Source organism: Hyperolius riggenbachi, chromosome 10, assembly GCF_040937935.1.
Source record: "Hyperolius riggenbachi isolate aHypRig1 chromosome 10, aHypRig1.pri, whole genome shotgun sequence".
NCBI classification, from domain to species: domain Eukaryota; kingdom Metazoa; phylum Chordata; class Amphibia; order Anura; family Hyperoliidae; genus Hyperolius; species Hyperolius riggenbachi.
This window is the reverse complement of record NC_090655.1, coordinates 138,950,678-139,022,766: the sequence shown is the minus strand read 5'-3', so window position 1 is coordinate 139,022,766 and position 72,089 is coordinate 138,950,678. Positions and strand designations below refer to the sequence as shown.

Sequence of the window (72,089 nt, the reverse complement as noted above, 5' to 3'; positions counted from 1 at the left end):
GACCCACATCTACAGGGGAGCCGAGGATGCAAACATTCTGATGCACGTCTACAGGGGAGCCAGGGATGCCATTGACCAGAGATTAAGAGGAAGCTTCCTCCAGCTGCTCCACACTATCAGAGCAGCCTGCAGAGACCACACCAGGTAAGTTTGTTACAGCATGTATCTGTATATAGGCTCCTTTATTAGCTGAATCCCTCTTACAACAGCTGGTGAAGTGCCCTGCACCAGTCATTTCCTGTACCACCAACTTTCAGAACTGTGTGCCAGGAAAAAGGGACATTAAGACATGCACCCACACATCTGTAACCATGCCCCAATTTCACATACGGCGGGCCTCTCTCTTCTCTATACAGTTCCCTGGTGTGTAGTGGCCCTCTTCCCCTAAATATATGTACCTACTTCTTGTTGCCCCCTCCTTCCTCTATAAAGTTCCCTGGTGGCCACTCCCCTATACAGTGATCCCTGGTGACTAGTGGTTTTCCCTCCATCCCTCACAGTTTCCTGGTGTCCAGTGGTTTTCACTCCATTCCTTACAGTTTACGGGTGTTCAGTGGTTTTCCCTCTGTCTCTTATAATTCCTGTTTCCAATGGTTTTCCCTCTGTCCCTTACAGTTCCTGTTTCCAATGGTTTCCAATGGTTTTCCCTCTGTCCATTACAGCTCCCTGGTGTTCAGGGGTTTTCCCACGGTTCCTTACAGTTCCCTGGTGTTCAGGGTTTTTCCCTCTGTTCCTTACAGTTCCATGGTGTCCAGTGGATTTTCCACTGTCTTTTACAGTTTCCTGGTGTCTAGTGATTTACCTCCCTCCCATACAATTCCCTAGTGTCTAGAGGTTCTCTATTCATCCCATCCTCCTCCACAGGCAGATATTGGCACAGGGAGTGAGGCTTGGTAAGTAACTCACCTCTTCCACCGCTTCCAGTGCTGCTCCATTGGCTGCACAATGAGCTGAACATAATTACAGTTGGAGTGATAGGTCAGGATTTGAACTTGAGCTGTACCACATGGGCTGTCATTACAGGTGGCTTGGTCATTTCACTGTCGCTGCTCTGCAATCACTCTGCTGCCAGTACAAAAGGTGTATGTGTGTGTGTGTGTGTGTGTGTGTGGGGGGGGGGGGGTTAGATTAGTTGCCAGAAACACAGGACCATGGCTGTCAACCTGGGAATGTTTGGAGGCTCTTTCACCTCGGCTGTTGCTGGTCACATGACCAGGTTGTTAAAACAGGTCATAGTAAAAACAAAAAGATTTGCACATGGACCTTTCGCTTAAGAGTTAAAGAAGAATTCCAAGGATAAATAACAAACATTATTTTGCTTGATTATTTTGTTTCTCTGTGTCTATACACACAGTTCTTCTAACAATACGGAAGGCAGAGGTGTTAAAATGCGCAGCCTGTTAAAGGATTAGTCCAGAGTGGGGGGATAATAAGTGGAGATCAATATCAGTTTTTCCTATTAATTGTTTAGTGAATAGACACAGTGACATTATGGTGCCACTAAGAGTGAGTGTACCAACACTCTTTCCTCTGCAATGATCATAAACAATTTATTCAGGAAACAAGAATTCATGCAGCCTTTCTTACTAGTCCCTGGTGTCTATCTTGCAAGATGACCCTTCACTGAGACCCCAAACCCCCAAAGGACAAGGAAGACAAATATGGACATCATGGTCTCACCTCTGCAGTCTTGGGGAACAGGTCAGAGTATGACATGGGGAGAAGAGGAAATTACAAGACCTCTCCGGGCTTAGAGGAGCATACTGTATATTCCTGCGTATAAGACTACTTTTTAACCCTTGAAAATCTTCTGAAAAGCTGGGGGTCATCTTATACGCCGGGTGTCATTGATGCCGGGTGATATGCCTTATCCTGTTACCGCCTCTCAGATCTCCCTGTTGAGGGAGCACAATCTATTCTTCCATACCGCTCTGATAAACAGGTAGACAAGGAGAGCTGACCAATCCGCTTAACCACTTGAGGACCCACCCTTTACCCCCCCTTAAGGACCAGCGCTGGTTTGATTGATCTGTGCTGGGTGGGCTCTGCAGCCCCCAGCACAGATCAGGGTGCAGGCAGGGAGATCAGATTGCCCCCCTTTTTTCCCCCCTATGGGGATGATGTGCTGGTGGGGTCTGATCTCTCCTGCCTGCTGTGGGTGGCGGGGGGGGGCACCTCAAAGCCCCCCTCCGCGGCGACATTCTCCCCCCTCCCTCTCCTACCTGCTCCCCCGGGAGATCTGGGCTGCACAGGACGCTATCCGTCCTGTGCAGCCAGTGACAGGACGTCCCCTGTCACATGGCGGCGATCCCCGGCCGCTGATTGGCCGGGGATCGCCGATCTGCCTTACGGCGCTGCTGCGCAGCAGCGCCGTACAAATGTAAACAAAGCGGATTATTTCCGCTTGTGTTTACATCTAGCCTGCGAGCCGCCATCGGCGGCCCGCAGGCTATTCACGGAGCCCCCCGCCGTGATTTGACAGGAAGCAGCCGCTCGTACGAGCGGCTGCTTCCTGATTAATTAGGCTGCAGCTGGCGACGCAGTACTGCGTCGCTGGTCCTGCAGCTGCCACTTTGCCGACGCACGTTATGAGTGTGCGGTCGGCAAGTGGTTAAGGAGAGTTGACCAATGCAACAAGTCAGTTGACTATATAGTGGGTAACACATGCAGTACAGCGCCAGTATCTGTTCATACACAGCACCAGTGTTTTTTTTATTTTATTTTAGTTTGGTGTGTGTTGGAAGAGGGGTAGTCTTATACAGCGAGTATATGCCAAACTCTATATTTTTACAGGAAAAGTTGGTGGGTCGTCTTATACGCCCAGTCGTCTTATATGCCGGAATATAATTGCACGTAATAGAAAACATGGATTGATTAATAATGCTGCATCCAATGGAGCCTTACTGCTTGTTTAATATATTTAATTTCAGTTCCAGTTCACACAGTGATATGGATATGTCTGCAGAGACATTGCAAACTACAATTAGGCTGCGTTCACAGTGACCGTTGAATTGCAACTCCTGTAACAGCAGGAATGCAATGCAATGAATTGGCGACATGCATTATGTTTGTGTTGTGTCTGGTACAGTGAAGCATGCAGTCAATGAAAAGTATGCTTCACCTTACTTTCAACGCATGCGCTTACTATGCTGCAGTCCGTTACTGCACCAACCGTGCTGTGAAAGTTGCACAGGTGGTGCATTGCAGTGCGGTAAGCTGAGCTATAAAGAGACTGTTGCACTGCACTGCAACTCACCACGTGGCCTTGCCATTCCTCCTCTCAGTTTCTCACCAGTAGCACCAGCTTTCTCTGGAGGAGTGTGGTGCTGTGTAGAAAGCGTGTATAACTTGCACATCTCTTTCACATTCTCACAGAATCTTTTTCATGAAGAGCTGAGATACTGACAGATTACTGTCCACATATTATATAAATATTTTAGTATAATTCACATTACTCCTTGTCTCATTATATTATCTTTTCAAGGTTTTTTCTCGAGACACGAAGTGGCTATCTCAGTAAACACAATTTGATTAGCAGTGTGCTTACGCTCTCCACAGCAGTGTTTTCCATAACAACGCATGTTGTTTGGTAACATGGGGATAAATGTTACAGAGCTAGATTTTCAGTGTTTCACAAGAAGAAGGTAGAATTTTAAGGCAAGGGGCAATAGTCTGTTGATCTTCAATTTTATGTAGGATTCCAAGATTAAGGCGTTACAACCTGAAACTTTGTTACGATATGAAATTCTGGCCATATATTCAGCTAAGAAATGACCCATTTGGTGACAGAATGAAGAGAGCAAAAACTTTAACAGATATTGAGATACTTTGCTTGCAAGGTTCCCTGCAGAGGCACCTTCTGTTGACGTTTTGCTTGATGACACTCAGAAACCCCAACATTAATTTCAACAGAAATGGGAGGTTTTGCTGAATACTGAGTTCTCCTCTGTGCAGTGGTACAGGATCTGTGAGCTTGGTCCATAAAAGCTTGCTAAATGTGGTGAGTGCCCAGAGTTAAAAAAATAAAACAATTAATGTACAGCTCTCTGTCTGTACTACCAGGTTCAGCTAGCTGTAAGATTAATAACTCACCCGGAAATAAAGCTTTATGCTGGGCATACACGGATACAATTATGCGCCGGATCGATCCGCTGGCTCGATGCCGGCGCATCTCCACTTGTCCGTGCGTGAGTGCGGATCGATTCCCGCTCGTTCCCGCCGGCACTCCTTATCAGCCGCTTGATTCCCCGCTATGTGTGGGATCGAGTGGGGAATCTATCCGGCAGGTCATCGGACCTGTCGGATATTATCAATCGAGCCATCAGTGGCTCGATTGATAAGGAAAATAAACTCTGTGTATGCCCAGCATTACCCTGCTTCATGGCAAAACTGCCATGGATTTTTCTTCTTAAGTGTTTCAAAGCTCTGTGACAACCCTTACCTGCGTTGCCGCAGCCTGCTCGGCACCATGGTCTAATTGATTGCTGCTGAGCTGGGGCCGGACGCGGCAAGGCAGGTGGGGGTGGCCACAAAGCTTAAGAATAGTTTGGCCAACCTAGGTAGGGTGAAGTTTCTGACAGCTGATTATTTACGGGGGAGTTGGTGAGTTATTAACTCTACCACGTGGCGGTCCCATCTGCACGGACACAGAGCCTTACATTACAGGCTCGGTCACACACATATTTGTCACTCTTGGTCCTCTTGAAGCCTTTGTCAGGGTGGTATAGGACTCCTGCTATCCTACACTAGATTTCTGAAGATTTCTCTGAAAGATGATGGCATTGCCTTCAAGAGACAGGGGACTCGATCCGTATAAAAAGTCGCTATTGTGGCCACCAAAACATGCATACTGTGCTACTGGAAATCTGCTGACCAACCCACTACAGTATCAAACAATGGTTTTAGAGGGTTAACCCCATCAAAGAAATAGAGATAATAGCTAGCAGACATGATCTGATTAAGAAATGTATGAACAAGTGTGGATAGCATTTGAAGATACTCCTTTAGGCGAGTTATCACATCTGTTTTCTGGGCATAGGTTTTGGTCTCTGTATGATACATGAAACACCCTGCAAATTGTAGGGTTTCATGTGTGACTCAGTTGTTTGATTGTCTTAACAAATGAATGAAGAGGCGGAACACCACTGGCTTTGCTATTCAAATGTTTTGTGTTCAAACAAAGCCATATACTAGAGGTTGCAAACAATCACAGTCCTTTGTCAGGTTTACATGTGCAGAGTTTCTGCCAGCAGAGCTACTCACAGAGGTGTCTCTCCTCAGTGACCCAGTGGCATGTTATTATGAATTACATTCTGCCGGCTCATGGAGAAGATGCGGCCAATGGGGATGAAGACGGGAGCACAGGGACTGATGGAGAAGCGAGCTGGCTGGATGGACAGGTGAGTCACTCTGCTGCTAAAAAATTCTGCAGGGGCCAGGGAACCACAATTCAGCCTGGGGGAGATCTGGTGCAAAGCAGGTGGTTTTAAGGCACTGCGCTTAGCGCCGAAACGAGGAGCCCCATAGCAGCAATGATATGCTGCATGGGGCATGTAAGAGTAATTTGGGGCTCTGGCGATTGCTGGACCCCAAATTACACCTCCCACCGAATTACAACGACTCTGAGGGGGAATAGTATGTAACGCCGCTGGGTAGTTAAGCAGCAGCAGGGAGAGCCGTCATTTGGCGCTCCTTGCACCCAACTCACCCGCGGCGTACTAATATGTACACACCTAAAGGAACTGACAGCCGACTTGGGGGCCTTGCCAGTTGCCCAGTTTGCCCCTATGGAAGCATTGGCCTTGCTTTTATGTGCTTTGTCCTTGGCAGTTGAAAGTACTATATATAATCTTACAAGGACGCTGAATGTTTTGTAGTAAAGAGCATATTTACAGTCCTCTTTAAAGGGCAATTGTAATGAGTGGGATATGGAGGCTGCCATATTCTGTCTCTAATACTTTTAGCCATAGATCCTGAACGAGCATATGCAAATCAGATGTTTCTGCCATTATTGTCAGATTTGACAAGATTAGCTGATTGCTTGTTTCTGTGGTTATTCAGACACTACTGCAGCCAAATAGATCAGCAGGGCTGCCAGGCAACTGGTATTGATTAAAAGGAAATAAATATGGCAGCTTCCATATTCTTCTCACTTCAGTTGTACTTTAACTGCTTTCAGACTAAAATGGAGCTGCATTTGCAGCATGGTGCTTCGTTTTTAAATGGAATGCAGAATTAGGCACACAGTACCAAATGACAGGTGACAGCGCAGAGCCATATACCCTGGTCACATACACTATATTTACAGCGATGATGTATTACAGTGTAATCCTATTACAAGGTGTTTCTAATAAATGTTTTCATGGCTGTGTTTAAGAACATAAAATGTACAAAACTGAAAAAAAAAATAAACACAAACACATACATACATAAATACACATAGATATACCTGTAACACATCATATAGTATGTTAAAGCGGAATATAACCCTGCATTTCAACTTTTCTCTAAAACATTATTTACAGTATATTATATGCAACCAGCATTTTTTTTTACTAGACCAGCATTGGAAGGGTTACACAGTGCTTTAAAGTTCCTGGAGATTTCTGCAGACGCATCCGAAGCTGACATAGATACATTTTGTTTACATAAATGTATCTAAGTGTTGAATGTGACTCATCTCTCTGACTGAGAAGGAGTTGGAGGACAGCCAAAGAGTGTGTAACATTTCTCAATAGATACATATAACTAAATAGAATGTAACTATCTGAACTTCTGCATATCTCTCCACTGAACTTTAAACCTCTGTGTTTAACCTTTCCAATGCTGGTCTAGTAAAAAAAAAATGCTTTTTGCATAAAATATGCTGTAAATAATGTTTTAGAGCAAAGTTGAAATGCAGGGTTATATTCTGCTTTAATATAATATTCATATATAGAGAGATTATCCGTTTCCTGGGCAGAGAAGTAAGGCTAGCAATGGTGTATTGATTCTAGACTTTGTAATCTAGGCAAGTAAGAAAAGCCTATTTTAGATAAGCTATTCCGTATTGTTTCCTTTATACCTATTTTTATTATCAAAATCAATAAACATAAAATGGAGTTTTCTAATAATGAAGCCCATTTTTTCTGACCTTCCTAAAAAAAATTCAAAGTATATAATTGAATGCATGATACTGCACAAAGCTCTTGCTAGATCCAGAGGTCGTGGCAACACTGTCATAGACATACATTATTCTTCCATATGGAAACCCCATTTCTGTGGATGACCTTCATATATAAAATAAAGGATTCCAATAGTAAAGAAGACAGGCAGGTAGAAAGAAGCACGAGTGTTTCTGATAGCAGTGAGCTCTCTCTGGACTGATTGAGGTTATAGGGAGTGTTTTTCAGCACTTTCCATTGATCTTTCCAATTGTTTCTGTACATAAATCACATTTCAGTATTTTTATCGCATTGATATCATCCAGCGAAATTCAAGCCCAGGCTTCACAGTTTCATACAGAGGGTCAGATTAATTTGCAGCCTGCTGTAATATATCACATATCACGTAACCTAAAGCTAAAGCGGTTAAAGGACGGGGCATCGATCTCGTGTTTTTCAAAGATGAGAAATTACCAGGTTTGTATGTCAGTACATAGGTTTCCCGAGGAGATGCCTCATCCACATATCTTCTAAGTTCACATTTCATTTTCACTGCAAGAAGCATCATATTCATATAAGAGGGATGAAACTATGGTGTGTTTCCTCTCATCAACAGCTAATATTACTCTGCTGAGGGTGGTTAAAATATACATACAGGATTAATGCCTAGTACACACCATACAATTTTCTGTAAGATTTTTCTGTTAGATTTTCTGTAATTAGATTATTTTCTGTAAAGTACTGGTAGAGACTGGTCATTATCTCTGGTGCATTGTCTTCTGGTTATCTCCTGCTGAGTAGAACAATGCCTAATTGCTAGGCAGATAGATGGTTACATAGATAATTTCCAACATGTTGGAAATTATCTATCTGGCAGGTAAATCTAAAGGCCCATACACACGTCGGATTTTTTTAAACAACGGGTCGTTTGGACGTCCCGTCGTTCAGTTGTCCGGACGTCAAATCGGGCGTGTGAACAGTCCGTCGTTCAGCTGATAAGACTGGTCTTAAGTGATCCGCAAGGCGTTTCCGGTTTCACATGGTGCGTTTCTGCACTCGATGCGCCCGTCGATTATTTCCGAGCATTTCTGAGCGCATTTCGATGATTGTTAGGTCGATTTACATGTAAAGTATGCCAAATCGACCTAACGATCCAGCAAAACGCGAATCGGACATGTCGGAAATAATCGAGTCGACGCGAATCGACGGGCGCATTGAGTGCACCGTGGTTTATCCAGCATTACAGAGAATCTTAAATTGTATGGTGTGTACTAGGAGTAACATTGAAGAAAAACTTTTCAAAGATAACGTCAGATTGATTATTGCATATATCCAACTTTATCATTGCTGAAAACTCCATGTACAAAAATGTCTTGTGGATAAGAAAATACTAGCAAGAGAGCGAAAGGACCAAATTCACATATTTCACAATTATTATGCCGATTGCATAGTGAATGCTGCACTTAGCGCAACCTGCGTTACCTCCTAGATAATGTGTGCATTGCTAGGGTAACGTACACTACGCTACCTCCTAATTGCACAATGAATGCTATATAGTCGGTGTAAGTAATGGTAAAATTGCCAGGGGATATCTGTACACGGCAACTTTACCAATATTTAGTGACTATGGCCCATAGTGTCTTGTATTAATCGCTTCCAGACCGTGGTAAATGAAATCTACACCCTGTTTATGGCTGTTTATTCCTGCCAGGGCGTAGATTTCAATTACTACGCCGCATGGACCCACTGCTGCCGTCAATCACGCCGCTTACCTATCGCTGCAGGCCAGAGGTCTCTATGATGTCAGAGCTCTGTGAGCCAGTCACAAGGCGACTTCATTAGCTCCTGACTCTAGCTTTTTAAAAGAAAGCTAGTTTATACAACGTATACATTTATATCCATACACGTTAGCCCTAAATAGTCTGGGAATGTCTTAGAAGTACTGATTAGATCCCGCATTTGTGACTCCACCCTATGTGGGAAAACTATGGCAAACAATGAGGTTTATCTCATTATACAGGCGTGGGATATCCTGCAACACGTGGGAGTTCCGCTTTTCTAAAAATAGCACCTGCTTGCTTGTTTATTAATATAGTGATGCTAAATATAAATGTAGAAAACGTTACATTTATCGCTGCTTTGTAATGTCACATATGAAATTGCTTGGGTTTTTTTTGTTGTTGTTGTTAATAACTGGCCCAATCATATCTGCATCTTTGCCTGTCCTCCTATAGAGGGTTCATCCTTACAGTGTGCAGTATTCACGCATGTCATATTCCTACACACAGCGTGCTTTCATCTCAGTTACATTGCACCCAATTAAATAAAATAGACATCAATTGTCAAGAAGATCACTCACGCGGCTTGCAGGAAATTAGTGCATGTAGAAAGTTTTGTCCCATCTCACATCTCATGCAATTCTGCATGTGGGGAAGATCTGTGTGATCTGCTCAGTTGTGAAACCTGCCTCAATCCTCCACAGCAGCACATGCAGACAAATTGCTGATTCTGTTACTGACTAAAGTGAATTCAACTTTACATTACATATGCTCATGTTTGTATACAGAGTGGCTGATTTATCAATAGGGGTTCCACTGAAAACTGGAACAATAGTAACCAATCACATTTGAGCTGTTGAATGGAGGATAAATAATGAGAGCATTAAAAGAGGGTTATCACAAAATGAAAACTAGACTTACAGGTTGATTTTTATTAACAACGTATTTCACCAGACCCCTGGTTTCCTCAAAGAATATATGAGCTGAAGAAGATAATAGCAGATTGACTTACCTGGGGTTTCCTCCAGCCCCTAGAAGCCTACATGTCTATAGCGCTGCTCTCAGCCAGTTTCCTGGGGTTCCCTCCATAGCTTCTGCGCATGCACTCGGCCACACTCCCATGGCCTGGAGCGTTTTGATCAGGTACATTATTGTGCCTGCGCAGAACACTCCAGGTGCATCTGCAGCAACTACAGAGCATATTCCAGGAGACTGGCTGAGAACAGAGCTATGGCGAGAGACACATAGGCTTCTAGGGCCTGAAGGAGTCCCCAGGTAAGTAAATCTGCTATTATTCTCTTCACCTCATGTATGCTTCAAGTTATCAACCAGCCTCTGTGCCTTTCAGTGTCAAGTATGCTGATACTCACAAGCTTAGGCTTACAACCAGGTGTTTAAAGAAGTGGAATTAATGATCCCGCTCTTGTTTCTGAATATTGCACATCCAAACTAATACGATTATTTACTTATTTATTGTACTTATAAAGCGCCAACATATTACGCAGCGCTGGACATTGGTTTAGGTTACAGACAATATTTAGGGGTGACATACAGCAAAATGACAATACATGAATACAAGAAAGACCAGATCATGCAGCACAGTATGAGTACAAGGTAATGCTTAGTCAGTCACTGGACGGGAGCATGGAGATTAGGCAAGTTAGGTTCACTCAGATGCATAGCATGGGTTCACAGTAATGGAGGTGCATGATCAGGTAGGACACAAAAAGAGGTGGACCCTACCCAAAGGCTTACAATCTAGAGGGAGAGGTAAGGACACAAAAGGTAGGGGACCAGAGTTCAGCTGTGGTGGGTTTAGAGCACTTGTGAGGGGTGATAGGCCAGAGTGAAAAGGTGAGTTTTGAGGGCTGTCTTGAAGATGTTGAAGGAGGGGGCTGCCCTAATGGGTGGAGGTAGGGAGTTCCATAATGTTGGAGCAGCTCTTGAGAAGTCCTGGAGGCGTGCATGGGACTGGGTGATGCGGGGGGGGGGGGGGGTTAGGCGAAGTTCATTGGAAGAGCGGAGTGAGCGGCTAGGTGTGTACGATTACCGGTATTTAAAATCATAAAACTAAACTCAGAAAGATATAATAACTCTGCATTGGAGGGAACTACCCAGGTGTGTCAAAAGGCTTAAAGAGAACCTGTACTGAGTAAAAATATTTCAAATAAACACATGAGGTAACTTCAAATGAACATTACATAGTTACCTTGCCATCAGTTCCTCTCAGAAGCTCACCATTTTCTTCTGACAATAATCCCTTCCAGTTCTGACAATATTTTGTCAGATCTGAAATATATCAGTTGCTGTCAATAAAATACCAGTTGCTGTCAGTTATAGCTGAGAGGAAAACTGATGTACCAGGTAATGCCCATGTTTCCCTATGGCTCAAGTGGGCGATGTTACAGTTTAACTGTGTGCTGACCAGAAAGCTGTTATGGGTAATGACCATTTTCACAATGGAGGACGGAAAATTCCCTTGATCACAGTGAACAAACCGGACACGGGACAGGAGAAAGACACTGAGGAGTAGACTACATGGAAGGTAAGTATGACTTGTGTTTGCTTATTTTGACTTTTATTTTCAGTTCAGGTTTTCTTTAAAACCATTTAAAATGGGGGAATAATGATTACTTGTTTCCCAAGGAAGACCGCATACCACAGGTAAACTCAACAATCCACTCTGAGGCAATCCTGGCCCACCTCTCGCACAAAGAGACTTGAGGAAGAATACCTGTTAGTATAAACCATGTTCAATTTTGGATTTAGCTGGGTGTTAAATAATTTATGGAATTACAACCCACAAAAGTTTGTTTTTTATAGCAATTTTCAGGAGACACATAAATCTAGACACTGCATATGTGAAAAGTATATTTATTTATTTACAACAAGCTGTACAATTCTCTATAACTTCTTATATTAATATTACTTTCTTAATACAGTACATATACAGTAGTTTACAATATGTTCAGTTGAAAGTTCATAACCTACTTTTAACAATTAAAGCCTATGGCTCATCATACATGAAGCATTCTGCTAGTATGATCTTTAGCCGTTCTTATCAATATTTTTATTATGAGGAGAACAGATGAAAAGGAATTGAGAATTGGGAAATGAGATCCCCCCCCCAAAGTAATATTTAGAATTAGATCTTTAGAAACAATCGCTTATCTCATCAGTATTTTTTCATGTTGGCATCAAAGAAGCCATACAATAGTATATGAGGGAAACCCTAAATATTTACCTGATATAGCAATAAATATTTCCCTTGTCTACCACTCTGCACCACTTAAAGAGAATCTGTATTGTTAAAAATCGCTCAAAAGTAAACATACCAGTGCGTTAGGGGACATCTCCTATTACCCTCTGTCACAATTTCGCCGCTCCTCGCCGCATTAAAAGTGGTTAAAAACAGTTTTAAAAAGTTTGTTTGTAAACAAACAAAATGGCCACCAAAACAGGAAGTAGGTTGATGTAGAGTATGTCCACACATAGAAAATACATCCATACATAAGCAGGCTGTATACAGCATTCCTTTTGAATCTCAAGAGATCATTTGTGTGTTTCTTTCCCCCATGCACTGAAGTTTCAGGCTGTGCTTTTCTTCTTGCAAACAGCTTTGCCCTTGTTTGTAATTCCTCAGTATGTGAAAGCCCAGCCAGCTCAGAGGACGATTTATCCAGCTGATTAGAGCAGCTTCTCTCTTCTCTCTTATCTAAATAACACACAGGCAGTGTGCATAGAGGGGCCAGAAAGGGTGAGTTCATAGCAGAACCACAACACTGAAGAACTTGGCAGCCTTCCAGACACAGGCCGACAAGTCTGACAGGGGAAAGATACATTGATTTATTACAGAGACTGTCATAGTAGAAAGTGCTGCAGTTAGCCAGAACACATTAGAATAGCTTTTGGAACATGTAGGATGATAAAAAACAGGATGCAATTTTTGTTACGGAGTCTCTTTAAAGGGATACTGTAGGGGGGGTCGGGGGAAAATGAGTTGAAGTTACCCGGGGCTTCTAATGGTCCCCCGCAGACATCCTGTGCCCGCGCAGCCACTCACAAGTGTTCCGGCCCTACCTCCGGTTCATTTCTAGAATTTCAGACTTTAAAGTCTGTAAACCACTGCGCCTGCGTTGCCATGTCCTCACTCCTGCTCATGGCACCAAGAGCGTACTGCGCAGGCCCAGTATGGTCTGTGCCTCCGCGACGTGCGCTTCTGGTGACATCAGGGGAAGCGAGGACATGGCAACGCAGGCGTAGTGGTTTTCAGACTTTAAAGTCTGAAATTCCAGAAGTGAACCGGAGGCGGGGCCGGAGCATCGGTGAGTGGCTGCACGGGCACAGGATGCCTGCGGGGGACCATTAGAAGCCCCGGGTAAGTTCAACTCATTTTCCCCCGACCCCCCTACAGTATCCCTTTAGTATTAGATCACATCCCAGCAAGAATATGATCTAGTATCAATTGCTACGCTGCTAGCTTGGCATCGCTTGAAGCTGCTTCTGCCCACTGTCCACTGCCAACATGTCCACTGTTATTCAACAGAGTGAGTGGAGAATTCTAGAGTAAAACTGTTGCTAGTTCTTGGATTTCTGTGCTATGCCAAACTTTAGTATGCAAAGTCCTCCAGATTTCAGAACATTTGCCCTTATTCAATTAACTTTTTCTCCTGAGTGTTCTCCTACGTGATATTGTCAAAATTGTCAGTAATATGCTTTTTACGTCACCAGCAATCAAGAAGATACTCATAATAATTTGACAGTACTTTTCCAGCTACATTTTGGTACTTTTTCAATTGTAGCATGCTGAAAAGTTATTTTAAACAGAAGGTGAAAAATTAACTCCTAGGAAAAAACTTAAGAGAAAAAGTGAGTTTGATCAGGCCTATTATATTGATAGAGTGAGGTACAGTCTATCATTTCTTGGTATAAAGAGCCTGGATCCATGAACAAAGTATTAGATTAAATATCCAGAACAGTTGGAGACTCAGGGTTTCACAGAAGGACAAACCATCATAACTGATAATTTGTTCCAGATTGCTAAAACAGCCTGAAAATCTGTGTATGCTTAATAATGCATTGCCCTGTGAGATGCTCTGCCTCAATCAAGATACACAATAGAATATAAAGAATCAAACCCTCCATAATATATATTTTGTTGCTGGCATGGGAAGGTTGCCACTTCTCCAAAAAGGCCACATTAAGGGCCTGTTTCCACTACATGTAGATTTGAGGCAGAATGGATGCAGAATAACTGACTCCAATGAATGCCTATGGGAAAATCTGCAGCAGAAAAATAGCGTTTGGTGGAAACACGCCCATAGGCATTCATTGGAGTCCGTTCTTCTGCATCCATTCTGCATCCAAACTGCGTGTAGTAGAAACAGGCCCTAAGTCTTGATTGAGCTTTGCCAAAATGTAAAAGCTTTTATGCGCAGATGAGATCAATGTCTTGCAGAAAGTCAGTAGCTACAGTAAAGCATGGAGGTGGCAGCAGCATCATGTTGAGAGGGGGTTTGTCTGCAGCACCAATAGTCATCATCACTGGACTTGAACAGTTCTGCAAAGAAGAGTGGGCAGTCTAGATGCGAAATGTTGGTTAAAAAGTAACTCAACAGTCAGACTGAAGGCTGTCATTAAGGAAAAAGGGGATTCTACAAAGTACTGCCAAGGGTGACGATCCTTTACCCATCTCAGTGATTCTGTTGTGAGTGTGTGTTTTTGTTTTGTGTGTTTCTTTCGGAACTGTTGCTATTATTTCTTTCACTTGGCTGCTACAAGCTATGTTGTGTAAAAGCAAATGGAAAAACTAAATTCTGAGTGTGTCTTTATTTCGGGTTGCATAGCAGCAAAATATGAATATTTTGAAGGGGCGATTCTTTTCTATACCCGCTGTAGTTTTAATGGTAATTCTCACTGTAGCCTCAACATATGGGAACCTCACACCAGCAGTAAAATAACAGGTACAGATCTATTTAATGTCAATTCCTCATCGGACATGGCGTGTTGACGGTCTCACTTTATAAGAGAGTCTGGCATTGATTTAAAATACTGTTACAAAAACATATTTAATTATATATGACACTTAGTGACCCCACTCTGCCCCTAGCATTCCTGATATGCTCAGGGGAGAATGCAGGGCGGCCAGATCCTTTGCATGATATTTTACAGAGGAAACATTTTTTTTCTGTACATTGCCGTTTCCCCCAGATTTATGTTCACAGCAAGAGCAGGTGCAAATGTAACTTTCTGTACCCTTATCTTTATACACCACTCATTTACTGTCTCATTTACATCTGCTAATACTTGATGCATCACCAGTAGTGTTGAGTAGAGATGACCAATGAGATGTAAATCATCCTGGTATGTGTGCGGATTTATTGCAAATTGTCTGCAGCTTCAGCCAAAATCAGTAGAAAATGCACCTGATTGGCCCAATTTGAAGTTGCATACAATTTGCATTACAATTTGCATGCAAGCCACAATTATTAGTCTATCTTTGATTATCTTGAGTGTTTAGTGCACAACTCTCCTAATAGGCAAATCTCTACTGAGTCAGGAAAAAGAAGTATAGTTAGGAATTAATAGCCCCTTATTATTCATCTGCCAGCTACCCAACATCAGCATAACCAATCAGCAGCTATTTGCTTTTGTTTGCTAATGCCATTCCATCTTCCTGGGTTGGAGGAGATTTGCATACTAGGATAACTTTACTGTCAACATCAATCACCATCACCAATAGCAGGTGTGCACCTTTCCACCCCACATACAGAACCAAACGCTGAGAGTGGCTATGCACCTGACTACCCCTAACACAGAATGACAGATGTTGCACCACATGTGCCAGCGTAAAGCACCAATGTTTCTAATAGGCATTACAACACATACTGTATACATGAGAATGTCTTATTTAGTCTGTATAATAAAGTAAACTTAGATTTGTGAACCAAGATAAAAGACATGTTTTGTTTTCTCATTCTGTTGAAGCTTTCCCAACAATAAATATATGGAGCGTCCGATTTGTAGGATAAAGTGCAGATTAGCTCTTCTCTGGTGAAGATAGATGTCTTCTCAGGTGTGATATAAAGTCGACCTGTGATTGGGGAAGGGCCTTGTCTGTGAGAAACTGAGGTATGGAGCCCTGGAGGAAATTGAAACCAAAGACACTTATATAGACAGTCCTTTCATAAAATAATGTAAAGTGCAAAAGTACAGAAACTATGACAATTCAACAATTCATTATATTATCCTAGATATGAAATGCGTATAATGCTTCACAAAGTAAGAAGCAATTTTGTGCTGTAACAGGAAATCCAACCTTATACATTTTTTTTATTCACAATGTTTCTTTCAGTGTCGAATAGAAAGAGGAAATAAGGTATGTACAGACACCTTAGTGACATCTCATTGCAACTGTGATGGCAGCTCATCCATCTCAGCAGTGTTAGGTCAAACTGACAGTTTATCGCCCAATGTGTAAGCTCGCGCCATAGTGACATCCCAACCCCCACCCCCCTTAGTACCAGTTTAAAGGACCACTATCGTGAAAATCACAACATTTAAAATACATGTAAACACATACAAATAAGAAGTATGTTTCTTCCAGAGTAAAATGAGCCATAAATGACTTTTCTCCTATGTTGCCATCACTTACAGTACGTAGTAGAAATCTGACAGAACCGACAGGTTTTGGACTAGTCCATCTCTTTATAGGCGATTCTCAGGGTTTTGTTTAGTTTCAAAAGCACTTAGTGAATGGCAGTTGCTCTGTCCAACTGCCAAAAATATGTGCAGCGAGCAGGGAAGCTGGCCAGCAACATTAAAAAAAAGTGGGGGGAAGGCTGCGCATCCCTATACACATGCTGCAATTGAATGTTTAATCGCATAGGCATACACCGCCTCTATTAGATTGAATGTACTAGACACTTGTGCCACGGTGAGGCAAACCTCCGGGCAAGTGACCTAACCTAAATTAAAACATCATATGTAAAACCTTGGGAGCAGCCAAGCAAAAAAAAAAATGTGTAACTTACATTTTGTTGGACAGCGAGGAGAGCGCCAGCGCATACCACTAAGGCTGCATCTGAAATGACAACCAGCTCATGTGTGCAGCACCTCTAATAGGCTTTCTGCACACTTCGCATTCCATTCAGATGCAAATCATATGCAAAACTACTACTACTTATCATGCAAACAGGAAACTCAGGAGGAGGGGCTGGGAGCAGCTAACCTGATAGTTATATACTTGCCGAGTTAAGAAAAAGTGGGGGAAGGTTGCGCATCCCTAAACACATGCTGCAATTGAATGGTTAATCGCACAGGCATACACCGCCTCTATTAGACTGAAAAATGCATGCCCTGCATCCAAAACAAGTGCTAACATTTATTACACTAGGAGGAACTTTAGCTTCCAATATGGTTTGCATGCAAAGTATAATGTACTAGACACTTGCACCACGGTGAGACGGACCTCCGGGCAAGTGACCGAACTTTAGCTCCCAATATGGTTTGCATGCAGGGCATGCATTTTTCAGTCTAATAGAGGCGGTGTATGCCTATGCGATTAACCATTCAATTGCAGGATGTGTTTAGGGATGCGCAGCCTTCCCCCCACTTTTTCTTAACTCTGCAAGTATATAACTATCAGGTTAGCTGCTCCCAGTCCATCCTCTTGAGTTTCCTGTTTGCATGATAAGTAGTAGCAGTTTTGCATATGATTTGCATCTGAATTGAATGTGAAGTGTGCAGAAAGCCTATTAGAGGTGCTGCACACATGAGCTGGTTGTCATTTCAGATGCAGCCTTAGTGGTATGCGCTGGCGCTCTCCTCGCTGGCCAGCAACATTGTATAAATCCTTTTCTGGGAATGTCTTTATAAAGAATAAAAGCCTTGCTGAGAATCCCCCATGAAGAAATGGACTAGCCCAAAACCAGTAGGTTCTGTCAGATTTCTTCTACCCACTGTAAGCCACAGCAACATAGGAGAAAAGTAACATATGGCTCATTTTACTTTGGAAGAAACAAACTTCTTATTTATATATGTTTACATGTATTTTAAATTTTGCAATTTTTTCGTGATCGTGGTCCTTTAAACTGTTGATAGGTGAAACTAGAGGTGTAACTGCAATTTACTGGGCCCCATGGTCAAAACTATATGGATGTAAGTAACATGGGGTTGCTAATCTAAGGCATACTTGAACAAACACACTCTACCTCACCCTCTTTCCTCCACATGATTATGAGACAATACAGCAAGACATCTTAATGAGTGCAGGGTAGGGACACAGTCCTGTAGTTACATATTGATTTGGTACATGTTTGCCTTTCCTACCCTCAGAGATGTGTTGGAAACTGTACATTCTGAAACATGCTGTAAAATTAACAATATTCTACCATCAGTATTACCTGGCCCCCATTTTTCCTTGCGCCTCTATTGCATGTATGCCCCCCTTTCCCCTCCGAGTAGTTTCTAGGCTACATTGCACCCAGGGTGAGGGTATAAAAATTGAACCCCCCTCCCAAACCCAGTATAGATAGATAGCTATAGGTGCTCCTAGTATATATTAGCTAGGTATAGGTGCAGCCAATACAGGTTTGCTAGGTATAGGTGCCGCCAGTATAGGTAGATAGGTAAAGGAATAGAGTAAAAGGAATGCTTTCTTGCCTTTCAGTCAATGGCTTATGCAATGCATTCTGGGGGATAGGGTAATTCAAAATGCTTTCTTGCCTTTCAGTCAATGGCTTATGCAATGCATTCTGGGGGATAGGGTAATTCAAAATAAATAAGTAAAAAGGGGGAGAAAGGCTTCATTCTCATCATTACATTTCTATGGGTTTCCTCTGACTCTGATAGAAATTCTTGTGGACGCGGACCAATCACAATGAAAGTAAATTAGTGTTTAGTCTTCAGAGGGCCTTAAATGTGCAGGCACAATCCCAATGCCACACAATCTTTCATACACTCATACATAGAAAGACCTATTCAATAGGTCTTTTTATGTATGAGTGTCCAGATGTAAGCATGAGTGGTGATTCTTATGGTTGAAGGACAGAAGGAATCATCCCAGTGCCAGTTCATATGTTGGGTGAAACACCATTTTATTTTATTAACAGCTGACCAAACAGGGGGGAACATAAAGACACCTCATAATTTCCCTATCTGCCTCCTGTTGCCAGCACAGAGAAAGCCACGCTCAACAAATCTCAGTGTGTGTCTATGCAGCCTAAAGTGTACCTGAAAGAAAAAAAATAACCCGATTTGGGAACTTATCTCAGTAAAGGGAAGCCTCCCCCCCCCCCCCCCGTCCTCCTTTGCCATTCTAGCGCTGAAACCCCCTGAAGCCCATTGACAAAGACTTGTCAAAGGTGCTTGGCTGCACTGTGCAGGCATATGGCTCACACCCTCTCACTAGAATGGAGCCGAACGAGCGCAACGTTTTCTACCGGGCCCGAGTGTGGCTCCACGCTACCGTGCAGACACGAGTCATCCTGCACCTGCGCAGTGTGGCCACCCTCGTTCTCATCTGGGAGCCAAGATGCAAGCTTCAGGGGAGTCAGCACGGGAACGGTAAGGTGGAGGGGGTAGGAAGAAGTCAGACTGGAGAATCCAGAGTCTTCCCTCTACCACGGTAAGCATCTAATTTTTGTTTAGCTAAATATCTCACAGGTTTGCTTTGAGAATCATTTATTTATTTTTTAACCTTCCTGGCGGTAAGCCCGAGCTGAGCTCGGGCTATGCCGCGCAGGAAGATATCTCAGCCCCTGGTGGAGCGATTTGCTCCATTTAAAATGCTGTACGCGCAGCTAGCACTTTGCTAGCCGCGCGTACAGCTCGATCGCTGCCGCTCTGCGGCGATCGCCCGTACGCAGCGGCGCAAGAGGGCCCCCCCCCCCCCCACCAGTGCCCTGCGCTGCCCGGACCAATGAGTTCCGGGCAGCGCTATGGGCTGGATCGAGTGCGCATGACGTCAGGACGTCGGCTGACGTCCATGACGTCATTCCGATCGTCGCCATGGCGACAGGAGAAGCCAAACAGGGGAGCGCGTTATATACGCGTTCCCCTGTTTGCTATTGATGCCGGCGACGATCGCACTAGAGGGACACATGCGCCCTCTAGTGGTGTTTCATGTAGCTACCACTCTGGTAGCTTTACATGAAACACAAAAAAAAAAAAATTAAAAAAAAAGGATTTTTGCCAATTTGGCAAAAAAAAATTAACCGCCAGGAGGGTTAATGAAGAACTTTTAGTGAGCAAAACATGCCAGAACAGCCAGTCATTATTGTTGTCTATTTCAGGAGTTATATAAGAGATATAAATGAATGGATAGAACGAGTCTTACCTTGAGGTCTACGCTAAGGAGCCAAGTGAAATGTGTTTTCCTGCTGTCACCTTCAAGGGGACGTAAAACAATACAGCTGAGTGCCGCTTCTGCTCTGCAGAGAGACGTTATAATTAGTCTATTGCAACAGATATGTTTTGTACAGTATATATTTTATTTTGCTTCTATATACTTTAGAACTGCAACATTTTCAAAGTAAAAGATTCTGTAAAAATGTTTATCCCAAGTGAATGTTATGTTGATTTCTATCACACATTGTTTACTTAGTAATTTGATATGTATAATCAGTTTGGTGGTTTTTTCCATTTTTACAAGTCTGTATTTTTCCCTGTGGACCAGTGATACTTGATTGTGGTGCATAATATATGAAACATGCTGTATATGTATTGTAAGTGTGACATTAACATAGTAGCAACAACACATAACTTTGAATCTTATATGTTTAAGTTATGCCCATTTTGGCTCCACCAAAAGTCTGTTGTGACCATGCCCACTTTTTACCACATCCAGATCAACTACTCTTTTTGTGCATCTCCTTTTGCATTGTGCATTGCATTGTGCATGTTGCATATTTTCTCCTATAGCCATATTCATTTATACTCACTTGGCAACACCATGACTGCCTCACTACCTGGCTATTGCCCTCCCAATCATGGAGCTGCCTCTGAGAGGAGCTTGCCAAATGCAAGATTTTCTACAGTAGATGCTTTATGAGTCTTTAGCGGTTTACACAGTGGCGGATCTACCATGACGGAACCTGAGACAGTATTTCAGAGCAGCACTTGGTAGAGGCGGCAAACTGATAAAGGTCCTGTACAAATTAGGGGTCCAAAAAAAAAAACGGTTTGGTCTCTGTACCATTGTGTCAACCACACAGAAAAGGAATTATACAAACTTTGGAATTTGTACACTGTCCCTGCTCCCCAGGGTTTGTAAAACATCTGTATCAGTCTGCAGCCATATTCTAATGTACAAAGTTACAGGCAAAGCAGTCACAGGTTGAAATAACTTGTAGGCTGACCCTATTCAGCCATCCCTCAGAAGACATTCCTGAGATTCACACACAGGCTAGTGACCTTATGATGTCTGATTACAGACACAGTGGAGAGGGTAAGAGCAATCTGTATGACATGTCTGGAGATCACAGTAATCGGAACTGCCTGGAATACACAGGAAATATCGACAAATGTATGGACACCTTCATAAATATAAACACCAGGCACTATCACAAATTGTTCATTTGATTTATGGAAGTATCCTAAAATAAAATAAAATCTTAAAAACAAGTACAGGGCAGGGGGATATTGATCAGTGCTGATTAGTAGTCAAATACATGTAGAGGTATTGCAGTCTCAGTCAGTTCGAAGAAAGACAATTATTCTCAATCTAAATGAACTTCTTGCTTTTTAGTGCTAATTGATTCTGTTAGAAGCTTTGGTTACTAAACTGCTGTGTAAACATCCTGAGATAAGGCCGAGCGGATCGCTCAGAAACAGCCGTATCAGTCTGCAGACAGACTGTACACACACCTGACTGTCGCTGGAACGCCCACCCAGCGGGAGGTGACGACGGACCCGTCGTTGCCTCCAGTCCGGCGTGTGTACGGACCTATATCCTTTGGTTTTAAAGCATGGATCTGCATGTGTTTGCAGTATTGAAACTTTCACTGTTTCTGACTTTCTGTAACTTTGAGTCACTCTCCCCCATCCCCCACACACACTGAGCAGGAATGATGAGGGAGCAGGCACACTTGCACACTGAACACCAATGATGGCCATGTCGGGAGACTGCACTCTGGTTGGGAGGGGGGGGGGTGATACGCAGCATGTTGGGGTACTTTTTGTATCTATAATGTTCACTTACACTAGTGATAATACGTGGAGACAACTGTTGCAGTTTATATATGGGTTAATATAGAAAAGAGGTTAGTGGAGAAAGAACTGGCAGATGCTTTCTGGCTGCCTGGGATTTTCAGGGGTTTGCCACAGTGGACTCCATCTTGGGTTAAGAATGTATTTAAGATTTGGGATCTGGTTACTAAGAAATATGGTTGGGCTGATGTGATATCTCCTATGTCGCCTTTAGTGGGGTTCTCTTTTTTTCCGCCTGGAATCCAGCGAGGGTTTTTTGAATTGTGGGGGGATGGAGGTAGAATAAGGCTAAAGGATATTTTAGTGAATAGAGAATTGAAATCTTTGGCTAGGTTCCGTGAGGAATATGGCCAGTTTGCATTTGATTTTTGGAGACATAGGCAACTGAAACATTTTGTGGCAGACAAGAAGAAGGGAACTTTCCGTAGTAATATGGATTTGACAGAATCTGATAAACTTTTTGTGTGTGGGACTCCTCTTGTACATCTGATATCTTTATTATATAAAAAAGGTTTCTTTTGAATGATACTGGGGATTTTCCAGGTTACTTAAAGAGAGTCTGAAGCGAGAATAGATCTCGCTTCAGACCTCATATATAGCAGGGGCATGTGTGCCCCTGCTAAAACGCCGCTATCCCGCGGTTTAACGGGGGTCCCTGTCCCCCCAAATCCCCTCCGTAATGCGGGGGAGCGTTTCCGCATTGGGGCAGGGCTAACCGCTGCAGCCCTGCCCCACGCGCGTCTGTCAGACGCGTATCTCCGCCTCTCCCCCACCCCTCTCAGTCTTCCTTCACTGAGAGGGGCGGGGGAGAGGCGGCGATGCGCGTCTGATAGACGCGCTGGGAGGCAGGGCTGCAGCCGTTAGCCCTGCCTCCAGGAAGAGAAATGTAGCGACCAAGTCTGCGACCAACTTTTGCGGGGGGTGGGTTGGGGGTGAAGGGACCCCCGTTAAGCCGCGGGATAGCGGCGTTTTAGCAGGGGCACACATGCCCCTGCTATATACGAGAGCTGAAGCGAGATTTAGTCTCGCTTCAGTGTCTCTTTAAGTAGGTGGGAGGAGGATCTTGGCATCTCTATCAGTGTCGCCCAAAAAAGGAAAGTTTGTATTCTAGCTCATGCTGCCTCTATAAGTTCTAAGATTAAGTTAATTTTAAGTTGTTAACGAGGTGGTATAGAACGTCTGTGTAATGCCTGGGGGGTATACTTTCTGACCACCCAGAGCAACAAGGCTAGTAGCTGAATAATGGAAGAGGCTACACAGGTTGCCCAGAGCAACTGCAGCTCTGGGCTTCTGATACAAATAAGACACAATGGCAGCGCACTGCGATGTTGCACTGCCTATGGTCTGAATATCCAGACAAAGAACGAACAGACAGCCTGACTGACTGTTGCCCAGCATGGTTGCCGTCTGAGCCTCTGGCTAAGTAACAAAACAGATACAAAAAAGACAGACGGGATGCTTGCAAGACTAAGCGCTGCCCTAGCGATAGCAAGCATTCAAACAAGTACAAGACAGGACTATAGATTGGAGCGTAACTAGCAGCAACCGCAGCTCACAGTTACGTCCACAGAAGCAGCGCAAGCAGGCTAACAACCAGTCACCAGCAAGCATCCACCCAGGCAAGACTACAGGATAGAACATAACTAATAGCCACCGCAGCCTCTAGTTACGTTCCCAGAAACTAGAGTAGCAGGAATACTACCAGTCACTAACGTGGTGATGGCAGAATCCAAGATATCAGGATAATGGACTTCACTGACCCACCGCGGATGCAGCCAACATCCATCAGGAATGGTAACAAGGCAATAAACAATAATACAGAAAAATAACAAATGGCTCAACTAACGGATAAATATATATTAGCAAGTCTGCATATATATTTATCAAGAACTAGCAAAAGCACAAGTAATAAGGTTGCATTGAACTACAATAACAGATCTATTTTAGAGTGACAAAGTGCCCAGCATACCAGCGTACTGACCGCTATGTGGGGCAGAGTCTGAAATGGGAGGCAGACTTTTATGTGGACATCAGCCAATGGATGCAGACATGCAATCTCCCACACAGCTGAATGGTAATTACTAAATCCTAAACTGGTCTGATCTGCTAGCTGACTGTGAATACAAAGGACTTCCATAGCAAATACATGCAGTATTATGCAACAACATGCATGCAGGAAATCCAAAGTAATCTGGCTGCAGTTCAGCTGCAGCAAGCAATTGGTGGAATGATGACAGCATCCTGAGCTGCCCTGAACTGTAGAGTGATTGCAAATGACAATGAGACTTATTGCAAATGCACAACCGAATGCCAGCAGATAAGCCAGTACTGCCCGTTTGCAGCTTCACTGCAACGGACAGAACATGCTACAGGAGGGATCCTGACAGCCTGATAGATTGGCTTCTATATATCCGGGTGTAAGTGATAGATGTTGCAGAGGTTGTGGGGCAAAAGGCACATTAATGCATTTGGTATGGGAGTGTCCTATAGTTTCAAGTTTTGGGGAACATTTTGTGGAATGCATCAATAAGATTATTGATGTTCCTGTTAATTGGGATCCTTTTACTGTGTCATTGCATGATACGTTGAACTCTATTAATAGTTACAAGAGATCTCTGGTTCCCCAATAGCTGCTAAAAGCTTGATTCCAGTTAAGTGGAGATGTCAGGATCTTTCAACCCTTAGAGATTGGTACAGTTAATTTATTGAAGCATGCAGAGAATCAGATAGCTCTTCAGCAGGATGAATTGGGAGTTTTTTAATGATAAATAGGACAGATGGTTTGAGTTTCAAAACTCATCTGAATATGGAATTATGGTGTAGGATGTAGGGGAGGATGATGTATGATGTAGGGGAGGAGTCTCTTTTAAGAAATAATTAGGAATCCTGATTTCATTAAGAAGGAAGGGTGTAAGTTGAGTGGCAGGCTGATTTCTCAAGTTGGATATTTATTACTACTATTTATATAGAGGTACAGTATATGGGGGGGGGAGTCTTTTGTTTGATTTGGATTTTTGTTAAGAGGAAAATGTGGGAGTGGGAAAAGAGGTTCTGTATTCTATTGTATTTTAAGGTATTGTATATGAATGCATTTCTTTTGAATCTTCTTTAATGAATTAAAAAATCATATGAAAAGTAAAGACAAAAGGCCATACTGCGAATCCCCCATGAAGAGATGGACTAGCCCAAAACCTGTCACTTCTGTCAGATTCTACTACCTACTGTGACAGCAACATAGGAGAAAAGTAATTTATGGCTCATTTTACTCTGAAAGAAATGTACTTCTTATATGTATGTGTTTACATTTTACATTTTTTCACGATAGTGGTCCTTTAATCTCAAAATTATGATATTGATTTAGAGAGCAAAGCTAATTTTTAAATGTGGCACTTGCGAACTGCCACATCATGTCATCAATGAAAAATGTTATTTAGCATCTTAAAACATGTTTAGCAAGCCGCATATTATCAACGGCAATCAATTTCCGCTTCATGCTTTCATACGCGAGATTGACCCATTCCAGGACAAGCCTTCAAGAGAGGATCAGTCTCTGCTTAATGGTCGTGTGAAAGGAGGAAAGTGATATACAGCCAGACATATGCCTGAGCATCAGTGCAGAAGGTCACAGCCTGTATAAGCTGTCACACATGGGGAGAATGAGTGAACTACTCTGCAATCTATAGAAGACTTCTTGATCCCAACATCATTTTAGAGAGCTATCCCTTTAATAAAAAATGAAAACATTTCAGTGCAGACCAGATGTCATATTCACAGATTCACACTGTTCTCAAATATCAGGCCTGGTATAAGCATGTCCACATCTCTTTCCATACGGCTTGTCTTCACGGCTGCATGAACGTGTGCAGAAATGGGATTTTCAATGAAGGGTACATTAAACCCTATTGAATAAAGGTATCCCTCTAGTTATATCAGTTATTGTAATTCATCTTTAAGTACTACATTTCATTGCTTATAATATTCTGTACCAGACTGCTGGAACCAGCATGTCAGCTACTGGAAACACTGTGTTCAGCAACAAGTTTCATGGAGTCAATCTATATGGACTTTTTCAACAGATATTTAAAAGCGACACATGTTGATATGAGCAATAGATACTAACCTACTTTCTACCTATCCCTAACATGAATCCACTCCCACTGTATATATAACCTATGTGGCTGTGAATATTGTTGCGATGGTATATCTAACCGCTATTACAATATATTTACCATAACCATCAAGCTTTTGTGGCAGTGCATTTCATATTCTTCAGAATATAAGATGTACTTTATCTCTCCCAAAACTGAAGGGGGGGGGGGGGTTGCATCTTATATTGCAAAGGCGTGGCCAGGTGTGTGTCCCCCTCCCCCCATAAGCTCTTACTGATCCACTGACACGCTCTGTCTCCTCCGTCCATCTCAGCCCCTGCATACAGATGATCTCCCACTGTATACACTTGTCCTTCGTGGTTTCCGTCCTTTTGGATTCACCGGTGCCCTCTAGCTGTGCATGGCGCACTTGTACCATCAGGTCATGCATGACGTGCACAGCTAGAGGGTACCAGTGAAGCTGGACGTACGAAGACCATGGAGGATGAGTGTATACAGCAGTGGCATCTTCTGTATACAGTGGCTGAGACAAAACGAAGAGACAGACAGAGGACTCAGAACGCGTCACTGCATAGGTTAAAGCATTCAGTTAGCTGTGAGTGTAGTCAGTGTAGATGGCAGTGTAGTCAATGCAGCTGTGACTGTAGTCAGTGTAGATGGCAGTGTATTCAGTGTAGCTGTAAGTGTAGCGAGAGTAGCTGGGAGTGTAGTCAGTGCAGCTATGAGTCTAGTGAGAGTAGCTCGGAGTGTAGTCAGTGTAGCTGGGAGTGTAGTGAGATTAGCTGGGAGTGTAGTGAGAGTTGCTAGGAGTGTAGTCAGCATAGCTGGGAGTGTAGTCAGTGTAGCTGGGAGTGCAGTGAGAGCTGCCAGGAGAGTAGTCAGCGTAGCTATGAGTGTAGTGAGAGTAGCTGGTAGTGTAGTCAGTGTAGCTGGGAGTGCAGTGAGATTAGCTGGGAGTGTAGTGAGAGTTGCTAGGAGTGTGGTCAGCATAGCTGGGAGTGTAGTGAGAGTAGTTGGGAGTGTAGTCAGTGTAGCTGGGAGTGCAGTGAGAGCTGATAGGAGAGTAGTCAGCGCAGCTATGAGTGTAGTGAGAGTAGCTCGGAGTGTAGTCAGTGTAGCTGGGAGTGCAGTGAGATTAGCTGGGAGTGTAGTGAGAGTTGCTAGGAGTGTAGTCAGCATAGCTGTGAGTGTAGTGAGAGTAGTTGGGGGTGTAGTCAGCGTAGCTGGGGATGCAGTGAGAGCTGCTAGGAGAGTAGTCAGCGTAGCTATGAGTGTAGTGAGAGTAGTTGGGAGTGTAGTCAGCGTAGCTGGGAGTGCAGTGAGAGCTGCTAGGAGAGTAGTCAGCGTAGCTATAAGTGTAGTGAGAGTAGCTGGTAGTGTAGCCAGTGTAGCTGGGAGTGCAGTGAGATTAGCTGGGAGTGCAGTGAGAGCTGCTAGGAGAGTAGTCAGCATAGCTGGGAGTGTAGTGAAAGTAGCTGGGAGTGTAGTCAGTGTAGCTGTGAGTGTAGTGAGAGCTGCTAGGGGAGTAGTCAGCATAGCTGGGAGTGTAGTGAGAGTAGCTGGGAGTGTAGTCAGCATAGCTGGGAGTGTAGTGAGAGCCGCTAGGGGAGTAGTCAGCATAGCTGGGAGTGTAGTGAAAGTAGCTGGGAGTGTAGTGAAAGTAGCTGGGAGTGTAGTCAAGTCAGCATAGCTGGGAGTGCAGTGAGAGTAGCTGGGAGTGTAGTCAGCGTAGCTGGGAGTGCAGTGAGATTAGCTGGGAGTGCAGTGAGGGCTGCTAGGAGTGTAGGCAGCATAGCTGGGAGTGTAGTGAAAGTAGCTGAGCCTGGGACAGGTGTGGTAGTGGCGTGGTTACTGGTGTGGCAGTGATGTGTTCCCTCTTTCTTTTCTCCGAAACTTGGGAGGTATGCATAATGTCAGGACTCCTCTACCTCTCCTTCCTTTTATAGACAGGTCATGCAGTTCATCAGAGATAAGCATGGATGTCACTATTTTGCATGTTGAAAGTACTGTATCACTTCATGCCTGTATACAGCTTTAGCTAGCATGAATTCATCTGTAGCTTATTAAATGGAAGCAGAACCTGTGTAATTCCTGTGTGTTAGGTTTTTAGAGGGAAGAAGTCGAAAGTCTATCCAACGTTGGCGGAGGTTACTGCCAGTCTTCCAGGAGAAGTGCCAGACACAGGGCAGACATGTCCCTGTGTGATACCAGAGAGGTGCGCTCCGCTCCAGACTTAGTTGGGATGTGGCAACCTCCGTCACTGGATAGAAATGCCAGCTGTGAACTAAGCGAGCTAAGTGGTGAGATGGGGACATATGAAGAGTTCTGGAACCAGAACAGTGACTGGCATTTGGTTTACTGCTAACTAGGTGACAGCTTGTCATTAGTTATCTGCGGAATAGATCATTTCTAAATGGGTCTTTAGAAAAAAAGGCACTGTACCAGTTTCAAACAGGAAATAAAACAGTAAGTGAAACCCTTTGGTGATCCCCCTGGAATGTCTAATCGGTGCTGTATAGATGTTAGAAGTAAGACACAAGGGTATGATCGTTCTGGCAAGCACTGGAAGATAAGGTTTGGGTTTTAGCTTTGGAAAGCATGTGTTAAGATAGTTAAAGCCTGTGTTGCTTTTGTACTGTTGTCTGTGCTTCAACTGATGCTATTCCCCTGACTTTCTGTCCTGTGACAACTGTATTAGAACAGAAAGTGAGGTGAATTCCAAAATATTACCTATTGTTTCTTGCCTATTCCTTTAGACTGTAAGCTCGCATGGGCAAGGCTCTCTCCCTTCTGTAATCTTGTAAAATACTGTATGCTTTGTTAATCACCAGATTATAGTCTATGTAACTTGGTCAGAGCTGGATTAAGGCCTAATGAGGCCCTAAGCAAAGTAACACATTAGCCCCCTCATCATATCATTATAGAGTCCTCAAGTCCTCTTCACAGAGGCAGAGACTGAGGTCAGCCACGTTGAGCAAGCTGGCATATGGGGGGTTCTTTCTCAAAGCAAGAAACATTTTGTATCTAATGTACTTAGCAGTCAATGCCCCCTGGCTAAATACAGAACAATAGGAAGTCAGAACTTGAGGGCCCAACATATAAGAGGGCCGCACGCTGTTCCTATCAGGCTGGTGTATAAGAGGAAAAGCCCAGCAGACCAGAGAGAAGATGCAGGCGCCGTGCACACAGCAACATTCCGCACACACCAGGGCAGTCGTGCTACTGGTTGCTATGGGCAACAACCCACTTTCCTCTGCGGGTCCACAATACATGGAATGATGGTGGCAGCATTATGGATGAATGGCCGGGAAGTGGAGAGAAAGGGTTGTCACTTGGGGCAATCCATTGAAGGGGGCACCAGATATCATGGCGGCAGCACTTTCCCACAAGGCCACTGCATCTCCAGCCTGGCAATGACAGAAAACTCTGGTCACTCCCAACCCGGACGCCACTCCCCAGACAGAATTACATAGCCACCCCCCCCCCCCCCAACAACTGATTTCCACCCAAACTAGATAGCCACCCTCACCATGCAGCCCCCACCCCCGTGAATATGTTAGTCCCACAGAGAAGGGCAGCCACAGCGGGGGAGAGTGACAGCACCAGTTGACTCACATTCACCTTTTGCGATCCAAGCGATAGAGGTTCTATTATCTGTCTCCTCTAGAGTGCTGCTGATCTGTTACTGCTACTACTACTACTTACTACTTACTGTCTGATCTGAGAATCAGGAAGTTCAGAGCGAGTGGCAGTGCTGTAGAGAAGACAGATTGGCTTCGGACGACGGGAACTCTATCGCTTGGATCACGGATAGTTGAATGGGCGTGAGTCATCATGCCTCTGTCATTCTCACCCCCTGCAGCTGCAGTTCCCTGCAGGAAGGAAGGGTGGGGGAGCAGGCAGCGACAGAGAGCACAGTAGCAAGAGGGGGACCCAGGAGGAAAGCCCAGCTCTGAAGACAATCAGCAGCGGGCAGCGTCCTTTGACAGACTGGCGAGTGCTGGATTAGGGGCTGATGGGGCCCCTTTGACTCTGAATAGGGCCTCAAGTGACTGATTGTTGCCTGGTTAATAGTCCGGCCCTAAATTTGGTATATGGTCTACCATTTCTTTATTATGTGCCAATATCTGTATTCTAGATCAATTCAAAGAGCAAAAATATATATACACTAAAATCACTGTACAAATAGGGAGAGGTAAAAGTTCAAACATCAAAGAAAAATGGCAACTTTTCTTTGATGTTTGAACCAATATTTGTATTGTCATGTGTACCAGTATCGGTATATCAGGTACCCCTTTTTCTCTCTTCTATTGGACAGCGCCACAAAAGATACACACACACACACACACCTGTTAATACATATAGGAAAAAAATTATTTCATCACATGATAAAGGTATTCATAGGCTTGAACTATTTTCTATATTCTCATTCACATCATGCTGTGTTGCTGACCTACCAGACATATAAGGAGATATCAATTTATATTTTAGTTCTGAAGTTGGTATTTTAGATTAGAACTTTTAATGTTTGTAAATGTCACTGACTTTCCTCTTGGAACAGTTAAGTAATCCCATCCAGTTATAATTTATTGGCATTCATACAGCTATTGGCTGTTTGTTGTAAAAATGATGTGTTTATCAGTGTGTGAAATTTGACTGCCTAATTGAAACTTTTGTTTTATAAATGAAGGCTTGGCTACACATAGGATTCATTGCTGGTAAGAATTTAATGAATTGCTTTTTTCTGCCATTTTCAATCAATATATACTGCATAGGAGATGAGCAAGAGCTTACAGCAACCCCCAGATATGATTACAGATTATCATTGGTTGTCTCCTGTGGCCTGTATATTTTATGATTCATATATAAGTCCCAGATGATCACAAGAAGTCTGTCTTTCAGTATATGTGAAGATGATTGCTGGTTCTCCAGAAAACTGAATATTTTCAGCTTTCTGGAAAGCCAGAAAATGTGCAGGACTCTCCCCCGAAACTATTCCAGCTCCAGCCTATATAGGAGCTGGGAGTGTAGTCAGTGTAGCTGTGAGTGTAGTGAGAGCTGCTAGGGGAGTAGTCAGCATAGCTGGGAGTGTAGTGAGAGTAGCTGGGAGTGTAGTCAGCATAGCTGGGAGTGTAGTGAGAGCCGCTAGGGGAGTAGTCAGCATAGCTGGGAGTGTAGTGAAAGTAGCTGGGAGTGTAGTGAAAGTAGCTGGGAGTGTAGTCAAGTCAGCATAGCTGGGAGTGCAGTGAGAGTAGCTGGGAGTGTAGTCAGCGTAGCTGGGAGTGCAGTGAGATTAGCTGGGAGTGCAGTGAGGGCTGCTAGGAGTGTAGGCAGCATAGCTGGGAGTGTAGTGAAAGTAGCTGAGCCTGGGACAGGTGTGGTAGTGGCGTGGTTACTGGTGTGGCAGTGATGTGTTCCCTCTTTCTTTTCTCCGAAACTTGGGAGGTATGCATAATGTCAGGACTCCTCTACCTCTCCTTCCTTTTATAGACAGGTCATGCAGTTCATCAGAGATAAGCATGGATGTCACTATTTTGCATGTTGAAAGTACTGTATCACTTCATGCCTGTATACAGCTTTAGCTAGCATGAATTCATCTGTAGCTTATTAAATGGAAGCAGAACCTGTGTAATTCCTGTGTGTTAGGTTTTTAGAGGGAAGAAGTCGAAAGTCTATCCAACGTTGGCGGAGGTTACTGCCAGTCTTCCAGGAGAAGTGCCAGACACAGGGCAGACATGAGGTGTTGAGCATTGGGGTTTCGCGAAGTCACATACCAGCTTGCTATAGTTGACATCAGTTGGTAATAGCATTTGTCCAGAAAAGAACCATAGCTTCGGTGCTCTATGCAAAATATCTCTACCAAAGCTGGTGGGTGTGGGAACTCTTCACACAAACCCCATGGACTGGAGGTATGCCAGGTAATAAGGAGCAATGATTTGTGGGGCTATTTGATTGCTCTATTTTTGCACCCTCCTCTGACTAATGTGTACGAGGGTCTCCTGAAACCCCTTACACCTTTATCCAAGGTGTGTTAAAGCGGAGTCAGTGAAATAGAAACGCTATGGGTCCAATCCAATTCACTGTTTTTCCTGAGTTATCTACTAGGAGATCATTTTCCTCTTCTGTTTAAAATAATTTTTCAGAAGTCTGCAATTGAAAAAAGTACCAAAAAGTAGGTGGAAGAGAACTGTCAAAATTATTGTAAGTATTTTCTTGCTTGCTGGTGGCTTAAAAGGCATTTTATTGATAACATGTGCAAATATCACCTGGGAGATAAAAAGTGAATTGGATTGGGCCCAATGTGACATGATATTTATTATTTGTAAGTTACTATATGTTTGAGGGATTATTCTCTGGTAACCCCTTCTTGATCTGACACTATGATTGTAGTCTGGTTCCTTTCTTGATGATTGCACCATCTCCCTATGCTGATTGTAGTCTGGCTCTTTTTTTGTTGCCTAACAGCTTCTCTGGATGCTGTCTGCAATCTTCAGCTTGCTTTGAGAGCCTTTGGAGGAGGTCTATACTCTTTGTCATCTTCCTCTCAACTAACCTACTGCCCCTGGCTTTGCCTTTAGGTATAGCATCAGCTAAGACATGCTCCAGTTGATGTACCTGGTTAAATCAGTTGTGGTAGGAAATTTAAATGAGCCCTATGTAGCCCATATAGATTTTCCACAATGTCTGACAGGGCCAACTGAAGCAGCCTGCCAAATGGGTTAGCCAAATCTATAGTTAGGAACAGAACCGGTAACAGAAAGTTAATTGAGTGATACTTGAAGAGACTGAATCTCCTTGCAAAGACTCTTCAGTCAAGCTGACAAGACTGGAAGCAACAAGAAAGGAGTCAGAAGTCCATCAACACAGAAATGGGCTTGCAATCAATAAGAAAGGCGCTAGACTGCACACAAAGTGGTAGATCAAGAAGGAGTTAACGGAAAAGTTTCTTCTATTGTTATTGTAGTATAAACAAGTGCATGATTAGGTACTAAATTATAGCAAAATTTGTAGCTGTTAAATATTTTGACATTTCGAAGTGAAGACAGCAAAATCCTTATATGACAAGATTACACAGATGTAAATGGCACCAAACCACTTTCCTGAACCAACTTCTAAGTGAGCAAAGTTCAACCTTTAAAATATACATACCGTACTACTCCTTGCTGTGGGGGCATTAGCTGTGAGCAAGCTGCAGTTCCAATGAGATATAAAGCTGATCCTGCCTGGCAGCAGTGGCGCACACTGACAAAGTCCCTCTGGCTGATTGATGTTATAGGAAGCTGTGCTGTCACTTCCCTTGTTAGCAGTGTATTCTTTCCAATTCTATGAAGGATCTGCAAATCAAAGACAAATCACTGCTGTTATTTCTTTTACATTAGGCCATGGGAAATGAGTCTAACGTCCAGATCCCAGAACATTAAAGCACACCTGAAATCAGAGGAATATGGAAGCTGACATATGTATTTCCATTTAAACAATGCACATTTCCTGGATGTCCTGCTGATCATTTGCCTCTAATGCTTTTAGACATACTGTAGACCCAGAACAAGCATGCATATCAGGTGTTTCTGACTGAGGTCTGACTGGATTAGCTGCATGCTTGTTTCAGGTAAATGATTCAGACACTACTGATGCATGAAAGAACAGCAGGACATAAGGCTACTGGTATGGTTTAAAAGGAAATAAATATGGCAGCCTCCATCTACCTCTCACTTCAGCTTTTCTATGTGGTAGAATAATATGCATCGGTTTTAAATGAGCTTTGTGTAGGTTGTGTAAAAGCCTCATAATTGGCTGACAGTAATCCCCGGATGAGTAACCTCTTATTTATGCTCCTCCTGGGACTCCGCATAGGGGAGGAGGGAGGTACTTGAGGAGGGAGAGTGAGCCGCCCATCATTAAGCACCTGTGGTAAATCCGGCCCTAGTCGGGGGTATTCAGTTGTCCCCAACCGACTATGCTGAGTTTTTTACATAACGCTATTTACATAACAGACGGTGTATTCCTGTGTAGTCCTGGACCTCTGTGTATGTAGCTTTGTGTTGGGGTAAGGTATAAGGATTATTCAAAAATCCTGATTTCAAACTATTTAGTTCTCAGGATACTAGTAAAAAAAACCACAACTTTCTAGATGTAGACAGTCGTGGGCAATCGATCTTATTCCAAGGACAAGTTATGAATCATGGATTTTAGTACAATGCTGTGCCAGTTGGACATCACAAGAAATAAGCCTATTGTTACCTGAACTTTACTGATGCCTGGGTTCCACTGGTCCATGTGTTCAAGATTTTCAAACAGCTGCATGTAGATGTGTTCGGGTGGAGAGTCAATTACAGCCTCAGTGCGAAATACATTTCCTATCTGTGGGATTTTTTTATTTGCAGTCCTATCACCATTCTTCTGTATGAATAAATAATTACAGTATTAATAATCAGCTTGTGTTTGAGCTGGTCCTTGCATTTTGACCTTCAAGAAAAGGCATGAAAGCGTAGCGCAGCGTAGTCTGAAAGGCCTACACATGATAGTGTGGCCTGCCTAGGAAATAAGGGGTTAAGGAAGTAGGAAGAGGTGGTTTTTAGAAGTAGGAGGGGACGGGGGTTAAGTAAGCTAGGCGGGGGGTGGGGTCAGTCAGACAGACGTTAGGAGAGAAGCTCCCTCCCTCCCTCCCTTGTTGTCTGGTTTGCAGGACAGTTCTTTACGGGAGTTATCTGGTTCGTCATTGCAGCAGGAGGGGTAAGGGCTCCAAAGATTGTTGGTTGTTGGGGGATTTTGCCTCAGGTGCAGAATCACCCGGTTTATGTTCTCAGCAAGTGAGATTGAGTTGGTGGGCTTGCAGCTGTCCCTGAGCCGGTGACCGCGGCGGGGGCCGGTACAGGCTGCTCGCCAGTTATCCAGGATTTTCTCAACATGATCATTATATCGGATCCCTTACCTCAGCTCTCTAAAAAGTTATTGATTCTGTAATTGGTTAATAAACGGGCTGCTCTGGCCTATAAAATCCAACAAGTTTCATGTTCTTATTTCAGGGTTGATATAGGGTGGAATAATCTGGGAAGGCTAGGCTATTGCTACTATCATGTGCTGCATGAACTGAATAGTTTATCGGCAAACACACTTGCTAAAGCAGCATATACAGTATACAGTGTTTATATTATTATCTACACTATGTGCAAGGTCTTCTCCATATAACAGGTGTTTTTAATTTATAAGGAACAGCATATAAAAATGATCAGATTTTATAAGAGCTGAAATTTGTCGGCATAGTCCAACCATTCCATGTAATGGGAATCATTCTAAATAGTTGGAATCACTACAGAATACTGTTGCTAGAAATTTGTTTTGAAGTTGTTTGACTACCTAGCTGTTTAACTCCACCTAGAGACAGTGCGCTTATATTTGCCATAGAGATAATTGATCTGTGGTGTAATACGCAAGATCAATGTCACCCAGCAGGAATCAGTACCCGATTGCTCAGCCAACAATGCAGGGTTGAAGCTAACAGATGCGTCACTAGACTGCAGGTTAGCGGTGTGTGCTGTTGCTATGCAGGGGGCGGAGCGTCGATGGAGCAACAGGAACTGATATCACATGGGAGCTTGGTGAGCTGGTAGAACAATGCTCTCCATAGCTCAACCAAGGCAATCTGCCAGGATGACTCTCTGGTCAAGTGTTTGAGATTTGCCGTACACACGCTGGAGAGCTGCCGTACATGTGCTGGAGAGCTGCCGTACACACGCTGGAGAGCTGCCGTACACACGCTGGAGAGCTGCCGTACATGTGCTGGAGAGCTGCCATACACACGCAGGAGAGCTGCCATACACACGCTGGAGAGCTGCCGTACACACGCTGGAGAGCTGCCATACACACGCTGGAGAGCTGCCGTACATGTGCTGGAGAGCTGCCGTACACACGCTGAAGAGCTGACGTACACACGCTGGAGAGCTGGCATACACACGCTGGAGAGCTGTCGTACACACGCTGGAGAGCTGCCATACACACGCTGGAGAGCTGCCATACATGTGCTGGAGAGCAGCCGTACACACGCTGGAGAGCTGCTGTACATGTGCTGGAGAGCAGCCATACACACGCTGGAGAGCTGCCGTACATGTGCTGGAGAGCTGCCATACATGTGCTGGAGAGCAGCCGTACACACGCTGGAGAGCTGCCGTACATGTGCTGGAGAGCTGCCGTACATGTGCTGGAGAGCAGCCGTACACACGCTAGAGAGCTGCTGTACATGTACTGGAGAGCTGCCGTACACACGCTGGAGAGCTGCTGTACATGTGCTGGAGAGCAGCCGTACACACGCTGGAGAGCTGCCATACACGTGCTGGAGAGCTTCCGTACGTGTGCTGGAGAGCAGCCGTACACACGCTGGAGAGCTACTGTACATGTGCTGGAGAGCAGCCGTACACACGCTGGAGAGCTGCCATACACACGCTGGGAGAGCTGCCATACACACGCTGGAGAGCTGCCATACACACGCTGGAGAGCTGCTGTACATGTGCTGGAGAGCAGCCGTACAGACGCTGGAGAGCTGCTGTACATGTGCTGGAGAGCAGCCGTACACACGCTGGAGAGCAGCCGTACACACGCTGGAGAGCTGCCATACACACGCTGGGAGAGCTGCCATACACACGCTGGAGAGCTGCCATACACACGCTGGAGAGCTGCTGTACATGTGCTGGAGAGCAGCCGTACAGACGCTGGAGAGCTTCTGTACATGTGCTGGAGAGCAGCCGTACACACGCTGGAGAGCTGCCATACACATGCTGGAGAGCTGCCATACACACGCTGGAGAGCTGCCGTACACGTGCTGGAGAGCTGCCGTACACACGCTGGAGAGCTGCCGTACATGTGCTGGAGAGCTGCTGTACACACGCTGGAGAGCTGCCGTACATGTGCTGGAGAGCTGCCGTACACACGCTGGAGAGCTGCCGTACACGTGCTGGAGAGCTGCCATACACACGCTGGAGAGCTGCCGTACACATGCTAGATTTTCGGCTGAGGTAGTCGTTATTGGACACTTTGGCTGAGTTTCATCTGATGTGTGTATGGAGCTTAACTATTAAGAGGAAGGAACAAGGATTATCCAGCATGTGCACAAAGCTTTTGACTGAATTGGGCAAACTGGACTGGAAGTTATCTCTACACAATTTGGAGATCGTTTTCAGAGATATTACATGTAAGCAAATCTTAAAGGACAACTGAAGTGAGAGGGATATGGAGGCTGTCATATTTATTTCCTTTTAAGCAATACCAGTTGCCTGGCTGTCCTGCTGATCCTCTGCCTCTAATACTTTCAGCCACAGACCCTGAACAAGCATATGCATATCAGATGTTTCTGACATTATTATCAGATCTGACAAGATTAGCTGCGTGCTTGATTCTGGTATGTGACTCAGACAGACACTACTGCAGCCAAATAGATCAGCAGAGTTCCTAGGCAACTTGTATTGTCTAAAACTAAATAAATATGGCTGCCTCTATATATGTCTCACTTCAGTTGTCCTTGAACAAGACTTTTTGGTGCCTTCAGAAAGTACTACCCAGACACATGAATCCCTGGGTATGCATTCACACTATGGCCATCGGAAGGTTTTCAAGTATTCTTAAAGTGTACCCTGTGGCTGGTTAGCACTCTGCTATTTTTGTGACACTTCTTTCAAGCATATACTAAAGCTGCATACACAGGCTGCATTAAACTCAGCTGGAAAGGATCTCCACAGGCGAGAATATAGCATGTGTATTGGCGTTCCCTGGTATAGCCTAGAGATGCAACATGCAGGATCTTTAGCGATGTCTGATGCCTGACTGAATTGTTCTTCCACTCACCCTGCTCGCTGGAAGCTGATACATCATGTGCCATGCAGCATCCATCTCCCCGCTTTAGAGTGACACTTTGCTAGCCTTTAGGCTAGTGACACATTTATACAGAAATCAGCCCCAAACTGTTGCACCAGGGATCTACTCCTGATCCCTGCAGGTGTCAGAAATTTAAATAATGTATGTAGCTAAATAGCATTACAAAATTTGACCTACCAGATCACATGTTATCATATTAACCACTTAAGGACCAGGGGTGGTTTGCCTGATCTGTGCTGCGTGGACTCTCCAGCCCGCAGCACAGATCAGGATAGAGCCAGGGCGATCAGACTTACCCCCTTTTTTCCTCACTAGGGGGATGTTCTCCTGGGGGGGGTCTGATCGCCGCCGGCTTGTTGCGCTTTGCGGGGGGGGGGTGTCTCTTCAAAGCCCCCCTCCGCAGCGTTTTCGGCGCTCCGTCCCTCTCCCTCCCTCTCCCTGTGAGCTGCGCAGGACGGATATCCGTCCTGCACATTGTAGGATAGGCTTCAGCCTATCATATGCCGGCGATCCCCGGCCAATCAGAGGCCGAGGATCGCCGATCTGCCTTACGGCACTGCTGCGCAGCAGCGCTGTAAGATGTAAACAGCGGGGATTTCTTCCCCGCGTGTTTACATTTTGCCAGCGAGCCGCGATCGGCGGCTCTCCGGCTGTTCACGGAGACACCCTCCGTGAACTGACATGGAAAGGCCGCTCGACCGAGCGGCCGTTTCCATGGTAACCCACTTGAGACCTGCTGACGCCTATGGGCGTTAGCTGGTCGTTAAGTGGTTAAATTGAAAACATAAATCTACTTAAAATCCTAAGTATTAATGGTGTAATTTACAGAATGTATACTGTGTTTATATATGTTTCTATTATTAAAATATTCCTAGCTTTTTTAAATGCATATATTAACAAAGTCAAAATGGATCAGCAAATAGATCAGCAGGGTGGCCAAGCAACTGGTATTGTTTAAAAGTAAATAAATATGGCTGCCTCCATATACGTCTCACTTCAGTTTTCCTTGAACAAGACTTTTTGATGCCTCTAGTAAGTACTACCCAGACAGCAGGAATGGCACTGTGACCAATTGTGTCCGCAGTGTAGATTAGTTAGGTAGGTACCCTGCAGTACAGGTTAGATAGGTGCCTGCAGTATAGATTAGATAGGTAGGTGCCCCGCAGTATAGATTAGATAGGTGCCTGCAGTATAGATTAGATAGGTGTCTGCAGTACAGATTAGATAGGTGCCAGCCTGCAGTATAGATTAGACAGGTAGGTGCCCTGCAGTACAGGTTAGATAGGTAGGTAGGTGCCCCGCAATATAGATTATAGGTGCCTGCAGTATAGATTAGTTAGGTAGGTACCCAGCACTATAGATTAGATAGGTGCTTGCAGTATAGATTAGATAGGTAGGTGCCCCGCAGTATAGAGTAGATAGGTGCCTGAAGTACAGATTAGATAGGTGCCTGCAGTACAGGTTAGATAGGTGCCTGCAGTATAGATTAGATAGGTGCCTGCAGTACAGATTAGATAGGTGCCTGCAGTACAGGTTAGATAGGTGCCTGCAGTATAGGTTAGATAGGTGCCTGCAGTATAGGTTAGATAAGTGGGTGCCCCCAGTATAGATTAGATAGGTAGGTGCCTGCAGTATAGATTAGATAGGTAGGTGCCCTGCAGTAAAGGTTAGATAAGAAGTTGGCTGCAGTGGTGAAGAGACCAGGCATAGTAGTTAAAACTCACCTGTCTTCCGCCGATGCTCACAGCTTCCACCTCCTTCCTGTCCCGGCATCTGTGTATTGGTAACAGCGCCCCCCTGTGGTGACATGCGGTCACGTCATCACAGGGGCGCTGTTACCAATACGTCAGATGCTGGGAAAGGAAATAGATGGAAGCTGTGAGCATCGGCGAAGACAGGTGAGTTTTAAAAACTATGCCCGCTCTCCCCACCGCCGCAGAGAGTGCAGGGCCTCTTCAGGCGCGGGGCATGGGGCAATTGCCCCACTTGCCCCCCCCCCCCAAAGGCCGGCTCTGACCACAGCACATGTACATTTTGGGGATAATGTACAAAATGATATGTGATTCTTTGTGCATTGTGTAAAGAACCACAGATTTCATTTCACCCTATGCACATGAATGGAAACTTGAAACACTCCAAGGTTTACATCACTGTACAGGTCATGTAATGAATTGCCTGTGTATCTGTATTTCTGTGCCTCAGCAAGCTGCAGTAATACCTGCTATCTATGTGAAAATCACCACATCCAGCCCATGCAACCCAAGAGGTCCATCAGTTTGTGCCAAGCAAGACCTCAAGCCTCATGTAATGGTAACTGTCTACAGTCTACTAGATTAAATGACTTACCTCATCTTTTGTGGCCTGCCAGCCTTCCTGTTGCAGCATTAATATTGCTTTCTGAAGTGTATCCTCAGCTTGATTTAAGTAGAACAAATCTTTACTAGAAAGGGCTGGAATCTTTTCATGGTTAAGATTTGTGTTAATTCCTGTGTGAACACATACACAAAGAGTCAACATCAATCTAATATATGAGGCACCCTAATGTTAACAGCATGTGTGTGGCTACAATGATCCATAGAGACTAGCTATATATCATCTGCTTAAGTATAATGTTTTAAAATTAAGCTATGGTTAATAATGCAATTTGATTGCGTCATTGATTTTGGCCTTGTTTTAAGATACACTCAATCATTAACCCTCTGACCTCTAACCACTCAAAACGCTCATAGGAAGCTGGAATTTTAGTAGCAATAAAAACAACTGGCATGTTGAAAAAAATGTTCTTGTTGAAGAAAAGAGGATATTAGCTTCCAAAACAAATGGTATGCAACAACAGTCTGTACTGGACCATTTCACCAGCGTTGAGTTTCCCTCCATAAAAATGGCCCCTACTCTACCTATACTAGTAAGCAAGCAAGCAATTCAGAGAGAAAGATTCATGCAGAGGCACTGTCTACTTTGCTAATTGGTATAGGTAGAGTGGGGACCATTTCCACCGCAGGATTCTCAACACAGGTAAAATGGTCCTGAACAGGATGTTGTTGCATGCAAGGAAGTTAGTAATATGCACCAAGGAGTACAATTTTGCAGCCTAGTTGTTCTGATTGCTACTAGAGTTTCAGCTTTCTGTGGGTGTTTTGAGTGCAGAAGGTTAACGATTGATTGTATGTAAACTGACCACTCCTCACAACATCTGCTTTCTACTTTACAATCTTGGTCCCAAAGCAAAATGAGCTACCCTTGCTTGTGTTTTTGTTTTAAGATATGGTTAATGTGATTTCTGTTGTTTACAGTAAAAATGTCTGTTAATGTGAAGTCAAAAAATGCACTTTAATATAACTACTTTTGTAAGTAGTTCTATTAAAGTGTCTTGATAAGCATGCACACTTATATTCAGTGTGCACTGATGTGCTGAGAACAACCTGCACACAGGGCCGGCGCTACCATTAAGGCAGAGGAGGCAGCTGCCCCAGGGCCCCAGAGCTTGTAGGGGCCCCCAGTGGCTACAAGAGGAAAAAAAAATTTTCAAATCGGCCTTATAGTTCCTGAGAAAATCGATTTTAAAGTTTCAAAGGAAAAAAAAACACATTTAAAAACCTGCTGACTTTAATGGTTAATAACAAATCCACCTTAAATGCTAGAAACCCTAAATTTGCAGGATATGTTAAGGAGATCCTTAGGAATAAGAGGAAAAAACAATTTTTCAAAAAGACCTTATAGTTTTTGAGAAAATCGATTTTAAAGTTTAGAAGGAAAAAAGTATAGTTTTAAATGCGGTAAATGTCACTTTTAGTAGCAAACCTAACGGTAGTGTAATTTTACATGTATAAAAAGAAAGAGCAATACATTTCCTGACGGGGTTTCCAGGGGGTCCATACGCAGCCGCAATGCTTTGGCCAGGGATCGCTATACAGATATAGCGATTTTTGTTCCGGGGTATATGTTGGGGGGGCCCCCCAGGTTTATTTTGCCCTGGGGCCCCATTGTTGCTTAAACCGGCCCTGCCTGCACAGGGAATATAAGGAGTGCATAAAGACTATTTTCAATGTGCAATTGGATGGGAACCTAGTGCCTCCCCATATTCAAGGGTTGAATATGGGGTCTCTAAGTCTAGCGCTCCTCAGTCTAGTAATATACGGTGATTGGGTGGGGGAATAAAGTTCATCAGTATATGTACTAGCTGTCCACTGTTATGTCCTGATAGCCAATCTGAACTCATATTCCTGCATTTGGTTTTCACTGTATAAACTGCTGAAAGCTTTCCTGATGATACCAGTGCTGGATAATTGCACTTTGTGCTACAATGAATATTTTTTTTTAGTATCTGTCAGGATCTCTCCTGTAGCATGTCCTGGTGACTTTCTGCAGTTGAACTGCAGCCAGACAACTCTGAATTCCCCGCTTGCATGTTGCTGCATAATGCGGCATGCATTTGTAATGAGAGTTCCTTCTATCTGCAGTCAGCCTGTAGTTGTCAATCAGACTAGCACAGGATTGAGTGATTACCATTCAGCTGTGTGGTCATTTGCCTGCCTGCTCTCATTGGGTTATGTTCATAGGAAAGTCTCCTCCTCCTCTTACACCTCGCCCATCATAGCATTCAGCTCTGCCTTAGCCGATTGCTGGGTCCTTTGTGCGAAGTGTGAATTATATTGCTTGACCTTGCTTTGCTTGCTGGATGTTTGCTGTACCCGCGGGGGTACAGTGAAGTCCTGATAGCTTGGACTCTGCCATCACCACATTGGTGACTAGTAGCGTTCCTGCTAGTTCAGTTCCTGTGGATATAACTATAGCTGTGGGTTGCTATTAGTTTCGCTCCTTCCTGTTGGTCTGGTTTGTGCCTGTGTGAATGTTTGCTATTGCTGTGGTTGCAATTAGATTGGCAAACATTCCTTCCTGTCTGTCTGTTTGTTTGTCCCTGCCTATTTAGTGTGGTGGACTTCAGATGCTCAGTGCTGCGGTCGCACTCAGCAACCATTGTGTCTTGTATATTGTGGCAGTTATCGGAAGCTCAGAGCTGTGGTCGCTCTGAGCAATCTTGCTCCCTGGTTCATAGCTCCTGTTGTTATCCGTGATATCTCCTCCACAAGTGCATTTCACACTATTACCTGATATTACCCAGCTTCCTAGTCTTGCTTTGTGGGATCTGGTGGTACTCTTGTCTTACCCAAGCTCAGTCTCTTATCTGCATCTTGGCCACACCTTCTTAGTGACCAGTGCATGTCATTAAAGAGGAGCTGTTAGGTATAGGGTCTCAGAGAAAATAAACACATATATCAGTAGCTAAAGATTGGCTGTACTTACATTACATATGCATTTCACTGTCCACGTTTGGATTTCACAGAATTTGTATATAGTATATGCAGAGATAGATGCTCCTGACAGCTCATGGCAGGCTCCATGTTTGTGAAGCCAAATGTGTCGTCATGTCCTGCCTGCTTCTGATCACAGATAAGCTCGTTCTTGAACAACACGGTGTGCAGTGAATATTAATGAGCCATGTGGCTAGGAACAATAGCTGACTCCTGCAGTGAAACTCTGCCCCGAGATTTATCAGTGTTTCGCGCTGGACTGATTAGAAGCTCCTGTACCGTCTCATTAGCAGCCGAGGGGAGGGCCCCAGAATGCTTTGCAGTTTAGCTGCGGCTTGCGTCTTTATGGGTCTATAACAGACTTTAAGATAAGCACACATCAAAGGTAACTGAGATGTTTATCTTCACTAATGGCTTTTGAGCTTCCTTCTAAACTGTTTAACACAGGAGAATAGAGGTTTAAATTAGCTTCTGCAGCCTGACAGTTACTCTTTAAGTAATAACATGCGCCGGGTCACTGAGAAGATGTGGCCAAGTGAAGTTGAAGACATGGGCATGCAGCCAAAAACTTTTTAGGGGCCCCCGGAGCACCACAATAGAGTTAAGGTTAAGGTTACACTAATGCATCCAACAGTTGACTTGTCTTGACAACTAATAGTTATTTTGGGGCCTATCGATGGATCGATTTCTCGAAGCCATATATCACCTTAGCTAATTACTTTGAATGTTTTTCAATTAAAAAACCTTAACTAACTCTTTAAATGAGGCCTCATTATGTTAAATAAAATAATGGTACACATGGATCATTTAGCAGGCTTTTATGACTTTTGCAGAGCAAAACAAAAAACAGTGAATACATTACAGGGATGGATAACATTTGTGATTTTGTGAATACTACTACTGGAAACAAAGCACGACAGTTCCATTTCTCCAGCCCTAATCACTCTGTAAAACACGTGCATACAGAATGTGCGAGCTTAATGCACACATAAATACATTTTATCATAAGTAGCCGTATCTGTTATTATTACAGAAAGTTTTAGCAGAGGCTTGTTTCATTTGTAATTTGAGTTGAAGGAAAATCAGAACGGCAAATGGTAATTTCATTTTCTGCTTGGCCAACTGGTCCTGCTCCAGGATTCTTCATGATGGAAATGTGAAGCAGCAGCTACTGGAAGCTGTTATCACTGATATAATCTTACAGAAGCTGCTCACATTTTCCATCAATGCTTTCTCCTTCCTGACGCTAGAGATGAATATTACCATATATTAGCATTGCCGCTGTATTGTATTTGCATAGTGTGCATGCATTACCTATGTCAGTATTATTAGGCCTGACATGGAGGGGAGGGGGGACTCAGTGACTCAAGAGAAGGGGTCCATTCCGGGTGCCCCAGGCTTCCTAGCATGACTTATCATGTTGTGGAACACAACATGAGTTCACAGTGCCCAGACTGTCAGGATACGCACTCTCGCAAAATGGCTGCCATTGTCTGGGACCGTGCAAGGTAAATTTCTGGAAAGGCCACAGGGCCCAGGTCTTGGGTGGCTGCTGCCTAAGGGGATGGCTAAACATAGAAGAGGGGTTGCAGCATATAGACAAGGAGGCGGGGAATGGAAAAAGGAGGCTCCAGACAGGTAGCAAGACATGGAAAGGGTGAGTTACAGCCCAAGGGAGTGGGGCATAAAAGACAGGGGCTGTTGTACAAGGAAATCCAGCCTTGGGGCTGTGGCCATTATTCTGTCTACACAACTCCAGCCCCTGCTTGGACTTGACAGCTAAGTAATCAATAGCAGCTGGCATTGATAGGCTTAGTTTCTTTTCCTTCCTGGGTCAGTTGAAATGTGCATCTTAGGAGATTTATTTCTTCATTATCACTTTTATGTATGGCCAATAAGACGCAAATTATTGTGAGTTGAAGCAAATATTTATGCTAATTTTATGTACGTTTAAGCAGCTTGAAAATGGACCAATCAAATCCTGCTGCTGCTGCAGCGTTTCATTGGTCTGTTTTGAAGCTGCATACATTTGCATAAAATTAGCATAGAAACTTGCATCTCATTGGCCATCCCTTATCACTACTCTCCATACAGGCATGTCAGCAGAGGAAGTAGACAATGATTGTTCACATTTCACACATTCAGACACATATCAAATCAATGATTCCTTCAATACTCACCTAATTTTAAACACAGTTTCTGCAGGGAGTCTGGCATGCTGGGGAGGCAGCTGTCAGTCTTGCTCAAGATGAATCTTGACATTTCTGTACCAAGTGTGCCAACAGCCAGCCACTGAAGACCTAGAGACAAGTAAACAAAGCAAATTACATGACTTCATGAATCAATAAAAAATAGCCTTGAGGACTATCTGGAACACGTCCATGATTACATTTCCAGAGAATGCTGCAATCTGACATTATCACTGCTTCAAAACAGAACTTTGTTTAATAGTTCTCACATAATAATTTGTGTTAACTATACCAATCATCGCTTTTACTGAATGTTAGTAAAAACGGAGCCTTCTCTGTAAGTAAAGACTGTCTTGATCTGGCAAAAGTTACATCGGAGGAGCACAACGCTAGCAGGCAGTGCTACCAGACCTGATGGATATTGCAGCACTCATATTGCGTATGTTAATCTATAGCGACAGGGTGACCATAACAAGTGACCTGTCTTTCAATTCCCTGTCCATGGTACTGATGAATGTAAAAGTATTCTGCGTTATTAATTATTCAGCATCATGGGGACATCGGAGACAAAAATATTGATGGTCGTATTTTATGTAACTTATTGATCGGGGTAAAATGTATTCCAGGAACAGCTTCTTTTGAGAATGTCATTTGCATTTATATCAATTATTACACCAGAGAATATCAGCTTAATTCATCATGAGGCTGAATGACTGCACAGAAATATTTCACTAAGTAAAAGTGTTCTCTGTAACTCAGCCCTCAGCTCTCAGTCAATGAGAAAAATGGCAGCTTTATGTTATCTTTATGCCAGGGTGTATTTTTCCAGTTCCTGTGTAGCAGGGCATGCTAGCTAAGAAGCCCAGAGCTACATAAGTTCACTTGAAATGGACCACGTGGAAAAGTAAATAGCCCCAATAGATGGTACATACTGTTTGTCGTCCATTCTAGAATCAGTTCTGATTTATACAGCATCTTTATGCTGCTTATATTATGGCTAATTAATGTAATGCTAGCAGACAAAGAGGCCCCTTGTCAATTTACATATTTAATGGCAGGCCTTGATCACTGGTGATTACAAGGCAGGAAGGAAAGAGACATAAGAGAAAGGCTAGTTAAAGACCATGGAGCAAAATATTTTAGTTATATAATGGGTTGGAATCTACTGTATATTGAAACTCTACTGCTGTTTGGTGTTTCTATTTTGTGAAAAGTTTTATTACTTCCTGTCCACACAGGAAGCTGATAAATGTCTACAAGAATTACAAAAACAACAAATAAAATATTTCTGTATAGTGAGAAGGAATAAAAATTAAATCTGCTTTTTATTTTATTTTCTGTACCTGGGAATACATGCTTTTTTACATTAAAGCAACAAAGAACAGTGGATCGTTCATGGACAGGCAGTGAGGGAAAGTATCTGCAAGGCAGACGCAGACACAGACAACAAAGAAAACCTTGAAAAGTTTCTAATCCATTTCCACATTATACAAAGCTAAAATATGTTTTTTTTTATCTTGTGAAGTTCTTAGCAGCTAGTTTTTAGCTTTAATGAAGCGCTTTACCCTGATGCTAATGGAATATTATGGACTATGTAAGTGGAGAAGGTCCACCAGCTTGAGTGCACATAATCACTCATTTGTTGGGTTTAGATGCATACATCAAGCAGAAGATTTGAGCACAATAGGCCCTGATGTGAATTATGGCTACCGCAGTGTCCCGTCAGTAATTTGGGCACCGTCAAATTATAGAGCCCAAATTACAATAAAAACAGCATAATTTGGCCACCAGAAATAACTGCAGGAGCAGAGTGAGCCATTTTTGCGGCTTTACCATAAGCACACATTTTTCTGTGCCTTAATTACATGTATGCATATTTTTAATCACTTTGCTGGCTTTTAATAAGCTGCTACAGCTTTATCAAGCCCCAACTTGTTCAATGCATTTGGTGTGTTTTATTTTACTCTACATACGTTTTCAAAAGATTTCTGTGCACCTTTTGAATGAATTAGCCAAACTTCATTGAAAATGTCATATTTGGATAGAGTGAAGAAAGGTTAATTCCTCTGCAAGTTTTTCATTACTGTGTGTGTTCCTCTTAAAGTGAAATCTGTTTAGCTCCTGTCCCTGTCAAACCTTAGACCCAATTGCAATTCAATTGATGATTGTAAGCAACAACAATAAAATACCTTCCTCAGCATCATAATACCCCAATAATATTACTTCATGACTGACACTTTCTTTGTTAAAGAGATTTACCAACTTCCTGTCTGACAGAAAATGAGAAAAAGTCTTAAGGAGGTTGTAAGCCTTTCCTACTCTACCTTGTTCAGTAATGAGCATTATGTCCGGAGTTATGCTGTTCTCACACTGGCAGATTACATACATTAAATACACAAAGGGTGCAAATGGTTTACTGAAGAAAATGGGCAATACACTATTACTGTGTTGATTTCAAACATCCAATCAGATTCTGACAAAAGACCAGGATGGTTGCTGGCTTTGGTGCACATGACGAAATGTTTAATGTTACCATAGTGAAACTTCACTGCATATTTACTTCAGTGGTCGCCAGCACTATTGGTGACAGACATCTGTCAGAAAACCTTAGCATCCAATCAGGTTTCCCCAAACACTGAACTGACCTGAGAATACAGAAATGTTTGCTATAGGTTACTGCACATTGCACTTGGTGCTGCTTTAACAAATAGTCCCGAATGTCAATTCTAGAGACTGAGCCAAAGTTTCCTGGAATTACCTGATATGCTTGATATAAGCAAGGCACTGAGAAGTGACAGCTCACAGCAACATGTAATAGCGTCTGACAGCTTATGCACAAACTACAATTTTACAACAACACGATGGTAACAGGTAACTCACTTTCATTATAACACCAGTGATATAGCTTACTGTTGACCAGTTTCCTTTTTTTTTGGAGTATAGATATTTTTTCACAAACCTTTTAATGCACACATTATTGGGCATATTTATTAATGCAATTTAAAAGAGCAAGAAGCATGTGCAATATCCTTTAGCAACCATTTTACTCTCATTTTTTTGGAGAGCTAAATAATGTTTTTGGTACTATGGATTTAATTCAGTCTGTCCCTGATTTTATATAAGTTCCACAGCATACAATGTATACATTTTCTTTGCACAAATAATACACATAGATTATGTAACTACCTCTTATTATTGTGTGAATACTTCATCCTTCTACCAAACTACTGAATATAAGAGAGCCTAAGCGCTTTGAGTCCTATGGGAGAAAAGCACTATAGAAATGTTATTGTTGTTGTTATTGATATTATAACCTTAACGAGAACCTGAGGTGAGCGGGATATGGAGGCTGACATGTTTATTTCCTTTTAAATAATTTGCCTCTAATTTTTTAAATCGTAGACCCCAAACAAGCATGCAGATCAATTGACTATGACAAATCAACAAGATTAGCTGCATGCTTGTTTCGGATGTGATTTAGACCCTACTGACCAGAAAGATCAGCACCGCTGCCAGGCAAAAGCAACTGGTATTGTTTAAAATTAAATCAATATGGCAGCTTCCATAGGTCTCACACCTCGGGTTACATTTAAAGTGGACCCAAATAAAAAAATGAAACATGCCTTGCACAATAATTAGCATTAAGTTTTCATGTAAAATCCTGATATAAAAAAAATGTAGGTATAATTAACCATTTAACTGATTACACGCTGAAGCCACTATCCCAGGACATCCTGTTGAGGCAGAATCGTGTAACAAATGGAAACAAAATTGCAGAAAAATCAAATGTGTTTGGGTTTTTCACAGCTTTGGATTTTTAAAGATGGTGGTAACTTGAATTTTATGCAGCAACCCAACAGCGGGTGAGGTTTTGCTAGGTAGTATTGTTGTATTTTCTATTTATAATGCTGTGGCTGCAATATGTTCAAAGCTTCTGTTTAGTTTGATTCCTCTGTCTCTAATTACTTTTATCCATAGACCCTGAACAAGCATGCAGGTCAGATGTGTCAGTGTGAAGTCTGACTGGAATAGCTGCATGCTTGTTTCAGGTGTGTGAGTTAGACACCATTGAGGCATGAAAGATCAGCAGGATGCCAGACAACTTGTATTGTTTAAAAGGAAATAAATATGGCAGCCTCCCTACCATACCATACCACAATGAAAATATCTGCTTACTCTATTTCTAACATTGGAATCTGGACATTTCAGCAGTACACAGACGCACAGAACTAAGCATTGTTACAAAATGATGCAATAGTAGCAGCAGAGAAGGTAAGAAGCTAGCAATATACAGTACCAGTCAGTGTGCGGAGGTGTTGATGGGAAATGCCACAGAACAGTTTGAGAGTTGCAGGAAGCATGGCTGGTTGGATGAGGTGTGAGGTCCGGCCTCTTTGCCTGGAGAGGCTGTGCATGAGGCATTGTCCTATCTTTATAGTTACCCTGAAGGACAGCACCTGATGTTAGTCAGCGTGTTTCCAGATAGGAAAGGCCGGCAGAGAGAATCCAAGGACAGAGAAAGCCCAGAGGAGGGGAGAGGCAGGGAGCATGAAGTAATCAGCCATTAGTTCACAAGCCAAATCTTTCATCTCTACTGTACACATCTGCATGTAAAGTGCTATCTTCCTTCAAGACACTTACACGAGCTGCTCTTTAGTGTCCTTGGAAAAAAGATCCCTTTCATTTCACCTAAATTCTGTAACAGTGACCAGGGGAGGACTGGGACCTTTTGGCCTGGAGGGAAAACACAAACTAGAGGCCCGGTTTCATGGCAGCCCGAGCCCAAATGACATCACATGCGCCCCACGTGCTATATACCGGTAGTCACATGGTCATGCCAATGCAGAAATATAGCAAGGATACTAGAGGGACAGCATGACAGGTAAAGTATAAATGCACAGGCACCGTGGGGTACATAATAGATTTTGAGGGAAAACGCCAGGGTTTCCATTGCATACATAGTTTGTTATTATTGCACTTAATGAATACATCGGCACGAGATTTCCCAGCATCTCAGATTGATACATTCAACTACTATCCACCCAAAATAAGTCAAATTGTTGATTGGGCATGCTTGTGGCGGCACAGATTTTCATCCGATTGGATAGTTATCGAAGCAGTTGGTGGATCGGCCAGCCCTAAATCATTAAAGGAGAGGCAGCCTGGGGGGAAATCTCCCCCCTTCCCCCCTGGCCAGTCCTCCCCTGACAGTGACATACTTGGGCTGGGAGAATGTTGTGTTGGGTGAGGAGTTCGAGCATTTAAAGTGGACCTGAACTCAGAACTCTTCTCTGCTCTAAAAGATAACACCATAATAAACTTTAAATAAAAACATTTCTTTGTTACAGCTGATACAATTCCTAAAATAAATCTGCAGCGTTTTTACTGATTCATGGAAGCAGACATATTGTTTACAGCCTGTACTTTCAAATGGGTTTATCCAGGGCCGGATTTGTACTCTTTACCGCCCAAGGCCGCTGTCACCAGCCGCCCCCCTTCTGTATAGGTAGCCAGATGACCCCTTCCCCTTCCCTCCAGTATAGGTAGCCAGATGACTCCCTTAATACCCCCCCCCCCCCTTCAGTATAGGTAGCCAGCTTTCCTTCACACCGCAGCAGCCATCAGTGTCACTCATTTCTCCACTCATCTCCAGTGCAGAAGCTTCCTCTTTCTTTCCGTCTCCAATGCTGTCCAAGTCCATCGCCGCTGGCCACAATGCAAACATGCACAGAGAGCAAGGTGGCTGCTGCACAGGCTGCTGACAGCAGAGTACTTATATCCCTGCATTACAGAATTTGCAAGCTTGCATCAGTTTAGCCTGCTGCTTTGGTGCCCTAACTCCTGTGGTACCCTAGGCCTTGGCCTAGGAGGCCTTGCCCTAAATCCGGCCCTGGGTTTATCTGCTTATCTGCCATAGGCAGTCATGTGATCCAGATCCAGGGGAGGCAAGCCAGATCAGGTAGCGTCAGTTACTACAGTTCCCTGCCACTCCTACGCCCAAACAAACATGACCTCGACCCCTGGGGTCACGGCGCTGCAGCTCTGGCTCTGTGTGTCTCAACACAGAGCATAGAGCAGGGAAGTAGATTTGGAGAGGCAGAGCTGGCCAATTAGAGCAGGGGAAGGGGCATTTCCTCATGCCAGAGTGGGCATTTTGCAGGAGTGCCTGTCAATTTCAGGGGGTGGGGTGTGACAGGGCTGCTGAGGGGGGCTGAGAGTGGCACATAGGGGACACAGAAGCATGGCATAGAGCAGGGAACATACCTCTGTTTCCCATCTGCCCCCCCAACCCCCGCACTCCTTGGACACACTTCAAAAGGAATCTGAAGTGAAAATACACTTATGATATAATGAATTGTCTCTCACTGTTTCTTGTTTGTTTAAGGTTTTTCTGCCAGGAAGTTCCAAGGGTCATTAGCTCTGCTCTTTTTCCCAGTTTAAAATACAGTGTAATTTGTAAACTGCAAACCTTAGAGAATGATGCAATATTATATAAAAAAATAATAGCAATTAAAAAGGGCTATATAGCTGAAAATAGCTACTAATGTTCTATTAATTATCCATACTACACATACAATTCATTATGTCATAAGTTTTTTTTCGCTTCAGTGGCATCGATTCATAAAGAGCTGTGTAATAAAAAAAAAAAATAAATCAGGTTGTTAAAATACCGCATTAGGAATTTTAGACTTTTGTCTGCTAATTCTTAAAATTTTCACAGGTGCGGTAGAAGTTCGGTAATTTACTGGCTTCAATTGACAAAAAACTGTTTGGTAACAGCAGAGCAGTGTGGAGCTGTCTCTGTTTTATTACATGCTGTTCTCTGCAGCGAGGGCAATACAATAGTAAGAAGCATCCTGACATCCCTTTGAAATGTACATGTTTGTTACATTGCTTGTTATTCTGCCTCTGCTCCTTCTGAATCTGTCTATTAGGGCCTGTACACACTGCTGCGCTTGCGCTGCGTTTTTAAAATCGCATGCAATTTTTAAATCGCAAGCCTTCATGAGAATAGAAATAGCGCATCGCACCAGTGTGTACAGGTCTTCACGTTTTTCATGATTTTTCAAAAGACCTTGCGATTAAAAAAACGCACGCGGTTTGAAAAGCGCAGCAGTGTGTACAGGCCCTTAGTCTTTCTTAACATTATGTTTAATTGCCACAACTTAGATGAACTCCAAGAAACTTTAAACATGCCTGCTTAGGTGATTTCCCCACTAGCTCCTCCGGATCTGCAAACAGGAACCTAAAGGGTTAAATGGCCGAAGAGGAAACCTTTTTGTCCTGTTCTCTCTGCTCGCTGACTGGAGGTTAGAAAAGCTTGTTCCTCCCGAGAAGCCATCGCAACCTATCAATGTCCAATCATCTGGACTTGCAGGAGAAAGGGGTTGTTTCTATTGGCTCTCTGCTACTGTTAGTCATAGCTTTCTCTGCTTCTGTGAGTCATGGCTCCGCACAGTCTCCGCAGTGTTTACACCACATCAGAGCTGCCGGTAATGTTTCTGGGCTTTACCGTATGTTCTAGTCTTTATGAATTGACATTTACTGACATTTGTTGAGGTATTTACTGCACAAGTCGGTAATTTACCTCACTGTTCGGTAATTTCAGCTTTCCATGCAGTAACAGCCTTTATGAAATGACATTTTCCAAAGTGCTTGGTAAAGTCAGCTGTTTTCTGCAGTACCAAATGCCGTAATGCTTTATGATTTGAGGCCAGTGTCACATGTGTGGCCTTCAATGGGCTCCCCTTACTTCACAATCAATCTTGAAAAAGATTCTTCAATAAATACACCTCCTCATATGCTGCATGTATTAAAAGTTTACCTCAAGGCAATAAAACAGTTCATAGCAGGACTCCCTGATGAGTCACGCAGTAGTGATGAAACTCGTAGGGAGGAGTTAATGATGGCACTGCATACAACCAGTATATACGAGGAGAGGAGGCAGGAGAAACAGGAACACCAACTGAAGCGATCTGACCAGGAGACCATGCGGGGAAGAGCCCGCTCACAAAAACCAGTGCCAGTTTTTAATGTGGAAAATTGAAGGTGCAATAGCAGAATAAATTTGTGATTTTGTCGTTCTTGGGAACTGTTTTGTGGCCTGGAGTTAAAATTTGTGTACATGCTACATATAAAGAGGTGTATTGATTGAAGAATCTTTTTCTGGATTAATCGTGAGGCGACGGGAGTTTCCCCGAGTCTCTTCAAACATTGTCTGCCATTATGTTTCCTGATTAGTCCCTCTTAGCTCATGTTTCCCAGTCCAGACTTCATCTCCCTACTAGTGTTAAAGGCTGTAGTACCAATGCTGATCCAGGGAGTAACTTGCAGATGGTACCTGTCAGCTGTCACACTGTGTCTGTGTGCATGCATAGCAGACTGCCATCATATTTAGCAGGAACCTGGTAGAAAAAACATGTACAGTTCCTCCAGGGAGTCACTAGCCAGGTGGAACAATAGCGGTAAAGAAAAGGCATGAAAGCGTAGCGTAGCGTAGTCTGAAAGGCCTACACATGATAGTGTGGCCTGCCTGGGAAATAAGGGGTTAAGGAAGTAGGGAAGAGGTTGGTTTTGAAGTAGGAGGGGACTGGGTCAAGTAAGCTAGGCGGGGGGCGAGGTCAGTCAGACAGGCGTTAGGAAAGAAGCTGTGCAGACCTACCCTCGCCTGTCTTCAGCATGGCCGACCTGGAAGCTTTGGTGGACAGAATTAGGGCGGAGGCGGCATCCAGGGGTCCGGAGTGGGTGAACATCCAGCTCGCTGCCATGTCGGCAGGCCCCAGCGGCCAGCAGGAGGAGTTGGGGCGGAGGACGTCCAGGCCGCCCGATCGGCTCAGCCCGGATCCGACCTCGGGGTCGCGGAGGAGGAGCGGAAGCCAGGAGCGGAATGAGCAGGCCCCACCGGAGAAGAGGAAGGCTGCGGGCAGCGCATCGGGGAAGAGTGCCAGGTCCGGGAGCAGCACTGCGGGCGGAAGCAGTCGGGGACAGATGGCTAAAAAGGCGGGGGCAGCGGCCGCTACGCAGCAGGCCTCTTGTGCCACCAGGAGGACAAAGGGAGCGAGCAGTTCCGGAAAAGCGGGCACCGCCTCTTCACGGAGTGCGGCGGTGGCCCATGCGTCAGGGCAGAGCAAAGCGCCGGCCACCGGGAGCAGAAGTGGAGGAGAGGTGGCGTCGGCATCCAATGCGGAGAGAGATGGGCGAGATGGAGGAGCTCACCAGAAGAGCAGCCAGGCTGCGAGTGGGGCCTACCAGTCGGGTGTGGCCACCGGAGGACCTTACAACATGGTGCCATTGAGTTCAGGGGTTGCAGCAGCTACATCAGGATCTGGATCAGCGGTCGGGCAGGTCTTCCCTCCTGCGCCACCAGGTGAGGCCACAATTAATGTCACTAATGCCAATATGTCTCATGGGGGTGTGGTGGGGCTGCCAGCGGGGTTGCCACAGGTTGGGGGGGGATTGCCAGTGGGTGCGCACATTCTCCCCGTGTTAGAATCATTCATGGCGGGTATGAGGAGTTTGCTGGGAGGGCCCCAAACGGTGCCAGGTTCACCAGTGGGTGTGTGGGCGGGACAGGCGCCGGCTCAGGCACCCGGAGCTTCCTGGGGGGTTGTTCAGTCGGAAGCCCAGCGGGCAGGATGTAACGATAGCTCAGGGACTGGTGAACAGGGCACTGGGCCAGCAGTTTTAGCAGGGAGGCAGGGATCGAGCGCAGTAGCACAGAGTGGACAGGCCACGGGGTTGTTGCCGGGGTTGGGGGCAAGTAGCTCTGAGGTTGCAGTTCAGACTGGGGAGGCCCCCAAGGAGGGGGAAAAAACTGGGGATACAGAAGTGATCAGGCTGGCGGACGCGGCAAAATCCGAGATGTATGTGTGTCTCAGTGGACCGCTCGGGGTTCATTTAAAGGCGGAGGTGCGGGAACGCATATGGAAGGGTGAGTTCGTTGAGATTTTCTCGCTTTTACATTTGGCCAAGTTTAAGTCCACTGAATCTAAAGAGGAGGAGGAGGAGCAGCGCAGGTATAGATTGATACCACGCACATTTCAGAACTGGCTGCAGGCGTTCGAGATTCTGGCATGTGTGATAGGGGAGAAGAATCCGGAGTGTTGCTCCGCTCTTTTTTGCTATCAGAATGCAATTGGGGAGGCTTATAGGAGGTACGGGGGGGGGGGACGCTTGGCTCAAATACGACGAGGCGTTCAGGCAGAGAAAAGCGGTTCGCCCGTCAGTATGCTGGAACCACAAGGATATAGAGTTGTGGATGAGCTTGATGATCCCATCGACCGGAGGGCAGTCCTTTTGAGGGCAGGAGGGTGCAGGCCCGTCTGGAAGATCAGTCAGCAAGACCAAGGGTCTTTGCTGGCAATTCAACGACGGCACATGAAGGTTTGGTTCCTCGTGTCGCTTTAAACACGAATGTTCAGCCTGCGGGGATCACACCCGGCGTCCAGATGTTACAAGCAGAGGAAAGGAAGAGCTGGAGGTAAGAGGGAAGACGCCGGTGAAAGCTCAAAGGATGGAACCGTTTCTATGTAGGTATCCACGAACGGAGGAAGCTGAGTTTTTGCGGCGGGGGTTCACGGAGGGTTTTCGTTATACCCAGCCGATGTACGGCCCGAGGCGAGGTTTTTCACAGAAATTTAAGATCGGCGATGGAATTGCCTGAGGTTGTATTAACAAAGTTGAAGAAGGAAATTGCGGCGGGCCGCGTGGCGGGCCCCTTTTGACAAATGTCCAATGGACGATTTGATTGTTTCTCCGCTGGGGGTGGTTCCAAAAAAGGAGCCAGGTGCGTTCCGGTTGATACACCACCTATCCTTTCCAAGAGGGTTGTCGGTCAATGACGGCTTGGCAGAACAGGAAACATCTGTGGTGTACACGTCATTCGACGTGGCGCTCAGGTGGGTGAGGAGATTGGGTCAGGGTTCCTTGCTAGCTAAAACGGACATTGAGTCCGCTTTTAGGTTACTGCCGGTTCATCAATCCAGTTTTAGGCTGTTGGGGATTTTTTGGGAAGGTAAGTACTTTGTGGACCTCTGCCTCCCCATGGGTTGCGCAATTTCTTGTTCATTTTTTGAAAAGTTCAGCTGTTTTATTGAATGGGTGGTGAGGGAAGTTGCGGAGGTACGCTCCGTGATACATTATTTGGATGACTTTTTGTTTATGGGCAAGGCAGGGTCAGAAGATTGTGCCTTAGTCACGATGTACCGCATCTGCGAGGATTTTGGGATTCCATTGGCGCTAGCCAAAACGGAGGGTCCCACGACACAGCTAAAATTTCTAGGGGTGCAGATTGACACCGTAGCCATGGAATGCAGCCTGCCGCCTGACAAGGTCAGTGACCTCCGGATGACTATTCAGGAGGGAGTGAAGAAGAGGAAGATGACTCTGAGAGAATTGCAGTCATTGCTTGGTAAATTGAATTTTGCTTGCAGGATTATGCCTATGGGGCGTATATTTTGCAGGCGATTATCGAGTGCAACGGCGGGCATTTCTTTGCCTCATCATCGCATTCGGTTGAATGCTGAAATGAGGGAGGATTTGAAGGTATGGTTAACGTTTTTACAGGAGTTCAATGGCAGGTCTCTGTGGTTGGAAGAGGAGGTGAGTAACTTTGACTTGGAGCTATTCATGGACGCTTCGGGCGCTCACGGTTTCGGAATTTTCATGGCAGGTGAGTGGTGTGCGGCTCCGTGGGACTCGTCATGGATTGAAGCAGGCCTCACAGCTAACTTGGTGCTGCTTGAATTGTTCCCAATCATGGTAGCAGTTAAATTGTGGGGGCATCGTTTGGCTAACAAACGTATACGCTTCAATTGTGACAATTTGGGAGTGGTGTTAGCCGTAAATAAGTTTTCGGCTTCTTCGCCTCCAGTGATTCGGGTCATGAGACAATTGGTTCTGTTGTGCCTGCAGTCAAACATTTTCATCTTTGCGGTACATTTACCCGGGGTCGACAACATTATTGCTGATGCCCTCTCTCGCTTCCAGTGGGACAGGTTCCGGGCTGCGGCACCTACAGCGGAAGAGAGTGGGGTTCCCTGTCCAGAGATGATGTGGATGACTCCTTTCGGGTGATATCGCAGTTGATTCGGAGGTCCTTATCGGAGTCGTCATGGGCAGCGTACGCGCCCGTCTGGAGAGCGTGGGACGCTTTGACGGCTCAGGTGGGAGAATGCTCTTCTGATCAAGATCGGTCGTGTCTGCTCCTGTACTTTGTGGGGAGGAATTTCGCGGAGGGCACGTCAGCGGCGGCCATGTCCAAAAAATTGGCGGCATTGGCCTTCTTGTTTAAGCTTAGGAGGCAGGGGGATGTGACTAAAGATTTTAGGGTGGCGCAGGCAATGAAAGGCTTTAGGTCAGGCTATACAAGCAGGGATTCGAGGCGCCCGGTTTCGTTTGAGATTTTGGAGAAAGTGGTGGTGGCTTTGCGGGAAGTGTGCTCTTGCCAAGGTGAGGTAGTGCTGTTTAGCACAGCTTTTGTTTTGGCATTTTTTGGGGCATTTAGGGTAGGGGAACTTGTAAGCAAATCTAAGGCCGTGGTAGGAGGCATCCTCGCTGCCGATGTGACGGTTCAGGTTGATTCGGTGTCCATTTTGTTACGAAAATCAAAGACTGATCGCGCGGGAAAAGGAAGGGTCATCACGCTTTTCCATATTGGGGGTTTACTCTGCCCAAGGGAAAACGTTTTACGATTCATGTCGGTCAGACCAGATTCGGCTACCATCTTCCTGGTACATTTGGACGGCCTTCCTCTAAAGCGTTTTCAATTCTGTGCCATTTTTCGCAGATGTCTTGAGCGGGCGGGGTTTTCCCCCAGCGAGTTTGCCTCCCACTCCTTTAGAATTGGCGCGGCGACGGAGGCGGCACGATGGGGGCTCAGTGAAGAGGTAGTGAAGAGGATAGGTCGCTGGGATTCTTTGCGTTACAGATCATATGTCAGGCCCCATTTGTTATAATATTAAGAATGTTGAAATATTTTGTCGGCATATTCGCTCCTTGTTTGTTTTTGTTTCTTTTCTCTTTATGTTTTCCAGGAAACCCGGCCTTAGTGTGGATTTTTGGACACTCTTATGTTTCTAGGGGGGCGAGAAGAGCTGCGGTTCGCCCCGAAGGGCGCCAACTTGGTTTCCCGAGACAGGAGGTCCTTGTAAGGTGGTTGGGTTTCCCGGGCATGGTGTGGGCGAGGGTCTTGCCTGAAATCCGCAGGTATGCGGCTTGGGACAGGGCCCCAGATGTGCTCGTTTTGCACGTTGGGGGCAATGATATTGCATCAAAGTCCACGAGAGTCATCATACGGGACATTAAGTTCGATTTTCTGAGGCTAAAAAGGGAGTGGTAGCCAGGTCTTCTTGGAGGTTGGCAAGATCAGTTAGCAAAGTTAATAAGGCCAGAGTCAAGCTCAATAAGGAGGTGGCTAAATTTGTTTCTCACAATGGTGGTGTGGCAATCAGACATGTCGAGCTTGAGGATGATCTCCATCTACTGCTTAGCAGGGATGGAGTGCATCTAAATTATATTGGAACAGATTTATGGGCACTAGGGATAGAGGAGGGTATCCAGAGAGCTTTGAGGGTGTGGGCCTCTCTGGCGTGAGAGGTCACGCCGGTTCGTGTTGGAGGGGTAAGGGCTCCGAAGATTGTTGGTTGTTGGGGGATTTTGCCTCAGGTGCAGAATCACCCGGTTTATGTTCTCAGCAAGTGAGATTGAGTTGGTGGGCTTGCAGTTGTCCCTGAGCCGGTGACCGCGGCGGGGGCCGGTACAGGCTGCTCGCCAGTTATCCAGGAATTGTCTCAACATGATCATTATATCGGATCCCTTACCTCAGCTCTCTAAAAAAGTTATTGATTCTGTAATTGGTTAATAAACGGGCTGCTCTGGCCTATTAAATCCAACAAGTTTCATGGTTTTTATTTCGAGGTTGATATGGGGTGGTATAATCTGGGAAGGCTAGGCTATTGCTACTGTCAAGAAAAGGCATGAAAGCGTAGCGTAGCGTAGTCTGAAAGGCCTACACATGATAGTGTGGCCTGCCTGGGAAATAAGGGGTTAAGGAAGTAGGGAAGAGGTTGGTTTTGAAGTAGGAGGGGACTGGGTCAAGTAAGCTAGGCGGGGGGTGGGGTCAGTCAGACAGGCGTTAGGAAAGAAGCTCCCTCCCTCCCTTGTTGTCTGGTTTGCAGGACAGTTCTTTACGGGAGTTATCTGGTTCGTCATTGCAGCAGGAGGGGTAAGGGCTCCGAAGATTGTTGGTTGTTGGGGGATTTTTTTTTTTTTTTTATTTCAAACTCAGATGCATTTTTGATATGGGAAGTTTATCAGCTTGTGGTCTAGTCGCTTGGACGCCCAAACCAGCGCTGAAAAATGCTTTCATCATTGTTTGAGCCATACATAGTTGAAACTTTATTTCACTATATTTATGTTTATTTATGTCTATGCGTGCTTCAAAAACCATAAACTCCCCCCTTCCCTTACGCAACCCTCCCCATTCCAGAATTAACCATGTCTTACCATATCCTGTATCCCCTATATCTTATATGAAAGGGAGGTGTAATAACCTGTTGTTCTTGCAACCGAGTATGTATACACATTCAGAAACTCTTACATTCAACCAAGCATACCCTTCCTTAACCCATAACCCATCCATATCAACCTGGCCCAACCCACCTGACCACCCCACTTTTCCACTCTTACCCCCACTCGTGTTATACAGCGTAGCCCCTAACCCATCTTATTATATGTATACTTATTGCTTATCCATATAATTTTTTGTAATTGACAGCCAGGTATCCCTATAGGATCTGACCCACTGAGTACAATCTAAGTCAGGTGTGTGATCTGCTGTGTCGCCGTTGATTTCACTGCCACACAACCGATCCATTCTGCTCAACCAGTCATCGAGATGGGGGGGAGTCGAGTCTTTCCATTTTTCTACTATCATTCTTTTTGCGACTTTTGTTCCTAGCTCTTTAATAAGAGCACTTTCTTTACTATCGCCTGCTTCAGATATGCCAAAAATAGCTTCACTTGGAGAAAGTTTAAAGCCCCTTTCTAGCAGGTTTTTACAAAAGCTTATTATACTATCCCAAAAGGTCTTTGATATGGGACATGCCCACCACATGTGCAATTCGGACCCGTCCTCCTGCCCACACCTCCAGCACAATTCTCTTTGTTTGGAAAATTTTTGTATAAGTTCCGGGGTAATGTACCATCTAGCAATGGTCTTGTACTGGGTAAGCTGGAGATCAATATCCGGGATCATCTAATTTTTATGCCAAATCGTGAGCCATTTACTTTTAAGCGAAGGGCCGAGGTCTCTTTCCCATTTTGTACAATAGTGTGGAGTAAAATTTTGCCTTTCTCCTTGGCAAATAAGTCTATTAAGTTTGGATAAAGCTTTGTCCATTTTTTTTATTAAGGAGAATATGTTTTTCAAAAATATTTGGGTCGTTCCTTAATCTGACAAACTTGAATTTTAATTTATGTATAAAACTTCTCGCTTGCATTGTACACCAAGTCTCCTTTTTGCCTACGATTGTTTAATATGCCAGGTATCCCCAATGCAGGGTTTCCCCAGAGATTGATAATGCGCGTATCGGGGCTTATCGTGTTTCTGGAAAACCAGGACCTCACCAAGCCAGGCATGAAATCTGGATTCTCCCTTAAAGTGGTAAGTGGGGATGGGCCTGTGTCTTTGTGCCATTTTGAGACGAACCAAAAAAGAGTTTTTACTGTAGTTGTTGGGGGATTTTGCCTCAGGTGCAGAATCACCCGGTTTATGCTCTCAGCAAGTGAGATTGAGTTGGTGGGCTTGCAGCTGTCCCTGAGCCGGTGACCGCGGCGGGGGCCGGTACAGGCTGCTCGCCAGTTATCCAGGATGTGTCTCAAAATGATCATTATATCGGATCCCTTACCTCAGCTCTCTAAAAAAGTTATTGATTCTGTAATTGGTTAATAAACGGGCTGCTCTGGCCTATTAAATCCAACAAGTTTCATGGTTTTTATTTCGAGGTTGATATGGGGTGGTATAATCTGGAAAGGCTAGGCTATTGCTACTATCAAGGGCAAATAAGAACAGGCAGCTGCTTCACCACTCAGAATCACCTTTGCCTGTGTCTACCCTATCCTTGTAGGACACATAAAAATCCTGCTTTGGCTTCTGTTGGACTTTCAGACTCAGACCAATAGATCTTTTGGCTCTGCAGCTGAGAAATGCAACCAAAAGTGGAAAATAGGATAGGAAACTTAACCACTTAACGACCGCCTAACACCGATAGGCGTCGGCAGGTCGAAGTGGTGTTACCATGGAAACGGCCGCTCGTTCGAGCGGCCGTTCCATGTCAGTTCATGGAGGGTGTCTCCGTGAACAGTCTGTGAGCCGCCGATCGCGGCTCGCAGGCTAAATGTAAACACGCGGGGAAGAAATCCCCGCTGTTTACATCATGTGGAGCTGCTGCGCAGCAGCGCCGTAAAGAAGATTGGCGATCCCCGGCCTCTGATTGGCCGTGGATCGCCGGCATCTGATAGGCTGAAGCCTATCCTAGACGGCACAGGACATCATGCGGCCGTAAAGAAGATTGGCGATCCCCGGCCTCTGATTGGCCGTGGATCACCGGCATCTGATAGGCTGAAGCCTATCCTAGACCCCCCAGCAGGACATCCCCCTAGTGGGGAAAAAGGGGGAAAGTGTGGTCGCCCTGGCTCAATCCTGATCGGTGCTGTGTGCTGGAGAGCCCACGCAGCACCGATCATAGCAAAATCCCCTGGTCCTTAGGTGGTTAAAGGAATGGCTGCACACTTATCCATTGTGTTGTCTGGCCATAAATGACCAAATTGGATGAACCTCATCTCATACAACCTTAGCATACCTGAAGTGACATGTGACATGATGAGATAAACATAGGTACATATAATAAAAGCCCTAGTAAAAAAAAAATATCTGAAGTTTTCCAGTACTACAAGAGTTAAAAGACTAGACTAGACATAAGAGCTTGTTGAACAGCTTGTCAAATTCAGTCTGCATTTCTGAAAAGGAAATTGAGGATAAAACAACTGAGAAACAGTGAGATTAAACTTCTAATGGGGTTTAAAGGGGTTCTGTAAAAACAAAAAAGGTCACTTACCTGGGGCTTCTAACGGCCCCATGAAGATATCTTGTCCTGCGCCATCACTGAAGAATCATCCCTTCCCTGCCGCGGGTCACCGTCCAATTATTCGTCTAACTAGATGAATGCCATTGCAGCTGCGTGGCCGCACGCGTGTCCGGGAGCTTGCTGTGCAGGCGCAGTACGACGTTTTCTCATACTGCGTCTGCACAGTAAGCTCCCAGAGATGCGAGCGGGAGCGAGGACGCGTGCGACCCTCCACTTGAACTCAAAAGACATCAATGAGCAACTCTCATACACATAAATTCTCTTGGCTACCCCCAAACCATGTTTGACTGATAAAACCCCTGCAACAAAAAGACTCTGCCAGCCCCAAACACACCTGCTCACCACTCCTTATAGATGCAGATTTCTGAGGTCACTGGGAAAAAAATTACTGACAAGTCTTGTTTTTATGGTTATAATCTTTATCTATAAAACCTTCTAAGTAGGGGAATGAAAAACCAGAGCTTCCCAATTTGAAGCCATATCCTCTCTATTTAATTAAATAATTTATAGACGATAAAAAAAATTAAGCTACTCTAAGCGGAAGCTCATTTTTTTTATCATCAACACCAGTTATAACTTTCTTTTTTTAGATAAATTCAGCAAATGGTAGGATGCACCAGAAAGAACACTGTGGTTATTTTTACTTCATCACTAATTAATTAGCCATTAGCTCCGACAGTTTGACAGATTCATCTGTGCTGAACAGGCTGAATCCTACAGTACATCTTGAGAGGGGCTCCCCAGGCAACACAGTAGTCTCATCAATGACAGCAGTGATATTTATCTATAGGATACCGTGTGTGTTTTATATATATATATACAGGATCTTCTAAAAAAATTAGCATATTGTGATAAAGTTTATTATTTTCTGTAATGTACTGATAAACATTAGACTTTCATATATTTTAGATTCAAATACACACAACTGAAGTAGTTCAAGCCTTTTATTGTTTTAATATTGATGATTTTGGCATTCAGCTCATGAAAACTATAATTTCCTATCTCAAAAAATGAGCATATTTCATCCAACCAATAAAAGAAAAGTGTTTTTGAAACAAAAAAAGTTAACCTTCAAATAATTATGTTCAGTTATGCACTCAATACTTGGTCGGGAATCCTTTTGCAGAAATGACTGCTTCAATGCGAAGTGGCATGGAGGCAATCAGCCTGTGGCACTGCTCAGGTGTTATGGAGGCCCAGGATGCTTCGATAGCGGCCTTAAGCTCATCCGGAGTGTTGGGTCTTGCGTCTCTCAACTTCCTCTTCACAATATGCCACAGATTCTCTATGGGGTTCAGGTCAGGAGAGTTGGCAGGCCAATTGAGCACAGTAATACCATGGTCAGTAAACCATTTACCAGTGGTTTTGGCACTGTGAGCAGGTGCCAGGCCGTGCTGAAAAATGAAATCTTCATCTCCATAAAGTTTTTCAGCAGATGGAAGCATGAAGTGCTCCAAAATCTCCTGATAGCTAGCTGCATTGACCCTGCCCTTGATAAAACACAGTGGACCAACACCAGCAGCTGACATGGCACCCCAGACCATCACTAACTGTGGGTACTTGACACTGGACTTCATGCATTTTGGCATTTCCCTCTCTCCAGTCTTCCTCCAGACTCTGGCACCTTGATTTCCGAAACACATGTAAAAGTTGCTTTCATCCGAGAAAAGTACTTTGGACCACTGAGCAACAGTCCAGTGCTGCTTCTCTGTAGCCCAGGTCAGGCGCTTCTGCCGCTGTTTCTGGTTCAAAAGTGGGTTCATGCTTCCATCTGCTGAAAAGCATCCTGGACCTCCATAACACCTGAGCAGTGCCACAGGCTGATTGCCTCCATGCCACGCCGCATTGAAGCAGTCATTTCTGCAAAAGGATTCCCGACCAAGTATTGAGTGCATAACTGAACATAATTATTTGAAGGTTGACTTTTTTTGTTTTAAAAACACTTTTCTTTTATTGGTCGGATGAAATATGCTAATTTTTTGAGATAGGAAATTTGGATTTTCATGAGCTGTATGCCAAAATTATCAATATTAAAACAATAAAAGGCTTGAACTACTTCAGTTGTGTGTATTTGAATCTAAAATATATGAAAGTCTAATGTTTATCAGTACATTACAGAAAATAATGAACTTTATCACAATATGCTAATTTTTTGAGAAGATCCTGTATATATATATATATATATATATATATATATATATATATATATATATATATATATATATATATATATATATATTGTGAGAGGGGGGAATACGTTGCGGGTGCTAAGCTCCCTGGGGTGAGCAACCTTTTCAGGTATAGAGACCAGTCCAGTGGCTTTTCCTTCAAACAGTGGTGTTTTTATTTACAGCTATATACACAGGTGCATAAAAAGGTGCTTCAAAAACAAAATAAATTCAAAAACTAAATCCTAGCCGTGTCTCGGCTCTAACTATACAATATATACAGTTCTAACCAGGGGTCGAGTCCTGCGTGGACGTGGGTGAACGGCGTCCACCCACTTTATCTTCAGGGTGAACTCCGTTCACCCTGGCTTGTGTGGAGGGAGCAGAGCAGAGAAGGCGAGCTATGGGGACAGTGGGGATGGGCGGACATCTCCCCCCCCCATCCCTCACCTTCGTGCTCACCTTCCTGCCTCTCCCCTCCAGCGTTGTGAAGTGTCGGGCCCGGCGGCGAAAGTGGGCGGAGACTTTCCGCCTTCTTCCGGCCAATAGGGACGCTCCGCTCTGTGTGCGGCTAGAAGACCAGACTAGCCGTACACAGAGCGGAGTGTCCCTTGCGGCTGGAACGAGGTAAGTCTCCGCCCACTTTCGCCGGTGGGCCCGACACTTCACAACGCTGGAGGGGAGAGGCAGGAAGGTGAGCACGAAGGTGAGGGATGGGGGGGGGGGGAGATGTCCGCCCATCCCCACTGTCCCCATAGCTCGCCTTCTCTGCTCTGCTCCCTCCGGGTGGGGGCACACCTGGCTACCTGGGCATATATACCCCTAGCTGCATATACTGGGCATACATACCCCTGACTACATATACTGGGCATATATACCCCTGCCTACATATACTGGGCATATATACCCCTGACTACCTATACTGGGCATATATACCCCTGCCTACATATACTGGGCATATATACCCCTGCCTACATATACTGGGCATATATACCCCTGACTACATATACTGGGCATATATACCCCTGGCTACATATACTGGGCATATATACCTCTGCCTACATATACTGGGCATATATACCCCTGGCTGCATATACTGGGCATATATACCCCTGGCTGCATATACTGGGCATATATACCCCTGGCTGCATATACTGGGCATATATACCCCTGGCTGCATATACTGGGCATATATACCCCTGACTACATATACTGGGCATATATACCCCTGCCTACATATACTGGGCATATATACCCCTGCCTACATATACTGGGGACATATACCCCTGCCTACATATACTGGGCATATATACCCCTGACTACATATACTGGGCATATATACCCCTGGCTACATATACTGGGCATATATACCCCTGCCTACATATACTGGGCATATATACCCCTGCCTACATATACTGGGGACATATACCCCTGCCTACATATACTGGGCATATATACCCCTGACTACATATACTGGGCATTATATACCCCTGCCTACATATACTGGGCATAGATACCCCTGCCTACATATACTGGGTATATATACCCCTGCCTACATATACTGGGCACATATACCCCTGCCTACATATACTGGGCACATATACCCCTGGCTACATATACTAGGCAACTATACCTCTGGCCACATATACTGGGGACTACTATACTCATGGCTACTTATACTGGGGATACCTATAGACCTGGCTACCTGGGGGTACCTATTTTGGGGGAACTGCTGTCAGATTATCTGCATTTTTGTGGAACCGCTGGTATGTATTTTGGGGAACAGCTGCCAGATTATGTGTATGTTAAGGGAACGGCTGCTGCCAGATTACGTGTATTTTGGGGAACTGCTGCCAGATTGTGTATGTTTGGGGGACCACTACTGCCAGATTATATGTCCTTTGGGTGTTACGCGTATTTTGGGTGATCTGCTGCCAGGTTTCGTGTATTTTGGGGAACTGCTTCCAAATTATGTGTATGTTGGTGGAACTGCTGCTGCCACATTGTCTATTTTTGGGGAACCACTTCCATATTATCTGTATTTTGGAGGAACTTCTACCAGATTATGTGTCTTTTGGTGAAATGCTACCAGACTAGCCGCACACAGAGCGGAGTGTCCCTTGCGGCTGGAACGAGGTAAGTCTCCGCCCACTTTCGCCGGCGGGCCTGACACTTCACAACGCTGGAGGGGAGAGGCAGGAAGGTGAGCACGAAGGTGAGGGATGGGGGGGGGGGGAGATGTCCGCCCATCCCCACTGTCCCCATAGCTCGCCTTCTCTGCTCTGCTCCCTCCGGGTGGGGGCACACCTGGCTACCTGGGCATATATACCCCTAGCTGCATATACTGGGCATATATACCCCTGACTACATATACTGGGCATATATACCCCTGCCTACTTATACTGGGCATATATACCCCTGACTACCTATACTGGGCATATATACCCCTGCCTACATATACTGGGCATATATACCCCTGCCTACATATACTGGGCATATATACCCCTGCCTACATATACTGGGGACATATACCCCTGCCTACATATACTGGGCATATATACCCCTGACTACATATACTGGGCATATATACCCCTGGCTACATATACTGGGCATTTATTATTATCATTATTATTATTTAGTATTTATATAGCGCCGACATATTACGCAGCGCTGTACAGTGTATATATATATATATATCTTGTCACTAACTGTCCCTCAAAGGAGTTCACTATCTAATCCCTACCATTGCCATATGTCTATATTATGTAGTGTAAGTACTGTGGTCTGGGGCAAATTTTAGGGGGAGCCAATTAACTTATCTGTATGTTTTTGGAATGTGGGAGGAAACCGGAGTGCCCGGAGGAAACCCACGCAGACACGGAGAGAACATACAAACTCTTTGCAGATAGTGCCCTGGCTGGGATTCGAACTAGGGACCCAGCGCTGCAAGGTGAGAGAGCTAACCACTACGCCACCGTGCTGCCCATATATACCTCTGCCTACATATACTGGGCATATATACCCCTGGCTGCATATACTGGGCATATATACCCCTGGCTGCATATACTGGGCATATATACCCCTGGCTGCATATACTGGGCATATATACCCCTGACTACATATACTGGGCATATATACCCCTGCCTACATATACTGGGCATATATACCCCTGCCTACATATACTGGGGACATATACCCCTGCCTACATATACTGGGCATATATACCCCTGACTACATATACTGGGCATATATACCCCTGGCTACATATACTGGGCATATATACCCCTGCCTACATATACTGGGCATATATACCCCTGCCTACATATACTGGGGACATATACCCCTGCCTACATATACTGGGCATATATACCCCTGACTACATATACTGGGCATTATATACCCCTGCCTACATATACTGGGCATATATACCCCTGCCTACATATACTGGGCATATATACCCCTGCCTACATGTACTGGGCACATATACCCCTGCCTACATATACTGGGCACATATACCCCTGGCTACATATACTAGGCAACTATACCTCTGGCTACATATACTAGGGACTACTATACTCATAGTACATAGCAAGGAAATGAGCAGCGCTACTTAAAAACAGACTAGTGCCTACCATGCTTTTGGTGTATATGCAGAGCTTCTGTTTGGGTTCAAGGTGCGTTTGTAGTTCCTGGGGGGGCTCAGCGCATCTCTGATGGAGGCCATTCGGAGGTGGCCTGGTGTTGCGCTGATCCATCTTTTGCGCAACTACTATACTCATGGCTACTTATACTGGGGATACCTATAGACCTGGCTACCTGGGGGTACCTATTTTGGGGGAACTGCTGTCAGATTATCTGCATTTTTGTGGAACCGCTGGTATGTATTTTGGGGAACAGCTGCCAGATTATGTGTATGTTAAGGGAACGGCTGCTGCCAGATTACATGTATTTTGGGGAACTGCTTCCAAATTATGTGTATGTTGGTGGAACTGCTGCTGCCACATTGTCTATTTTTGGGGAACCACTCCCATATTATCTGTATTTTGGAGGAACTTCTACCAGATTATGTGTCTTTTTGGTGAAATGCTGTCAGATTACATCTATTTTTGGGGGATACACTACGGCAGAGCTCAAACTTCCTCGGCAGACCTTTTACATCACTGCTAAGGTCATGTATATTTGGCCCCACCCATGACCACGCCCACGGTGTGCTTGACCACGCCCATTTTGGCGTTCCGGCGCAGGAGTTCTCCAAGTGACTTCACTCACTTCTTTTCCCAGGACTAGACCCCTGGTTCTAACTATAGACTGAACAAGCCTTATGCTTTGTTTAGTCACACTGCATCAAACGACAGTTTTTAACCACTTAACCCACCCATAGACGTCAGCGGGTCGTTAGTGGTATAGCATGGAAACCTTTCCATGCCAGTTCACGGAGGGTGTCTCCGTGAACAGCCGGAGAGCCGCCGATCGCGGCTCGCCGGCAAAATGTACACACGCGGGGAAGAAATCCCCGCTGTTTACATCACATGCAGCAGCGCCGTGACGTAGATCGGCGATCCCCGGCCTCTGATTGGCCGGGGATCGCCGGCATCTGATAGGCAGAAGCCTATCCTATCAGGCGCAGGGCGGATATCCGTCCTGCGCCGCTCAGAGGGTAAGGGAGAGGGAGGGAAAGCCGGGAAGGGCGGAAAGCGCCTTGAAGAGCCCCCCCGGAAAGTGCGGGTAGCCGGCGGCGATCAGACCCCCCCAGCAGGTAATCCCCCTAGTGGGGAAAAAAGGGGGGAAGTCTGATCGCCCTGGCTATTTCCTGATCGGTGCTGCGGGCTGGAGAGTCCGCGCAGCACCGATTTAAAGAAATTCCCCTGGTCCTTAAGTGGACCAACCTTTAAGCTCCAGCCAGACCAACCTGTCTGCTCCCCAGGTTACAGAGCAATGAATGAGAGCAGGGCTTAGCTATTTAACATAATCCACCTCCTGAATACTAATTAATGAATCAGTTGGATTCCTGGAGTGGATCACAGCTCCCTGTATGCAAAGGATAGAAGTCTGGGTGATATATAAACTCCTGACAGGACTTTTCCAGGCTCTCTGTTAGCCATCCTGCTACAATATATATATATATATATATATATATATATATATATATATACAGTGGGTTGCAAAAGTATTCGGCCCCTTGAAGTTTTCCACATTTTGTCACATTACTGCCACAAACATGCATCAATTTTATTGGAATTCCACGTGAAAGACCAATACAAAGTGGTGTACATGTGAGAAGTGGATCGAAAATCATACATCATTCTAAACATTTTTTACAAATAAATAACTGCAAAGTGGGGTGTGCGTAATTATTGGCCCCACTGAGTCAATACTTTGTAGAACCACCTTTTGCTGCAATTACAGCTGCCAGTCTTTTAGGGTATGTCTCTACCAGCTTTGCACATCTAGAGATTGAAATCCTTGCCCAACCTTCTTTGCAAAACAGCTCCAGCTCAGTCAGATTAGATGGACAGCGTTTGTGAACAGCAGTTTTCAAATCTTGCCACAGATTCTCGATTGGATTTTGATCTGGACTTTGACTGGGCCATTCTAACACATAGATATGTTTTGTTTTAAACCATTCCATTGTTTCCCTGGCTTTATGTGTAGGGTCATTGTCCTGCTGGAAGGTGAACCTCCGCCCCAGTCTCAAGTCTTTTACAGTCTCCAAGAGGTTTTCTTCCAAGTTTGCCCTGTATTTGGCTCCATCCATCTTCCCATCAACTCTGACCAGCTTCCCTGTCCCTGCTGAAGAGATGCACCCCCACAGCATGATGCTGCCACCACCATATTTGACAGTGGGGATGGTGTGTTCAGAGTGATGTGCAGTGTTAGTTTTCCACCACACATAGCGTTTTGCATTTTGGCCAAAAAGTTCCATTTTGGTCTCATCTGACCAGAGCACCCACATGGTCGCTGTGTCCGCCACATGGCTTGTGGCAAACTGCAAACGGGACTTCTTATGCTTTCTGTTAACAATGGCTTTCTTCTTGCCACTCTTCCATAAAGGCCAACTTTGTACAGTGCATGACTAATAGTTGTCCTATGGACAGAGTCCCCCACCTGAGCTGTAGATCTCTGTAGCTCGTCCAGAGTCACCGTGGGCCTCTTGACTGCATTTCTGATCAGCGCTCTCCTTGTTCGGCCTGTGAGTTTAGGTGGACAGCCTTGTCTTGGTAGGTTAACAGTTGTGCCATACTCCTTTCATTTCTGAATGATCGCTTGAACAGTGCTCCATGGGATGTTCAAGGCTTTGGAAATCTTTTTGTAGCCTAAGCCTGCTTTACATTTCTCAATAACTTTATCCCTGACCTGTCTGGTGTGTTCTTTGGACTTCACGGTGTTGTTGTTCCCAATATTCTCTTAGACAACCTCTGAGGCCCTCACAGAGCAGCTGAATTTGTACTGACATTAGATTACACACAGGTGCACTCTATTTAGTCATTAGCACTCATCAGGCAATGTCTATAGGCAACTGACTGCACTTAGATCAAGGGGGGCCGAATAATTATGCACACACCACTTTGCAGTTATTTATTTGTGAAAAAATGTTTGGAATCATGTATGATTTTCGTTCCACTTCTCATGTGTACACCACTTTGTGTTGGTCTTTCATGTGGAATTCCAATAAAATTGATTCATGTTCGTGGCAGTAATATGGCAAAATGTGGAGAACTTCAAGGGGGCCGAATACTTTTGCAACCCACTGTATATATATATATATATATATATATATATATATATATATATATATATACATACATACAGTGTATATCCGGTCAACTGTCACTGGACGAAGTAATGACACTAACATCTTGTCTACCTTAAATTAGACCTGACCTGCCAAAAGTTAGGTGAAACTAGCAAAGTTCCTTTCTTACTAACTGCTTTTCACACTCAATAAAGTGTTAGTGATCATAGTGATCATGTTGGGTGATGGTTTAAGGGTGTCTCTGTACAGACACACCGTTGGCTATCTCTTAGGCAGATTTTTCTGTTTCATGGAAAGCTTTCCTGACTTTGAATGGCATGCACTGCTATGGCTGCTAGATGTGGTAGGATAAAACCTTGATCCAGCCAGATAAATTGTGTGACTGTTCTTTTTATTTCCTGTAAATTAAGATGCAG

At 44.6% G+C, this 72,089-nt stretch overlaps 1 protein-coding gene across 2 annotated transcripts; it reads right to left on the bottom strand.

The window, feature by feature from the left end:
* Positions 1 to 13,341: 13,341 nt before the first annotated feature.
* LOC137535677 (steroidogenic acute regulatory protein, mitochondrial-like) lies at positions 13,342 to 49,993 on the bottom strand. 2 transcript variants are annotated; one of them, XM_068257542.1, is made up of 7 exons: positions 49,902 to 49,993; positions 45,596 to 45,715; positions 40,450 to 40,589; positions 34,480 to 34,638; positions 33,388 to 33,572; positions 20,259 to 20,352; positions 13,342 to 16,061 (listed from the first exon to the last, which is right to left on the bottom strand). In XM_068257542.1, exons 1-7 carry the CDS (start codon positions 49,963 to 49,965, stop codon positions 15,960 to 15,962), a joined length of 864 nt encoding a protein of 287 aa, XP_068113643.1. In that variant the 5' UTR covers positions 49,966 to 49,993; the 3' UTR covers positions 13,342 to 15,959. The 2 variants fall into 2 exon arrangements, 1 of the variants encoding a protein (XP_068113643.1); XR_011024433.1 differs by having other exon boundaries at positions 15,977 to 16,061; positions 20,259 to 20,347.
* Between the last annotated feature and the right edge of the window lie 22,096 nt (positions 49,994 to 72,089).

What these genes read in the sequence shown, in the direction of transcription:
- LOC137535677 (XM_068257542.1), bottom strand. Translation starts at nt 49,965, where the DNA reads ATGCTTCCTGCAACTCTCAAACTGTTCTGTGGCATTTCCCATCAACAC. An exon ending in CAGGCATCAGTAAAGTTCAG is followed by an intron (nt 33,573 to 34,479) that starts GTAACAATAGGC and finishes TTTGATTTGCAG; the next exon opens with ATCCTTCATAGAATTGGAAA. An exon ending in CCACAGCAAGGAGTAGTACG is followed by an intron (nt 20,353 to 33,387) that starts GTATGTATATTT and finishes GTCTCTCTGCAG; the next exon opens with AGCAGAAGCGGCACTCAGCT.